Source organism: Neomonachus schauinslandi, chromosome 8 (assembly GCF_002201575.2).
Source record: "Neomonachus schauinslandi chromosome 8, ASM220157v2, whole genome shotgun sequence".
Taxonomy (NCBI): domain Eukaryota; kingdom Metazoa; phylum Chordata; class Mammalia; order Carnivora; family Phocidae; genus Neomonachus; species Neomonachus schauinslandi.
In genome coordinates, this window is record NC_058410.1 from 101,017,638 (window position 1) to 101,089,726 (window position 72,089).

General features: G+C 36.4%; 2 protein-coding genes across 4 annotated transcripts in view; both read left to right on the forward strand.

The window, feature by feature from the left end:
* Positions 1-10,695: 10,695 nt before the first annotated feature.
* Positions 10,696-38,521, forward strand: LOC110582093 (cysteine-rich secretory protein 2-like). 3 transcript variants are annotated; one of them, XM_021692039.2, is made up of 9 exons: positions 10,696-10,718; positions 11,174-11,210; positions 18,838-18,908; positions 22,124-22,240; positions 23,035-23,122; positions 29,837-29,982; positions 30,404-30,501; positions 33,251-33,339; positions 37,870-38,521. In XM_021692039.2, exons 2-9 carry the CDS (start codon positions 11,183-11,185, stop codon positions 37,995-37,997), a joined length of 765 nt encoding a protein of 254 aa, XP_021547714.1. In that variant the 5' UTR covers positions 10,696-10,718; positions 11,174-11,182; the 3' UTR covers positions 37,998-38,521. The 3 variants fall into 3 exon arrangements, with proteins under 3 accessions (XP_021547714.1, XP_021547715.1, XP_021547716.1); XM_021692040.2 differs by lacking the exon at positions 10,696-10,718 and adding an exon at positions 16,046-16,130 and having other exon boundaries at positions 11,171-11,210; XM_021692041.1 differs by lacking the exons at positions 10,696-10,718; positions 11,174-11,210 and adding an exon at positions 15,743-15,772.
* A 19,710-nt stretch (positions 38,522-58,231) lies between these two features.
* The window catches only part of CRISP2 (cysteine rich secretory protein 2), a 15,785-nt gene continuing 1,927 nt past the window's right edge, over positions 58,232-72,089 (forward strand). The window contains exons 1-6 of the mRNA XM_021692019.1: positions 58,232-58,303; positions 63,440-63,556; positions 64,400-64,487; positions 68,419-68,564; positions 68,982-69,079; positions 71,717-71,805. Of these exons, the coding sequence (XP_021547694.1) occupies positions 58,235-58,303; positions 63,440-63,556; positions 64,400-64,487; positions 68,419-68,564; positions 68,982-69,079; positions 71,717-71,805 (607 nt within the window). The 5' untranslated portion in view covers positions 58,232-58,234. The remainder of the gene's footprint in view (positions 58,304-63,439; positions 63,557-64,399; positions 64,488-68,418; positions 68,565-68,981; positions 69,080-71,716; positions 71,806-72,089) is intronic.

Below are 72,089 nucleotides of genomic sequence, written 5' to 3' on the forward strand. Positions count from 1 at the left end.
AAACTTCAGCTCAAAATGCATCACATTCATGAACACCTCACTGACTAATCTTAACCAACTTTTAAAAATTTATGTATTCTTTCTAGTAAGCATTCTTTATTTATTAATTCTTTATTTGTTATATGTCAATATATGTTGACATATACTACATGAAGGAAAAGTGCTAAGAACTGGGGATAAATATATTTGAAAATCCAATGGTGAAGATTATTACTGTTTAGAAGGGAAATGAGCATGTATATAAAAAGCCACATTTAAAAACTATTGCGTTAGCAATATGTACAAAATAAGATGTGAGCTTGGGAAACATATTCAAAGAAGCCTACAGGACCTAAGGAAGACCATCATGAAAAAAAAAATTAAGCTGGGTTACAAACAATAAATAAGAGTTTGAGAAGAAGGAATGTAGGGAAAGAGAGTGGTCCAGAAAGCAGGTGCACAAGTATGAGGACATGGGAGAAGATGTGGTTTTTCAGAGCAGTGAAGCAGAGTGGGAGAAGTTGGGCCATGGAGCACATGAGGTATGAAGGAGCCAAATCATGAAGAATTGTGTACCATGAAAAGGAGATTATTCTAAGTGTACCACACAGTCACTGACCTATTAGAACTCTTTGAAGCCATAGCAGGGGAGCTGGGTGCAGGAGGACATTGCCATGCCAGGCCTAGCCTTCTTTATCACCAGATTGTGGGAATGTCTGTATGGGCTCTGAAGGCAGAGGCTAAGGAAGTTCTGCAGTAGGGCAAGGAGCACTTGAAAGGGTAAGAGAAGTGGCAATTTGCTAACTGGTATTTTTAAGTATTGGTTTACAATGGCTAAATAAGTGTTCTGTTTACCCCTATATAACTTTTTGTTCATGTCAATATTATTATGGCATGTATTTTATTGTTTATTCTGTTTATTAGTATAGTTTAAATCGTATAGAAACATGAACACATTTCAAGCATGATAATAAAATGATCATCTATGCATCATTACTGTGATATCAGATGGGAAGAAAGAATGGAAGAAAGACAAACATGGAAAGCAAGAGCCATTATAAGGCCAGCACCATGATCTAGAAGCTAAATGAGGACTCAATCTAGGACAGTGGTTCTGGGAACGTAATAGATGAGCTGGGAGTAGCAATAACTTGGAGAGATAATCTGTTGTTCCAATTAGATATGAGTCAGGATAATATGGAGCCAACAGACCAGGATACATTGCAAAATTTTTAGTCTGACCTGGATTTTATATTCAAAACATATGCCTTAGTATTCAGCTCTTACTAGAAGAATAATACTTCTTGGTCTAGGAAGTCCCTGATATAGATAGGTTACTCTGAACAATAATTTTTAATAGTGTCTTCTTTCAGCTTCAAAGTATCATAAGTTAGATGGCCATTTTAACCAGCTTTAGAAAACTTTTCAAGTGACTCCCCATATGTATGGCTTTTAAAATTGTTCCCAAAATGTAAGAATCACTTAGGAAGCTTATCAAAAATGCTGAAATCTGAGCTCCACTTTCAGAGATTCTGATTCTATATTCTGAGGATGAAATAAAGCAAAACAAAACATAAAACAATACACAAATCCATAAGCTTTTAAAAAAAAATCAAGTGCCCTTGTTAATTTTTATTATATCCTTAGGAATACTGTATGAATATGTCCAAATGGATTGTCTACTATCTCTTCTCTTTCACCCCACAGAAGACAGAATAAATTGCACCTACAATAGGTGCTCACTAAATCATTTATTGCTTTTATTGCTTAAGTATATGTGTGTGTATTGAGCAAAATAACCTAGAATTGAAGTGTCCCTGGGGAAACGACTCTGACCGACCAACCATGCCATGCCACATAGAAACCCTCAAGGACATTGTAATCATTCTCTTCTTATAGCTTGGGAAGATAAATAAGGACAACCGAAAAAATGACAATATAGAGTGGGGGAAACTCTAGGAGACGAAGAGATTTAATAAACAACGTGTGAATTGCAGACAATTCCACATGCACATTTTTTTTTAGTCGATTTGTAGAAACGGGCTAGAAAAAAAAAATTCCCTTTGGGAAATTATTTGAAATTACCTTCATGTAGTTGTCATAGAAATCCACATGGCTATGACTGTTCATTATCCTGCACCACTACCTGTGGTGACTAAATGGACTGGGACCATTGGAAAGAACACAAGATGTCAAGTCACCTGAGCACATTCTGAACATGACCACTCTTCCTCAGGAAATGTAACGCAGTGATATGCATCATAGTCAAAGGACCCAGGCAGGGAAAAAGCAGAACGTTGACTGTCCTTGACTGAAATGATGGAGGAGGCTTTAATGGTATTGGGGCAGTGTCCAAATTTTCAGAAATGTTCCAGAGGCCCCTGGGAACTGTTACCGCAGTCTAAAGCTCTCTATCCTAACTTAGCACTCCACCTAGAATGACTTGGCTTTAACTGCATCTGAGGATAAGATGGGCATAAATGTGGGGGCTTTCAGGCAGAAGTAGCTGAAAGAGCAAACACTGTCGTGTCAAGATTGCATGCATTTTAATGTAAATAAAAAGAATCACCTGCAGATAAGGTTACTCTCTGTAGGGTTTGCCTTTCTCCTTTTAGGGAAACATTAATTATCTGTAATTTTTACTCTGATGGACTAGTTTTTCATTGTGTAACACTGCCCAGTGGTACCTACCTTTCCTGATTTGAAATTATAGTTTTAGGAAATGCCTACTTTCACACATCTTTTTCCTTAGTGTGATAACCTGTGAAATTAGGAATACTATTCATAGGTAAGTGACTTAACTAGTCAAAAAATATATATATATAAGGAATGTCAAGCACCAATAAGTTAATATATTAGATGCTATAGAGGCCCAGTTAGCTTTTCTGAGCACTTCTGAAATCTCAAAATACAAAAAAGTTTACTATGGAATTAAGAATGTATAATCATGAAAATCTTTATAAATTGTTTGATTGCTATGACCTATGAATTTTTATGAAAAGAAAAATGCACTCAGCAATGGGGAGCCCATATATACTAGTGAAGAGGATAGAGGATGAACAAGCTATTTTCCTTTCCCTCCTCACTTTCTTAGTCTTCCTGTACACCAGCATAACCTTCCCTGGTATTCAGTTTGTTTATTTATCTTCTGCAACATCTTCTAAGACAAAGGAAAGAGTCACTACAGATGATTATTTGCAACATGTCTTTATTTATGAGAGAATGCTGATTTTAAAATGCACCTACGTCTACGGCCCTCAATTTCTTGGCAAAGACACAGAGATGATCATTCATTTTCCTAAGGTCACCCTGATGGTCTCTAATAGAATTGGGCCTTAAACACTTGAACTTCTGACTAAATTATACTCATTCTTTCCTATGACATCTAAAAGAAGAAATTGATCTCATAAATACCCATGATTTAACCATTCAGCCAAATGAAATGCATTTATGGAAATATTTTATGTGTTCAGCAAATAGCAGGCTTAAGAGAAGATAATTAAAATGTTCGTTTTATTTGTTAAGTATCCTATGCCAAATATCATCTTAAAAGTTTTATGTACAATACACTTTTTAATCATCAAAGCAACCTATCATATGAAAACCTACATTTTACAGAAGAGAAAAACTGAGGTTTGGAGAGGATTTCCTAGAGTTGACAGTTTCCAAAGATTCTGCTTTTAGCCAGTAAGCTCTAGGTAGGTGGTTACAGGGAAGTGAAAGTCATAGAGATTAGGGCCAGAGGAGGTCAGCTTTCAGGCAGGAATCCTACCCATCTTGGCGGTGACTAGTTAGTTTCAGCGGTCAGCACAGAAATGACAAGAAGGCAGTATACAGTCGTTATTGTGTCTAACATGAGAGGAGGGCTGGTCAGGGAAGGAGGAAAGCTCTGCTTTATTTATTTTATGTTACAGCCAATCCAGGTAGAGTAGACTGGGTAAAACCCAAGAATAGAAGATTAGAAGTAAGGAATGCAACATTCTCTAAATAGGATGTAGTGTTTAATAGCAATGGTCACTGAGATACTCCATCACATGTTCCAGTAAAATTGTTGGGATGGATTTAAAATCTAGACACAGGAGCAGATAACTTGCCCTTTTAATATAAAGTTTGGATATGCAAATAAGAACAAGATGAAAGGTACTCACTGATAAAGTTGGGAGGCATGGGTCATAAAGGACCAACAATGACAATGGTGGATGTCAGTACAGAAAAAGACAAACTAATCATGGCAGATGAGGGAACAAAGGTGGTTGCAAGCAACCATTTTGGGAGATTAAGGTCAAACTGTCAATCCAATATGTGTATGGTATTTTGTGACCCAAAGTAACCACATTTTACAAAATATTTGTTTAACTTAATAATAGCGGTTCTAATACTTGATAAGCAATATACCTTATATATCATGGTGCACTTATGATCATGTAGTCATAACAATGAATATAAAGTTAGAGGAAATCTATCAAGTGTTAATTATGAGTCAAAAATATATTTTCCCTTTTTATGCCATTTTCTATCCAATTCTTACGTTAATTTCTCACATAACTACCTATACCTTCATAAATCAAACCATCTCTCACAAACTTCAAGTACAAATCCCATAGCTTACAAGTGTTAGGGGCAGGTTTCTCCAGACACAGAGAGAAAAATACACATAAAATGGGAGGGAACCAACACTTTAGAAATTCTTACTACATAGCAGGCAACTTAAACATATTTTCTCATTTTCTCACAATTAAATAAAACAATAATACTATTCCCATTTTGGGATGTGAAAAATAATTTCTCAATGCACACTGGTTTGGAAATATAACCCCTGTCCATCAGATCATAAATCCCAAGCTCTTAACAATATTATATACCATTAAGTACAGAGGACAATGGGCTCTGGGTGCTTCTGGATCTGGTCTTGCCCATGAAACACATTCTTCCACAGAAAATGGCTGCACAGATCTTGTTTCCAAGGTGATTTTATCCACGTGGCTGATTCAGCTTCTTGAGAGCTCTCACTTCACCTCACATTTACTTACAATAAAATACATTTTAAGAACTAACTGGACACATGGCAGCCGAGTGGTTAGCAGTGTTTGATTTTTATTTTATTTTATATTTGAATTTATTTTATTTTATGGTACAATCTATCTTGAGTTCTAAGTTCTTTTATAAAGAACATCTAGAGTAATGTTCAATTATGTAACTTACTGATGAACTGTAATTAAATGATATATCTATTGAGCAGGCACTAGTCAGTTCTAGTACATTTTAACCACATAACTCATAAAAAGCTAGCATACACATAAAAGTGAACAGAAATTACTGAATTACTCACCACATTGTGCAATCTACATATTAACATGAGCACCCAGAAATGCCTGCCAATGCTAGGTATGTGTTATGTGATTTATTAATTCATACTTCCTCATTTATAAAAACTCAGTATTTGGAATCATGACATTTTGGAGATAGAGAAAACTGGATATTATTAGTCTGACTCTCTTCATTTTTGAGATATAGAAATAAGCCTGGAACCAGCTTGCATTCCCACCAGCAATGTAGGGGGGTTCCCCTTTCTCCACATCCCCGCCAACATCTGTCATTTCCTGACTTGTTAATTTTAGCCATTCTGACTGGTGTGAGGTGGTATCTCATTGAGGTTTTGATTTGGATTTCCCTGATGCCGAGCGATGTTGAGCACTTTTTCATGTGTCTGTTGGCCATGTGGATGTCTTCTTTGGAAAAGTGGCTGTTCATGTCTTCTGCCCATTTCTTGATTTGATCATTTGTTCTTTGGGTGTTGAGCTTAAGAAGTTCTTTATAGATTTTGGATACTAGCCCTTTATCTGATATGTCATTTGCAAATATCTTCTCCCATTCTGTCGGTTGTCTTTTGGTTTTGTGGACTGTTTCTTTAGCTGTGCAAAAGCTTTTTATCTTGATGAAATCCCAATAGTTCATTTTTGCCCTTGCTTCCCTTGCCTTTGGCGATGTTTCTAGGAAGAAGTTTCTGTGGCTGAGGTTGAAGAGGTTGCTGCCTGTGTTCTCCTCTAGGATTTTGATGGATTCCTGTCTCACATTGAGGTCTTTCAACCATTTGGAGTCTATTTTTGTGTGTGGTGTAAGGAAATGGTCCAGTTTCATTCTTCTGCATGTGGCTGTCCAATTTTCCCAACACCATTTGTTGAAGAGACTGTCTTTTTTCCATTGGCCATTCTTTCCTGCTTTGTTGAAGATGAGTTGACCATAGAGTTGAGGGTCCATTTCTGGGCTCTCTATTCTGTTCCATTGATCTATGTGTCTGTTTTTGTGCCAGTATCATACTGTCTTGATGATGACAGCTTTGTCATAGAGCTGGAAGTCCGGAATTGTGATGCCGCCAGCTTTGCTTTTCTTTTTCAACATTCCTCTGGCTATGCAGGGTCTTTTCTGGTTCCATACCAATTTTAGGATTATTATTTATTGTTCCATTTCTTTGAAAAAAGTGGATGGTATTTTGTTGGGGATTGCATTGAATGTGTAGATTGCTCTAGGTAGCATTGACATCTTCACAATATTTGTTCTTCCAATCCATGAGCATGGAACGTTTTTACATTTCTTTGTGTCTTCCTCAATTTCTTTCATGAGTATTTTATAGATTCCTGAGTCCAGATTCTTTGCCTCTTTGGTTAGATTTATTCCTAGGTATCTTATGGTTTTGGGTGCAATTGTCAATGGGATTGACTCCTTAATTTCTCTTTCTTCTGTCTTGTTGTTGGTGTATAGACATGACACTAATTTCTGTGCATTCATTTTATGTCCTGCCACTTTACTGAATTCCTGTATGAGTTCTAGCAGTTTTGGGGTGGAGTCTTTTGGGTTTTCCACATTAAGTATCATATCATCTGCAAAGAGTGAGAGTTTGACTTCTTTGCCGATTCATATGCCTTTTATTTCTTTTTGTTGTCTGATTGCTGTGGCTAGGACTTCTAATACTATGTTGAATAGCAGTGGTGATAGTGGACATCCCTGCCATGTTCCTAACCTTAGGAGGAAAGCCATGTTCCTGACCTTAGGAGGAAAGCTCTCCATTTTTCCCCATTGAGAATGATATTTGTTGTGGGTTTTTCATAGATGGATTTTATGATATTGAGGTATATACCCTCTATCCCTATACCACTCTGGAAAACAGTATGGAGGTTCCTCAAAAAGTTGAAAATAAAGCTACCATACAATCCAGCAATTGCACTACTGGGTATTTACCCCAAAGATATAAATGTAGGGATCCGCAGGGGTACATGCACCCTGATGTTTATAGCAGCAATGTCCACAATAGCCAAACTGTGGAGAGAGCCAAGATGTCCATCAACAGATGAATGGATAAAGAAGATGTGGTATATATATACAATGGAATATTATGCAGCCATCAAAAGGAATGAGAGCTTGCCATTTGCAATGACGTGGATGGAACTGGAGGGTGTTATGCTGAGTGAAATAAGTCAATCAGAGAAAGACATGTATCATATGACATCACTGATATGAGGAATTCTTAATCTCAGGAAACAAACTGATGGTTGCTGGAGTGGCGGGGGGTGGGAGGGATGGGGTGGCTGGGTGATAGACATTGGGGAGGGTATGTGCTATGGTGAGTGCTGTGAATTGTGCAAGACTGTTGAATCACAGATCTGTCCTCTGAAACAAATAATACAATATATGTTAAAAAAAAAAAAAGAAGACGAAGAAGATAGCAGGAGGGAAAGAATGAAGGGGGGAAATCGGAGGGGGAGATGAACCATGAGAGATGATGGACTCTGAAAAACAAACTGAGGGTTCTAGAGGGGAGGGGACTGGGAGGATGGGTTAGCCTGGTGATGGGTATTAAAGAAGGCACCCTCTGCATGGAGTCCTGGGTGTTATACACAAACAATGAATCATGGAACACTACATCAAAAACTAATGATGTAATGTATGGTGATTAACATAACAATAAACAATTTAAAAAAAGAAAAGAAAAGAAATAAGCCTGGAACAATTAAGTAAAGCCCTCCATAGATGAACAGAACCAAATGATGATAATTTAGTATGTAATGTAGGTCATTGTTATATACTGAATTTTATACAAACAGAAAGTAAAAAATTAATATCATAAGAACTTGGAACTTAAAAATACTGATGTTATGGGGTCTTTTGTCATTATGTTATGAAAGGCCCTATGTATTTCCATTTACAAAGATAAAAGACAAAAATAGTCTCCAAAACAAGGTCCAACAGATTACTACTTATTTTAGATCTCTATAGTTCACAAAAATAAGCTTAGCTTTACTCTTAGAGAAGTAATCTTGAAAACTCTAAAGTTGTAAAGAGAATACTTTGCTTAAGAATTGTCAAAGTATTGGGCGCCTGGGTGGCTCAGGTGGTTAAGCGTCTGCCTTCGGCTCAGGTCATGATCCCAGGGTCCTGAGATTGAATCCCACATCGGGCTCCCTGCTGGGCAGGGAGCCTGCTTCTCCCTCTGCCTCTCTCTCTCTCTCTCTCTCTGAATCTCATGAATAAATAAATAAAACATTTAAAAAAAAAAGAATTGTCAAAGTATTTCATCGTGGTTTTTATTTGTATTTCCCTGATGGCTAGTGATGTTGAACATTTTTCATGTGTCTGTGAGCCATTTGTATGTCTTCTTTGGAGAAGTGTCTGTATTGATTGTGAAAAATGTGGATAAATTGTAAAAGAGCTCCAAAGAGTAAATATACAATAGCTAAATTTGAAATAGCAATTCTGTATAAAGCCATGTACACAATTTGAACAGTCTTGAGAAAACATCTTGTACACAGAAAGTGTGTCTTTCCCATCATGAGGAGGATTCCATGGGCAGGGGACCACTCTGGGTTTAAGCATGGCAACAGACGTGCCGGCAGGAATAACTGACTCCCCATTGGTTTGTGAGCTTCCTCTTTCCCCTCCCAGGCTGGTGGGTCACGTGTGAACTTGGGCCCTCTTACTGGCCCAAGGTATGGCCAGGAGGAGCGCGAGCAAGGAATTTTTCAATCCATCATCCTGGGAAATTAAAGAACGCCACCCTTAAAAGGGCCCTACTGTTGGTTGACAGGGTCCCAGTGGCCTCAGTTAGTCACAGTGAGTTGCCTGTTGAAACCTCTGATTACTGTGGTTAGGGGACCTAACTGATTAAGTGTAGACAGAACTCAGGCAGCTGTTAGGAAAGAATGCCATCCCCGGTCCCACACCCTCTGCCACGTGACCTTGGACAAGTCCCATAACTCTGTGTACCTTTGTTTCTCATCTGTAAAATGAAGTAACAGGAGCACTTACCTCATATGGTTGTTAAGAGGGTTTAATGAGCCATTCCACACACAAATTTATGACTATCGCCAAAGTTCTAGGTACTTTTTAAACACAGAGAGAACAGTTTCAAAAGTTTGGATTTCAGATGTTTCTATAGAAAAGGGGCAATCTTGTGAAGCATACAAAAACACAACTCTCCCCAAACAAACAGAGCCATGTGGACAGTTTCTACTCTACCTGAATCTTTCATTAAAGAAGACTCCACTTTTGGAGGAAGTAAAGCTATGAAAAAATTTAGATGATAGATTCCCAAGGACCAGATCATGACCCTGGAAGAGAAGGAAACATGGTCAATGATGTGTTTCAACCATGCGTCACCCTGAAACAATCCCTTGTTTTAACATTCCAGTAACTCTTGACGTCGGTGTACCTGAACTTAAGAGCATACAACTTACATATAGTACAGAGGATATAAAAGCCACAAAGTACAGCAAACATCCATGGTGGTGGTTTATCTCAAATTACTTGGTGAGTCTTGATAGTGAACAAACCCTAGGCCCAAAGAGCAAACTTCTCCATTGGTCCCATTAACTGCACATAATACCTGAAGCTACCAGCTCCCCATCAGGAATTTCAGGATTTTCTCAAAAACCATATTCCTGAACATTGCTGAACCACTGGGCAGGTCCAGGCACTGAGGAACACTGGTGTACATACCTCGTCCAAAAGCCCTGCCTTACCATTGACAGTCTAAACCAGAATACGGGATCTGAGCCGTTGCTCAAGACAGGCTGGCTGATATTCCCTCTGGGGCCCCGCCCCTCACATCACCGCATACTTTGTCAGGACTCTTAATATTATCTGTTAAGAAGAAATCCAGAACCTGAAAATCAGGAAATCAAGAATGAGGTTTAAAAAATGTTTTGGAGCAAAACCCTCCTAAGGAGATGCAAAAAGTGGGAACACCCATACAACGACTACGTGTAACACACATACTTACAACCAAATTCATTTTTTAAAAGCAGCAAGTTTATCCAATCAGAATCCGAATGCATTGCATTGTCTAATTTAAAGGCCTTAAAATTTTCATATGAAGGGGATAAAATCTTTCTGCCTTAAAATTTTTCAAATCAGAAAACTACAATCTAGATGTGAAAAGTTAGTTTAATGTTGACATAGCTTCATGTTACAGGGCCAACCCTGAAAGGATGCCAAAGTAGGTGTAATTTGCTTTAGAACACAGTAAGATGAGGAGCACCTGGGTGGCTCAGTAGGTTAAGCGTCTGCTTTTGGCTCAGGTCATGATCCCAGGGTCCTGGGATTGAGCCCCGGGTTGAGCTCCCTGCTCGGTAGGGAACTGCTCCCTTTCCTCCCCGCTTATGCTCTCTCTCTCTCTTTGTAACTCAAATAAATAATGTGTCAACTTATGGACTCATTCTGCATCCTGAGAAATATCCAGAAGAAAGGTATTTGCTTTAAATAAGGAAACATCTTTCCCAGCTCCATAGGAGAAAAAGCTCTGCACAGGGTCTTCAACCTGCTTTCCTCTGGCCCTGGGAAACATTAAATACCCTCTAGCCAAAGTCTACAGAGAATTCACTTCTAGGAACCAAAGGGGCACTTGAGAATAAATGCACAGCAAAGGTGACATCTAAGAACATCACTTGAGCTGAATAAAAGCCATTCAAAAAGAAAAAAAAAAAAACCTTAAAAAAAAAAAAAAGCCATGTGGAGAATCACAAGATATTGCCAAAACTGCAGTTAGACAATCAGCAATGAGACTAGTGGTATGACAAATCCTGTTTCAGACCTGTTGACTTAGATTTACTTGCACAACCATAATTGGCCAAAAACAGGAAATAAATGTAATGCATATATACTGCTCTAAACTTCTTTCTCTCCATCTTCCTTCTTCCTACAGATAAAGCTGATGCTTCACCTGATTCTGAGAATCAACAGTAAGTAATGTAATTTTTTAAAAGTGAACATTTTATTATGCAAATATATTTATGCTTTTTTGGTGTTAAATGATATATTGTAAAAATATCTATGATTTTCAAAACTCTGTTGATAACTTTTATTGAGAGTAATGAGCTTAACTTTTATACTCTTTTTAAGCTAAGAAAGTAACATGTAGCTCTACTATTCCAAATGCACTTTTACCGAATTTAACATTTAAATTAATTTTTACTTTTTATTGTAAAATAAGTAATATATTTTCCATATCTATGACTCTTGGAAACAATTATACTAGAACTTTCTTTAATAGAAAAATGAAAAACTAAGGATATATATGTCACATATTAAAAATTTTACTAATATTCACATATGTAGATATGTGTTGATGAAGACATTATTAAAACAAGGAGCAGAAGCTATTGCTAATAATTTTAAATCTATCAAAACAAAATTATAACACCAACCTAGAGATAAAAAAATTTCATTAGCAATTATCAGCATAACATACATTTTCCCTCATGAAACTCGAAAATAAGACAAAAGACGGAAGACTTAGAAGTTTTCCGATCAAAAGTTAATCTACACAAGCAGCTACATTTATATGAAGATTTGAATATAATATCTGCTGAGGATATTTTATATAAGGAAGCAGTTGCCACAAAGAACTTCTTTTGGCAAATAAGAAGTGATACCTAGTAATATACAAGGAGTTATTTACCCTGCAGCGGCAAGATTTTACTTTCAAAGTATTTTATTAATGTTCTTCTTTATGGCTAAATGCCATCCAGGTTGCTTAGGGAGGATTTATACTGTTGCCAGAGAAGATCTGGTGTTGTGTCTTCTGCCAGTTAAAAACAAAAGCTACATCTGCCTGAATGACTCACCCTTTGGAGGAGCATCAAATGAAATTAAAGCAAAGACAAGTTGCAAAGCCAGGAGCTATTCCATAATGTTGGGTAGTAAGGTCAGTTGGTGCCCCTGAACTGAGCTCAGATTTGTAAGAGGAAGAGGTAAATTAGGAGGAAGAGTGTCAGACCTCTAAAGTAAGGTCTAAATCAGACTGTGCTAAAAATTCCAGTAATGCTGTTTAGTAAATTCAAGTAAGGGGCAAGAAATCATATGTGGAAATAAAAAGAAAACAGAAGGAAGATTAAATATGACATCTAAAGTCTGAAAAGACTGCATCAAATACTGCTCTGTAGTGATTGATACATAGCTGTGTGGGTACCCATAATGCATACATTATACACATATGTGTTGATGCTTTTATTTTTTAAAGATTTTATTTATTTATTATTGATTGATTGAGAGTGGGAGGAGGGGCAGAGGGAGAGGGAGACACTCTCAAGCAGACTCTGGGCTGAGCGTAGAGCTGGACACCGGGGGGCTAGATCCCACTACCCTGAGACCATGACCCCAGCCAAATGCAAGAGTAGGACACTTAATTGACTAAGCCATCTAGATGCCCCTGTGTTGATGCTTTTAATGGTATTTTTTTCTGGCCTGATTGTTTGAAACATTTACATTCCCTCCTTTCAGGTACTAGGGCATTGAGGCCAAAGTGTCTGGCCTTATCCCTGGGTTCTTTTGCATGCAAGCACATGGCATTTCATTATTAAATATCTGATCCTGGGACTGCAGATCTGTAAAGTGGGGCATTGAGTAATGTTATGTACTCTCTAGATTGTTAAGAGTTTTTTTTTTCCATTTTTTAAATTTTTTTATTCTTATGTTAATCCCCATACATTACATCATTAGTTTTAGATGAAGTGTTCCATGATTCATTGTTTGTGCATAACACCCAGTGCTCCATGCAGAATGTGCCCTCCTCAATACCCACCACCAGGCTAACCCATCCTCCCACCCCCCTCCCCTCTAGAACCCTGTTTGTTTTTCAGAGTCCATCGTCTCTCATGGTTCGTCTACCCCTCCGATTTCCCCCGCTTCATTCTTCCCCTCCCGCTACCTTCTTCTTCTTCTTCTTCTTTTTTCTTATAGATTGTTAAGAGTTTTAATGAGCCCGTAAAGAGTGACACAGTGCTTCACACAAAACCCAGAATAACCATATGATGGCATTATTATATGGCTCACTTAAAGGCAAAGGGATATGGCCCCCAAAACTTGCATGTAAAGCATTTTATTTATTTATAAATTTAATCCCTCTACATTCACCTTTATAGGTAATGCTTAAGAAGGATCTGGTTTTAATTTTCCCCACATAGCAAGGTAATTTTCCCAAAACTATATACTAGACAATCTGTTCTTCCTCTAACGCTTTTTTATGCTACCTTGTTTGGTCTGTCTCTTATTAAATTTTCTATTTACCTTCATTGGCCCATTTATCCATTCCTAATATAATACTCAAATTTTGTCAACACAAGTTTGAAGCCTATTTTAATAACTAATATGAAAAGATACCCAAATTAATCCTTCTCATAAAAGGTATATTCAGTTATTCATGGGCCAATCAGAATTTTTATTGGAGTTATAAAGAATTTTCATATTAATTTAATTAGGATTGATACCTTTATTGTATTAACACATACCATTTAAAAGCATGAAAATCTCTCAACTTATGTATATCTTCTTTTATGCCCTTTACTAGGGTTTTAAAATTGTCTCCAAAAAAAGATTTTTTATTCTTGGTTATTTCATAAATAAACTATATTTTTTGTACTATTGTGAGTTTTATGTTTTCTTTTTAATCTTATTTTCTAGTTGAGTGTTGCTAGGATATGGCAATGGTATTTTTTATTAACTGGTATTACATCTTGCAAACTTTTTTTTTTAAGATTTATTTATTTATTTATTTGACAGAGAGAGAGACACACAGCGAGAGAGGGAACATAAGCAGGGGGAGTGGGAGAGGGAGAAGCAGGCTTCCTGCTGAGCAGGGAGCCTGATGTGGGGCTTGATCCCAGGATCCTGGGATCATGACCTGAGCTGAAGGCAGACGCTTAACGACTGAGCCACCCAGGCACCCCAGATCTTGCAAATTTTTGCTTATGGTGTATTCTCTAGGTAAATGGCCATATCATTTTAAAATAACACTAATATTATCTCTTCCTTTATGAGACTTACAAATATGTATTTTTTTCTTTTCTTCATATTGGAGAGATCAGGACCTCTCCAATATGATGTTGAACAGTACCAGTGACATTGGTCATTCTTTTTTTGTTCTCAATATTAAATGAATGCACCTAGAGTTTCTCCAAAAACTATATTTGCTAGAGATATTTGGTTATATTGCCATTATCAAATTAATAATCTCTACTCTCCTTTTTCTTATTTTTAACTATAATAGGGGTTGAATTTCACAACATATTTTGCCACATGATTTTTCTTTATCCATTAATGTGATGAATATGACCAATAAATATTCTAATTTTGAATTATTCTTTTTTAAAATTTTGAATTATTCTTACAGCCCTGATATAAAATTTACTTGATCATAAAAATCCTTGTTTCCATAAAATAGACTTATCAGGCAAGGTATGCCTGTATAATTTTTGTGAATATATGTTTTTCATTAATTAATAAGCAGTGATATGATGTCATTAGAGAAAACAACTTATTTTTTTCCAAGTGAGTGTTTCAAACTTAGGGTGGTCCTAAAATTAAAGTAAAGAAGAATTATACATATAAATTTATGCTTCAGAAAGACACAATTTCCTCTTCTGTTTATAATTAGCAGTAAAACATCAACACTTAGATTTGTAAATCTTTGAAAACCCTTTGACTTTTCTCTAGTCACACTTATGAGAAATTACTGATCTCTTGGAAAAGGGAAAATTATGAATGGCAGAGCAGAAAAACAGTATAAAAGAAGAGACGTGGTGACATGCATGTAGCAAAATAACTCTTTTTAGAGAAATGATTTAAAAGGAATTTAAGTTTGTTCCTAAGGAAATCACAGAGGAGATGTGTAACGATACACATTTAGAAATTGTCTACATGCAAATAAATGACAGGAAAAAGCAGTTACTTTCCTAATTTGTCCTAATGCTTTCTCTGTTACTCTAACAAATGCAAGTGCAAATAAAACATATCCTATCTGCACCTGCTATTTAGGGAGTCCCCTGGGGGTGAGACATGAGGTAGAACTAAATACACTGGTCTTACAGCTGATAATAGGTTTTTATCATATTTACTGTATTTGAAATAGCCTTGCTTTATGCTAGGTCCTTCCCTGTCCTTCTCCAAAGTCCCAGAATGGGTCACGGCAAAGGAAAATAAAACTTCACATTTTACTTTTGCACACATGGGAAAATCCAACAAGCTCACAGTGTGGGCACTAGAATGGTGGGCTCCCCTAATGATATGCTAAGACTGAGGGTGGGCGGGGATTCTATCTCGTTCACTTGACCATGTTCAACAATATCTAGCATGCTATCATGGATAGAGTATGTAAAACCTAATGGATGCCTGTTAAAGGAAAGAAGAGTACCTGATTGCCACTGACTTGCAAAAAAGGGAGGATCTTTTTCTCTTTTGCTCTCACATTTTCTAGGAGGACAACTTGAGGCCATGACAGAGAGATGTGCATGTGTCCTTCACTAATGTAAGTGAGAGTGTAAGTGAGAGTCCCCTGGAGACTTCGTAAGCTTCTGTCGCTCCATCACTGAGCAAGTACAGAGTGAGCCATCTTTAGCCATAGCTACTCGCAATGTAGTTCAGAAAAAAGGTCAAATGTAAAGAAATTAATATCAAAGGCATAAAGGGAATACTATCAAAGGATAATGAGGTTATTAATGAGGAGCTCATCCTGACTAGACTTATGGGAAAAAAAAAAAAGGATTATTTAATGGATGATGTACCAGGTTGTGTTCCTCAGGTAACAAAATCTGAGACACAAGAAGTTGAAGAATACGAGCTCAATTCCCTAGGAAGGAAGGAGAGAGAAGCAAGATTCCTTCAAGGTGAGGTGAACTGTGGTGTAGTCCTATGGGAGGCTTCAGCCAATCAACTGAAGTGTCTGTGAGCTGAGAGATTTCTGCTGGCAATGCTCCCAGCAGAGGGCACAAGCATCCCAAATGGTAATATAAATAGTAATGTTAATGCTAAGACAGTATGTCTTAATGTATGTTTATGGTGATTTTTTTCATATTTTCAAATTGCTCTAACATTACTTATCTCATTCACAAGAACCATATGAAGTAATCCTATGTCACCATACTCTAACTTGATAGATTTTCAATTTCATATATCTCATTAAAGATAAAGCTGAATAAAACAGAATTAATGACAACAACAAAAGCCCAGGCTTCTTAACACCTGTAGTGCACTCTTTCCATTCTCACAATACCAGGTGCCTCTGTTCTTCTCTTACATGATCACCATAATGCCTAAACTGTTGGCTACACCAGGTTGCAAAAAAACAACTAATAGGTTTGACAAAATCAGAGCACTTTCCCAAGAGTTGATAATCTTTTTGCAATAAAGGGCTTTTCTTTTTCTGATTACTGTAATTACAGTACTACAGATTCATTTTAGAAAATTCAGAAAAGGATGTCTCACCACATGAAGATAAACTCATGCTCTTGTATTTCTGTTTAATCTCATTTGTTCTTTGCCTGGCTTTTTGTCTGATTGTTAGTTTTGTGAGAGAAGGGGATGAGGGGACTAGGTCCTGCTTCTGTTACTGTTCTCTAGGAGAATAATAATGTAAGCATTCTCAGATCTCCCTACACATCAAGGTTGTCAGTATCACTATGCAATAAAAGTTCTTCTGTTACTTTATCTTAAAACTGGTCTAAAATACCTATGTCATAGTTTTGTCATATATCCATGAGAAAAGCAAAGCTCATTGAGATATGGATGCTGGATGGTAATCAGAGGTAACCCAATCTCTCAGTGTCTTTTTATTTTTTTTGAAAGAGAGAGAGAGAGTTCACAGAGGAATAATGAGAGGGAGTAGCAGACTCCCTGCTGAGCAGAGAGCCTGATGGCAGGGACTCAATCTCAGGACCCCAGATCATGACCCCAGCGGAAGGCAGACACTTAACCAACTGAGCCACCCAGGCGCTCCAATCTCTCAGTGTCTTGCTCACACATGTGCACCTGAATGCAGATCTGTAGCTTCAGAAGATTTCAAATTAGCACATTTTATGGACCTTCAGATTCACTCAAAAATAACCTAACCCTCAAATACCAAATTTGGGAATGTGTGTGACGCTGCTTGGGCTGCTGTAACAAAATACTGCAGACTGGGTGGTGTGAACAACAGAAATTTATTTTCTCACAGTTTTGAAGGTTCAAAGTCTGAAACCAAGGTGACAGTATGGTCAGTTTCTGGTGAGGTTTCTCTTCCTGGCTTGCGAACAGCTACCTCTCACTGTGTTCTCACATGGTATCTTCCTGTATATATGGAGAAGAGAGAGAGAGGACTCTCTGGTGTCTCTCCTGTTATGTACACTAATCCTGTTGGATCAGGGTTCATTCTTATGACCTCATTTAATCTTAATTGCTTCCTTAGAAACCCAATTACAAATGCAGCCACACTGGGGACTAGGGCTTCAACATATGAATTTTGGGAGGGCACAAACATTCATCCATAAAGGAAGATAAGGATTTCCCATATGCTGTGTTTTTAACTTTGAAGCATAAGCATTGTTTTTGTTAGAACACCATTGGAGACATCATTGCTATGTCTAATACACTCTAACAAGAGGATATATTCTAATTTATTTGAACATTTTATCTCTCTACAATTAAGCATTAATAAATTATAATATTTTTATCCTTATAAATATTAATGTAATGAAAATGTATGCCTAAAATTTTTCCAGTATATATTATTATTTCCTCAGAATTCCAAGAAGTTAAATTAGTGAGGCAAGGATGTGAACCTATTAAGGGTATTGATACAAATTAGGTGGGTAATCTAATTTTAAAAGTGAGAAATCTACCTTCTGTTTTTAGAACCAGAAGGAGAATATTGCCTTTGGGGGGGGGGTGGAGGAATTTAATGCATTGTAATAAAGGGCAAGGTTTGAATGGGAATGAATGAGGACACTGGCTGCCTGGGTGTAGCTGAAAGAGTGGTTGAAAGTATTAAAGACAAGCATTTACTTCTTAGTGGACTTACCTATGGTTCTAGGAATGTCAAGTATATGAGCCAGACTCATGGCAGGTAAGAAATGGCAAATGATCATTAGTAATTTGAAAAGATCTTGATGAGGGTATATTTATAAAGGATTAAGAAGGGTTTAAGGAAACCAGCAAAAACTAATACAGGAGCACCCCAGTATTACTAACAGTTGGGAGCTATGAGTGGGCAATGTGAAGAACCCATTCCTAGAACCAGAGAGTAGCTACATAGACAAGAATGTGGAACTAGAGTGAAAATGGGTAGTATATACTTAGCATTTATAGGTGTACTTCAAAATCTTCAATCAAGTACTTCCTTTTGTTCTTTAGGTCCCCATTGGAGGGTTGCTTCTTGGTGAATCCATTATCATTCTAGTGGCATCATGTAACAAATCTTCTCTTGTTATATTACTAATGAATTTGGAACAACTGAGATCACTACATTGTTTTGTTTTATTTTTCCTCCTGTATTCCTCAGAAGTTCATACACTAAACAATCCAATGTCGGTCTTTGTTCCCTTTGTTTTGTTTTCCCAGCAATGGCCTTATTCCTGGAGTTGCTGTTCCTGGCTCTTGTGTTGCTTCCATTCTTTACTGCAAATGGACAGGTATGATGGAGGTTGAAAATATCTTCAGAACAACTGAAGCAACTTATAAACAGAAATCTATTAGATCAATTTTCAAAAGTGAAAAGGAGTAGAGAGTCTGGTACATCACAAAGTACTCATTGGTTGCTCAAGTAGTTAACACAATTAAGTCTAAGGCTGTGGTGACCAGTATTGTAGCCTCTAGCCACATGAGGGTATTGAACACTGGAGATATAGATGGTCGGAATTGAGATCTGCATAATTACATAGCAGAATTCAAGACTTAGTAAAAAAGGAAGGTAAATATTTCATTAATAATTTTAATATTGATTGCATGATGAAAACATAGTATTTTGAAACAATTAGATAAATAGGTATATTATAAATATAAATTTAATCTGTTTATTTTTTCTTTTTCAAAGTGGCCACCCAGAAATTAAAATTACCTTTGATGCTATCATTATATTTCTATTGACAGCAATAGTCTACAGGTTTAAAAGCTAATGAAACTCACCCTGTCCAAAGATCTTTACTGATTTCCTTATATTTAATTCATTACAATGTGATCCTTACAGAAAATTAGCAATATATTTATATAATCGCAAATTAGCAAAACTTCTTCACATACATCACCACATTTATTTTCATAGTCAATGTGTAAGAATAATAATACCTATTTTTTAAGTTAAAAAAGAAACTTTAGTAAAGAGATTAAGTATTTGGATTTTTTCATGGTCTTACAATTAATATATAAAGAATAAGATGCTCTAATTATTTCTAATATGCTGCTTTACTTTAATAATCCTAAGAACAGGATCAATGATTCTCTTAAATGTTTGGTGGGTAGGTGTCTATATAAGGTGTCTATCTTCTGATCAGAAAAACTCTGAATGTGAAGTTTGGTCATTGCTGTCTATTTCCACATTCTCCTTTAACTCTGAGCATACAGAATAGCTAGGACTCCACAGATCAGAGTTCAGGCAATAGGTCAAAACTCATGTGGCATTCAGAAATATAGTCATTATGTTACCATAATTAATTTTCAATCTGAAGACAATTTATTTATCACCTGGGTCTTATTCAAAAAGTTTGTTGCCTTCCCAATCTCTTTCCTAAAGATTTTTTTTTAAATTTTATTTATTTATTTGAGAGAGAGAGCAAGAGAGAGAGAGAGCACCAGCGGGGGGAGGGAGGCAGAGGGAGAAGCAGACTCCCCGCTGATCAGGGAGCCCAATTGCAAGGGAGATCAATCTTAGGACCCTGGGATCATTACCTGAGACAAAGGCAGACACTTAACCAACTGAGCCATGCAGGAGCCCCCTAAAGATTTTTTTTCATGGCCCTTTCCAATCCCCAGTTATCTCTCTGGTCCATCCCCTGGTCTTCACTATAAAATTATTTAAAAGAGAGCTATATTTTGCTCTTTTGCACTGCTAAATGTTTGCTGATCAGATTTTCTACATACCTTCTGCCTAGTATGGTTTTTTCTGCACCTTCTCAATAGAAAACACTATTCATCCTTTATAACCTCAATCCAGACCATCTTTTGCAAAGCTTTCCTAACCTGAATAAGAATTGATCCCTTGTTTTTTATACATCTAGCAGAATCCACCTATCTTCAGTTATCATGTGGTATTGTTATTATTCATGTCATATAGTTTACCGAAATAAATTTCTTTTTTAAGATTTGATTTAATCATTTTAGAGAGAGAGAGAGTGACAGTGCACAAACAGGGAGGGGTAAAAGAAGAGGGAGAAAGAATCGAAATAAATTCTTGAAGGATAGATAGATACCTTTTTAGATCCATTTTATGCTCAACACTCTTCATATTCCCTGTCACCTAATAAAAGCTTTCTTGAAACTCATTAAAAAACAATAAAGACATGTCTTCAGTAGGATTTGTATCTACAAAAGAAAGGATAAGAAGGAGGAAATAATTATTTCTTTCTCAGGGACCAAATTTTGATGTGTTTTGAAATGAAATTCTATGAAGCAGGTTTTTGAGAGTCAATAGGAAATATCCAAGGATGTTATTTTATTTCACATGTGCATCCTTTCTAGCTTAGGCATTAGTAGCTGGGAATGTACCAAATCTGTGAGTACAATGAAATTCACTAAAAAAAAAAAAAAAGAAAGAAAGAAAAGAAAAGAAATTCATTATTGGTTCCTGTCCTTAGGAGCATAAAGCAAGTAGGAGAATGGATGCATAAATTAATAATGGCAATAAATATGGTTAAACCTAAGTTTGCACTATTTGGAGGGCTTTGAGCAACCTCAGTATTGGGAGAAGAGAGAATAACTTACCCCAATGTATCAGATAAAATCAACAAAGAGTCCTGTCTATTTAGACTTAGATTTTAAACTCTTGGTCATGTTCATACAACATAACACTCATGTGTAATTTTAAGTCATCAAATATCTCAGACCTTGTGAGAACAATTCACACACCCCACTCTACCTCCAGGGTAGACATCTCCCCCCTGCCACACACACAATGATAAAATATACCAAAAATTTCAGCAGCTGATTTAATACTTTATTCTGTTACTAAAAAGGAACAGAGTCAGCAATGGCCTATTAACTGGATGACTTTGTTCCCTCTAAATGGCCTTGGAAATTTTTTAATATTGCAAAAGTACCTTTTGAGTGATGCCATGAAATCAGCTCATATAATAAAATAGATCATAATGTCTATCATAATAGGAAGAATAATTTTATTAGCACTGAAAGCACTTTGAACCTGAACATCCCTTCCCTAGATACATTTTAAATACATTATTTCTCTAAATACAGACCATATCAGGTCAAACTTTCCTTAAAGTCTAGGATGAATCTTGAGGTCTACTCTCATCCCACCTGCTGCAGCCTGATCAAATGTGAATGAATATGTCTTAATGTTTCTATTGTGTACCTTTATGGTTATAAAATATTATCACTCATATGGCTAGAAAAGGCACAGTAAGAATTCCCTTGAAACTAGAAATTGGCATCTGTGGCCTCAGAGGAGATTTTAATTTGTCATGCCATGAATTTCATCCTCCTTCTCAAAGCTTCAAATTACTTTTTTCCTATCTGTCATAGCTTTGGCTCAGGTTCATTGGCAATGCTTAACAACTAATATTGATTTGAACTGAATGCTCTTTAAAATGATCTTTGTTCCCTCGACCATTTATTCACTCTTAAATGCAATTTTAACAAATGTTAAGAAGATAACCCTAATTTTATCTCCCTTTAGGATCCATCCTTTACTGCTTTGCTAACCACTCGAAAGCAAGTCCAAAAAGAGATTGTAAATAAACACAATGAACTAAGGAAATCAGTCTCTCCACCTGCCAGCAACATGCTAAAGATGGTAAGAGGTAGTGATAAAGGCTAATGGTGTGAATCAGCAGTGATAAGAGCAGGGAGCTGGTAACTGGCATCTCTTAAGAACTTTGTTTTGCTTCCATTCTGCTATTTCATTTGAGCTGGATTATGGGCAGGGCAAAAATTAATTTTTCTTTATAATGGTTAAATAATCTAGCAAGGGTGTGGGGCTATTAAGTCGGGAAGGCAAAATTAGAAGCCAAATCTTCAGACATCAAATGTGAAGCCATTGCACTTTTTGTTCGCTATCTGCCCTAGTCTAAAATAAAGGAGTCCACTTTCCTTCAAAATCAGTGCCATTTAGGGTTAATAATAGTTCACTTTCCAAGACACAATTCGTAAATGCTAGATATCTCCCATTTGAGTGCAGTGGGCTACAAGTGGAACTGGGAATAAACTAGGCTAGTTTATTACTATTGAAATATAATTTAAAGACTTCACATATTGATGAGTGCTTAGACTAGCACTATTGCTAAAAAACCTAGGTGTGGCTCCTGTGTTATCATAAATTGTCAGATACTGTACTGGATATTTCTGTCAGTAGACACATCATTTATGAACTTCTCTTCATGTGGAAATTGGCACTGGAGCAGAAAAACACACATACACACACACACACACACACACACCCCTAACAAAAGACCTTATCATACCAATGACAATGAATATATCTATAGAAGTTTTAAAGCAGTGCGAATCAACCTACCAATCAGATTATAAAGCACATGTTTCACTGGAGTTGAATCTTTAAGTGTATTTTTTTTTTCTTGTGACATTTAGGAATGGAACCGAGAAGCAGCAGCAAATGCCCAAAAGTGGGCAAACGAGTGCACTTTAGAACACAGCGTGCCAGAGGACCGAAAAACCAGTACGTAAATGAGTATTTTTTGAATAAATGAACAAATAAAATAATATTGGAAAAATCAAATAGAATGGAACATTCTGGGATGTTTTAGAAGACTTAGTGAATAAATGTTGCTTATACTGCTCTATTTAAAATCAAGCTATCTGTAGAAGGAGAGAGAATTATAAGTATCATTTCGTGCTTGTTGACTGTTTATGTTATGCAAATAATTTCTGAACCAATACTTCATTTGTTCCTCTCAACCAGCTCATGAGTCAACACGTCATGTATCATCATTTCTCCAGCTTCAAAGATTAGGGACATAGGAGAAATGACCTAGGAGCACATCCTGAAGTTGTGTCATGTACTGGAAAGTTAACCAGGCTTATTGATTTATTTTTTAATCTTTTATTTAAATTCAATTTAATTAATATATACTATATTATTAGTTCCAGAGGTGGAATTCAGTGATTCATCAGTTGCATACAATACCCAGTGTTCATTATATCATGTGCCCTCCTTAATGTCCAATCCCCAGTTACCCCATCCCCCCACCACCTTCCCTCCAGCAACCCTGAGTTTGTTTCCTAGAGTTAAGAGTCTCTTACGGTTTGCTTCCCTCTGTGTTTTCATCTTATGTTATTTTCCTTCCTTTCCCCTATGTTTATCTGTTTTGTTTCTTAAATTCCACATATGAGTGAGATATATATATATATAGGATATATAGATATATAGAATATATATATAGGAATATTACTCAGCCATCAAAAAGAATGAAATCTTGCCATTTGCAATGATATGGATGGAACTAGAGGGTATTATACTTAGTGAAATAAGCCAGTCAGAGAAAGACAGGCTTATTGATTCCTAATCCACTGCCCTTTTTCTATATTGTGTTGCTGTTTGGTGTTTAAATATCGCTTTTTTTATGTTTATAAATATACTGAATTATGTGAATAGTTCCTGAATTTTGCTGTAAAAATACTTAAACTTTTAATATCATCATGAATATTTTGTGTATGTTCACTCAGTTTTTACTTTTGATAATAAATAGTCAAGTAGTTTGCATAGACTGTGTACCTATAAAGAATAGAATAATATATCACATGCAAAAAACTATAAAAGTTTCAAGAATTATAAAAATTATGAGAGAAAACTTTTATGCATAAACTTTACATAAAATATTTATTTACATTATCAAGCATGAAAGGCAAACTCAATTTGAAGGTAGTGAATAATTACCTATAATTTCAGTAGAATTATTATTTATAAAGTGTTGATATTAACATTATAATGAAATTATGAAGAGAGATAACTGCATTCAGTAGAAGATTAAAACAAATGGTCTTAAGATCAAATTATGTTAGATTCTGAGTTTCTTTCCTTCCATATTAAAGAAGATATCCAAGAATATTTTATACTCTCTTGAAGCAGCATGTAGACATAATATTTCAAGCCACCAAAATGCAAATATTATGTGAGAGCTGAAAAGATAGGCAAATGTTTCTGGGCTGCAAGACATTTATTAATGTTTTTATTTTTTTATTATTTTTTATTTTTTATTCTTATTTTTTAATTAATTTTATTGTAACAACAATGCTTTTTAAAAAATTCTATTGTAGTAAGAATACTTAACATGAGACCTACACTCTTGACCAATTTTTAAATATATTATACAATATTGTTGACTACATGTACATGTTGTATAGCAGATATCTAGAACTTATTCACCTTGCTTACCTGAAATTCATTGATTAGTAAGTCCCCATTTCTCCTTTCCCTCATCCCCAGCTGCCACCATTGCACTCTTTGATCCTGTGAATTTGATTCTTTTAGATATTTCACATAAATGGACTCGTTTAGTAGTCTTTCTGTGATGGTATATTTTGCTTAGCATCACGTTCTCAAGTTTCACTCATGTTATCACATGTTGCAAAACTTCCTTCTTTTTTTAAAGATGAATGATATTCATCATATATATATATATATATATATGTCATCTTGTCATCCGTTCACCTGTCCATGGACATTTAGGTTGTTTCCAAATGTTGCCTATTATGACTAGTGCTGCAGCGAACATGAGTGTACTAATATCTCTTCAAGATGCTGATTTCAGTTCTTTTGGATAAATACTCAGAAGTGTTATTGCTGGATCATTTTGTAGCTCTACTTTCAATTTTTTTGAGGAACCTCCATACTGTTTTCCACAGCAGCTACACTATTTTTTCATTCTCACCAGCAGTGTACATGATTCCGATTTCTCTACATCCTCACCATTACTTGTTGTCTTTTTTTTTCTTTTTGGTAATAGACATCAAAACAGATGTAAGGTGATATCTCATTGTGATTTTAATGTACATTTCCCTGATGATTAGTAATGTCGAGCTCCTTTTCACATACCTGTTGGTCATCTGTATGTCTTCTTTGGAAAAATGCCTGTTCAAATCTTCTGCCCATTTTTTGAGCAGAAGAGATGAACAGGTATTTTTACAAAGAAGACCTACAGGTGGACAGCACTGACATGAAAAAATGTTCAAAATCACTCATCATCAGGGAAATGCAAATCAAAACTACAATGAGGTATCACCTCACACTTATCAGCATGGCTAAAATTAAAAAAAAAAAACAAATAATAAACAACAACTGTTGGAGAGGATGTGGAGAAAAAGGAACCCTCATGCACTGTTCGTGGGAGTGCAAACTGATGCTACCACTGTGGAAGACAGTACGGAGGTCCTTGAAAAAGTTAAAAATAGAACTATCTTGCAATCCAGTAATTATGCTACTGGCTGTTAACCCCAAAACTACAAAAACACTAATTCAAAGGGATACAGACACCCCTATATTTACAACAGCATTATTTATAATAGCCAAATTATGGAAGCAGCCCAAGTGTCCACTGATAAATGAATGGATAGAGATATGTATACACATACGCATATATACATATATATATATATGATGCAATATTATTCAGCCATAAAAAAGGAAATTTTGTCATTTGGAACAACATGGATGGAGCTAGAGAGTATAAGGCTAGGTAAAATAAGTCAGAGAAAAACAAATATTATATGATTTCACTCATATGTGGGATTTGAGAAACAAAACAACTGAGAGAAAAGAAAGAGAGAGAGACAAACCAAGAAAATTACTCAACATAGAGAACAAACTGAAGTTTACCAGAGGGGAGGTGGGCGAGGGATGGGTGAAATAGGTGATGGGGATTAAGGAGTGCACTTGTGATGAGCACAGAGTGATATATAAAATTGTTGAATAACTATATTGTACACCTGAAACTAATATAACACTGTATGTTAACTGTATTGGAATTAATAAAATAAAATAAAATAAATTAAAATGCTAAATAAAAAGTGGTAAATAAAAAATATTCAGAAAGGGCGCCTGGGTGGCTCAGTTGGTTAAGCGACCGCCTTCGGCTCAGGTCATGATCCTGGAGTCCCGGGATCGGGTCCCGCATCGGGCTCCCTGCTCGGCAGGGAGTCTGCTTCTCCCTCCAACCCTCCCCCTCTCATGTGCTCTCTCTCATTCTCTCTCTCTCAAATAAATAAATAAAATCTTTAAAAAAAATATTCAGAAAAAACAAAACAAAACCAAATCTGCCCATTTTTAAATAGGGATAATTTTTGCTATTGGGTTGTATGAGTTCTTTATATACTTTGAAAATTAACTCCTTATCAATTATAAGCTATGCAAATGTTTTCACCCATTCCATAAGTTGCCTTTTCACTTTGTTGATTGTTTCTTTTGTTGTGGAGAAACTTTTTAGCTTTATTCAGTCCCACTTATTTATTTTTGCTTTTGTTGCTTATACTTTTAGTGTCCTATCCAGGAAAGAATTGCTAAGACCAATGTCAAAGAGGTTTTTCTGTATGTTTTCTTCTAGGAAGTTGTCGGTTTCAGGTCTTATGTTTAAATCTTTAATCCGTTTTGAGTTAATTTTTATGAGTGTTTTAAGATAGAGGTCTAAATTAACTCTTCTCCATGTGGCTGTGCAATTTTCTCATCACCACTCTTTGAAGAGAATATTTTTTTGCCCATTGAGAAGAATTAATATTGTTAAAATGTCCATGTGACCCAAAGCCATTTATATACCCGTTGGTCAGTTGTACATCTTCCTTGGAGAAATGTCTATTAAAGTTCATTGTGATCAAAAAAGATCTATAGTCAATTCCTCAGGCAGCCCCCTGAAAAAGATAGATCTTTGGGCATTTCATCTAACTCTTTCAGCTGAAACTTGGGTTTTTTATCTGTTCACTCTGTGCTGAACTAGGAAGGGAAGCTGTGGCAACTATGAACCCAAATCTCTATCTATTCTCATTTGCCCCAGGCAGCTAGATTATGCTGGATATTATTAGCATTCTCAGAGAGGAAAGTCAGAAGCCAGTCTTTGGGGCAGCCTCTGGAAAATTTGTGGCATTTGATACCCAGACCAAATCTGTCCCACTCCGGGGAGAAACAGGCAGCAGTGGTGTTAGTCAGCTTGCTCTGTGCTGAGCTGGGGAGAAGAGCCATGGCATCTACCAATCCAAACCACCATCTCTGCTGTCCTCCAGGGGGCAGCACTGCGAAAAACTTCAGAGCTCCAAGACTGGCAAGACAGAAGTCAGTTCTTTAGGGACCCCTGGAGAAATTGGAGCATTGGACACCCTGATCAATTCTTTGCTTCCCCAGGAGGAAGCTGAGAACTAAGATTTTTCATTTGCTTGCTCTGTGCTGAGCCAAGGGGAGGAGATATGGTATCTACCAGCTCAAGCCACCATCTCCATTCTCCTACAGATGGCTAGCCTGTGCCTGACTGTCAGAGCTCCAAGACTACCAAGACAGAAGCCAGCCATCTGGGGAGTTTCCATAGGGAAGGTTGGGATGCTGCCACACAAGAACCAACTCCTTCCTTCCCCTGGGAGAAGTTGGGGGTTAGGGGACCTTTTCCTGATCATATGGCAGGCACTGTGCTGAGGGTAAGCATTCTAGCAAGAGGGTGTCCCAGTTTCACTACAGACTTCAGTGAGTCAGGGTTCATATTCTCCCAGGGTCTAGGAGTCTTTCAATTAGTTTTGGATTTCCCACCAAGGCAATTTTTTTGGAAATTGTTGCTGGATCAGTGTGTTTGTTAAGGGAAAGAGAGTCCAAGGCTCCCTACTCCACCGTCTTGCTGATGTCACCTTCGGCAAGGCTCTTCTTGCCTAATTCTGAAGGAGGAAGATTTGGCCTTATGATATCCTGATTTAGTGATTAAGAGAGAATCCAAAAGCTTTGAAATCTGCCATCCTTCCTGATGTCAGTTGCCTGTTAATTGGGGCTCTTATAGGCTGCCTGTAGAACTCTTTTTCCAAGTTCACACAAAATCATAATCATAAACATTTAGACAGGGTCCAATATGTGAAAAATCTCTGGTGAGGGTGGACAAGAGGAGAAAAAGAATAAAAGTTGGTCACTGCCTTTTGCAAATTTACAGTACAAAGCTGAGAGCATAGGAGTCATTACAATGTGAAGAATTTAGCTTCGGGCTCCTGGGTGGCTCAGTTGGTTGAGCGACTGCCTTCGGCTCAGGTCATGATCCCAGGGTCCTGGGATCGAGTCCCGCATCGGGCTCCCTGCTCTGCGGGGAGCCTGCTTCTCCCTCTCCCACTCCCCCTGCTTGTGTTTCCTCTCTCTCTGTCAAATAAATAAATAAAATCTTAAAAAAAAAAAAGAATTTAGCTTCAAAAAGAATGCATCTCTGAAACTCCAGAGAATTTTTGAATAATAATGTCTTCTTAACCTATTCAAAGTTTTGCATGTTGATGCCGACCTCCGTGTCCTAGACTGATCTTTTCTTTTTTTTTTTAACATTTATTTATTTTTGCGATGCCTGGGTAGCTCATTTGGTTAAGGGTCTGCCTTCAGCTCAGGTCATGATCCCAGGGTCCTGGGATTGAATCTGGCATCTGGCTCCTGGCTCAGTGGGGAGCCTGCTTCTCCCTCTGCCTGCAGTTCCCACTGCTTGTGCTCTCTTTCCCACAAATAAATAAATAAAATCTTTAAAAGAAAGGTTTATTTATTTTAGAGAGAGAAATAGAGTGTGAGTAGGAGGAGGGGCAGAGGGAGAGAGAGAGAATCCTCAAGCAGACTCCCTTCTGAGTGAGGAGCCTGATCCAGGGCTTGATCTCAGGACCCTGAGACCATGACCTAGCTGAAATCAAAAGTCAGCCTCTTAACCCACTAAGCAACCTTGGTGTCCCTAGACAGATTTGTCTTCTATTCAGCTTTAGAGCTGAGAAGGACAGAAGCCCTTTTATTATGTATTAACAGTTATAAGTATAGGCACTGTGTCTGAAGGTCAGCATCCTTGTGTTCATATAGTTGATTTCTTTTTTTTTTTATGTTATGTTAGTCACCATACAGACATCATTAGTTTTTGATGTAGTGTTCCATGATTCATTATTTGCATATAACACCCAGTGCTCATTGCAACATGTGCCCTCCTTAATACCCATCACCAGACTACCCCATCCCCTGACACCCCCCCCCTCTGAAACCCTCAGATTGTTTCCCGGAGTCCATAGTCTCTCATGGTTCATCTCCCCCTCTGATTTTCCCTCTTTCAGTTTTCCCTTCCTTCCCCTAATGTCCTCCGTGCTATTCCTTATGTTCTACATAAGAGTGAAGCCATATAGTTGATATCTTTTGCCATTGCATGTTTTATTGCTTCCTCAAGGATGATCCATTTCTCTTTAGGTACAAAATGTGGTGAGAATCTCTTTATGTCAAGTTACCCTGCTTCCTGGTCAGATGCAATCCAAAACTGGTATGAGGAGCGCCATAATTTTGTCTATGGTGTAGGACCTAAGAGTTCTGGTGCAGTTGTTGGACATTACACCCAGGTAAGACAAACAAATGAAAATACTTCTACCACAAATGCTCTAATATGAAAGCATCTCTAAATTATGACCAAGTCCAATGTTCAATTTGAGTAAGAGCCTGAATAGATATAATAGTCCTGGCATTGGGTGGTACTTCATCTAGAGCTGTCATTTTTTCCCATCACTTGAAAAACTCTTGGTAAGGAAGCATACTCTCTACTTTTTCAAACTTAGAAATGGATAAAATAGTGAAGGTACCTTAAGATTTAATATTTTAAAATTTGTGGTTTTCTTCAATAATTGAACTAAATGTTTTCAAAAGGTACTTGGCTCTAAACTATAATAGTAACATTTTTTCAGTTTTACATTTGCTATTACTATTTTTTTCAATATTTTCCCTCTTCTTTAATGTACTCTCATATATTCCTTTTTGGAAATGTAGGTCGTTTGGTACTCTTCTTACCATGTTGGATGTGGAATTGCCTATTGCCCCAATCAAGAAAGTCTAAAATACTACTATGTTTGCCAATATTGTCCTGCGTAAGTATATACTTTAGAGTTTCATGCAATAATCCTATGTACAATTTAATATTTTTAAAATTCTTGTATAGAAAACAAACTAGAATATAAAACATATTTCAGTAAAGGGAAGGAATAAATCCTTTTTTCATTTTTTAAAATTGATGCATAGTTCATACACAATGTCACCTTAGTTTTATGTGCATCACATAGTGACAGGTCTATACCTTGTGCTATGCTCACCACATGTGTAGCTATCAGCAGTCACCATACAATGCTATTATAACTATTTTTTTATTTTTTTAGAGATTTTTATTTATTTATTTGTCAGAAAGCACAAGCAGGAGGGACGGCAGGCAGAGGGAGAAGCAGGCTCCCCACTGAGCAGGGAGCCTGATGTGGGACTCAATCCCAGGACCCCGGGATCATGACCTGAGCCAAATGCAGACACTAAACTGCATGAGGCACCCAGGCATCCCATGCTATTATAACTATTACAATACTATTGACTCTAGTCCCTATGCTGTACTTTTTATCCCCATGACTTATTTATTCCATAACTGGAAGCCTGTACCTCCTACTCCCCTTCAAATATTTTGCTCACCCCCATTGCCACCCCTCTGGCAAACATCATTTTGTTCTTGTACTTATGGTCTGTTTCTGCTTTTTATTTTTTTTTATTTTGTTTTTTAGAATCCCTATATAAGTGAAATCATATGGTATCTGTCTTTTTCTGTCTAACTTATTTTACTTAGCATAATACCATCTAGGTCATCTAGAAGGAATAAATCTTTGGAAATGCCTTTTAAGTTGAGATACATTCAACTTATCAGGGAAGAGACCAGGTTCTCAAATCCAAGTATAAAATCTGAAACTCTCTTCCCTCAGTTACAGAGTGACATCTTTTCTTTCAGTCACCTTTCCCATCAGCTCACAGCTATTCCATGAGCCTAGGCGGTGTGCATTTCTCTAGATTTGATATCATAAGTTCTCATCAACTTCACACTTTAGGAGGGTGGCAGCTTGACGGTTAAGCAAAGGATGGTAGTGGACTGGCAAGTAGGGGATGGCAGATTGCAATTTCACCTCGGCCTGCTAAAAAGTTCCTTGCCCTACTTATCTAAAAAACTACCTACATTGTTACCATCACAGATGATTCATTCCTTTGCATCTCAAAGATTTTTCAAGAGATTTTTAATGTACTTCAGAATCCAGAAAAGAACATCTTCAGTCTTTGCTTTTCAGAAGTTTTCACAAAATTTCCATAATGGATCAACCTTTAAGGTCTTGACCAGTAGCAGGAAATATGTTTTTTCATCAAGGATTATGTTTAAACTTACCTACAATAAATTCTGTGGATATACTGAAGATCTAATCTGAACTTATCTGTTAACCTTACTTTCTTTTAATGTTTGAAGTTTCTTGCCACTGGAGACAGGAGGACCCCTAGAACCAAGGCTCCTATAGGATTTATTTTGAGATTGTAGATAACCTGAGCATATGGATCTCCAGGGTGAGAAGTATGACCTCCAATGTCATTTTCCTGCAAGCACTTCTTAGGGTTTAGTAGAAAGAATTGAAAGGTCTTAGGAGAATGCATCCAAACTCACTGGCTGGCTGTAAGAGAGGAGGCTCTGGAGCCAGGCATCTGAAGTGAGAGTTTGGAGTGAAAAATGAGGGAAAGCAGGGGCGAGAAAACTTCCAGAACATGTTTGTGTCTATTTCACATTTTTCCAGGGGCTCACACATGGTCAATTATATTCTGTGCGGGGAGTGAGGTTCAGATGCATGACATTGTGTTTTTGGCCCACTTGGTACAATTGAGACTTTGACTCTCTTGAAAAATATTCATCAGTGAGTTGTAGACTAGTTACTGTAAGACCAATATACCTTAGCGATTAGTGTTAATAAAACTGTTTTTTTAACATTCCTATTTTTGTAAATATTAAAATCTCACACACAAAGCATCTAGACATTCAAAAACCTTTTAAGCATCCCTACTCCCAAAAACATACACCAAAAACTACTTTAAAAAATCATTACTTCCATCTTTTTTTTAAGGTCTTATTTATTTATTTGAGAGAGGGAGAGCGCACAGAGAGAACAAGAAGGGGGGTGGGGCGAGGGAGGGGGACAAGCAGACACCTCACTGAGCAGGGAGCCCAACATGGGGCTTGATCCCAGGACCCTGGAATCATGACCTGAGCTGAAGTGAGACACTTAACCACCTGAACCACCCAGTTGCCCCAAATCATTACCTCCATCTTGAAGCCAAAATTATCCAGGGGCTTTATCTTCCCTAGTTCATATTATAGAGATTATCACTTTTTTAGATATAAAATTATATGTAACTTTAAGCATTTCCACACTGCAACCCTTTCTCTCCCAGTAACTTGTACAGTCTCTCTAAGGAATATGTTTTATCACTAGCCAGCACCTTAGAGTACACTACTTTAGCAATTTGACCAAGTCTTTTGGGAGGGAAAGAATGTTGTCATGTTGAAATGTACTCCGAATATTTTAGACCCTATTAATCCCATTTTAATTGTTCAGGCTGTGAAATAACGGTCAAGGAAGTGAGGGCTTATGTATGTTATTTTCTTTACATTGATATCTGAGTACATTTTGGGAATTTTAGTTTGTCAGTTATTTGACATGATGAAAAACATTGACCAAATATTCAGGTATATATGGTGATAGATGCTACCCTGGGAGCATAAACTAAACTGAAAAATGAAAAATGTTTGACATTTTGTATTTCAAATTTCAGTGGCAATCTTCTTAGCAAGATTCATACCCCTTACCTAAAAGGAGAACCTTGTGCCAGCTGCCTTCATCACTGTGACAATGGACTATGCAGTAAGTTTGAAGTCATTAATTTGCTAGTATATATAATAGAATGATCTGGCTTTTTTTTTCCTTTGAGTATCTTTTATTTTTTAAAATTATTTATTTAAATTCAATTTAATTAACATATATTTCATTATTAGCTTCAGGGGTAGAATTTAGCAATTCATCAGTTGCATATAACACCCAGTGCTCATTGCATCAAGTGCCCTCCTTAATGCCCATCACCCGGTTACCCCATCCCCCTACCCACCTCCCCTCCAGCAACCCTCAGTTTGTTTTCTAGAGTTCAGCATCTCTTATGGTTTGCCTCCCTCTCTGTTTTCAACTTATTTTATTTTTCCTTCCTTTCCCCTATGTTCTTCTGTTTTGTTCTTTAATTCCACATGAGTGAAATCATATTATGTTTGTCTTTCTCTGACTGGCTTATCTCACTTAGCCTAATACCCTCTGGTTCCAACGATGTTGTTGTAAATGGCAAGATTTCATTCTTTTTGATGGCCAAGTAATGTGTGTGTGTGTGTGTGTGTGTGTGTGTGTGTGTGTGTAAATATATATATATATCTTCTTTATTAGTTCATCTGTCGATGGACATCTGGACTCTTTACATATTTTGGCTATTGTGGATATTGCTGCTATAAACATTGGGGTGCATATGCCCCATTAAATCACTATGTTTGTATCCTTTGGATAAATACCTAGCAGTGTAATTGTTAGGTCATAGGGTAGCTCTCTTTTTAACTTTTTGAGGAATCTCCATATTGTTTTCCAGAGTGGCTGCACCAGTTTGCATTCCCACCAAAAGTGTAAGAAGGTTCCCTTTTCTCTGCATCCTCACCAACATCTGCTGTTTCCTGTGTTGTTCATTCTAGCCATTCTGACCTGTGTGAGGTGGCATCTCATTGTAGTTTTGATTTGTATTTCCCTGATGCCAAGTGATATGAAACATTTTTTCATATGTCTGTTGACCATTTCTATGTCTTCTTTTTTTTTTTTAAAGATTTTATTTGTTTGACAGAGAGAGACACAGTGAGAGAGGGAACAAAAACAGGGGGAGTGGGAGAGGGAGAAGCAGGCTTCCCGCTAAGCAGGGAGCCCGATGCGGGGCTTGATCCCAGGACCCTGGGATCATGACCTGAGCTGAAGGCAGACGCTTATCTTTGGAGAAATGTCTGTTCATGTGTTCTGCCCATTTCTTGACTGGATTTTTTGGTTTTGAGGTGTTGAGTTTTATAAGTTCCTTATAAATTTTGATACTAGCCCTTTACCTGATAAGATATTTGCAAATATCTTCTCCCATTCCGTAGGTTACCTTTTGGTTTTGTTGACTGTTTCCTTTGCTGTGCAAAAGCTTTTGATCTTGATGAAGTCCGAATATTTCATTTTTGCTTTTGTTTCTTTTGGCCTTGGAGATGTGTTTAGCAGGAAGTTGCTGTGGCCAAGGTCGAAGAGATTGTTGCCTATGTTCTCCTCTAGGATTTTGATGGATTACTGTCTCACATTGAGGTCTTTCATCCATTTTGAGTTTATTTTTGTGTATATGGTAGAAGAGTAGATGCTTTGTGTGTGAGATTTTAATATTTACAAAAATGGTAGAAGAGTTTCATTCTTCTGCATGTGGATATCAAATTTTCCCAACATCATTTTTTGAAGAGACTGTCTTTTTTCCATTGGATATTCTTTTCTGCTTTGTCAAATATTAGTTGACCATAGAGTTGAGGATCCATTTCTGGGGTCTCTATTCTGTCCCACTGATCTATATGTCTGTTTTTGTGCCAGTACCATACTCTCTTGAAGATTACAGCTTTGTAATAGAGCTTGAAGTTTGGCACTGTGATGCCACCAGTTTTGCTTTTATTTTTCAACATTCCTTTGGCTATTCGGGGGTCTTTTCTGGCTCCATACAAATTTTAGGATTATTTGTTCCAGCTCTGTGAACAATGTTGATTGGCATTTTGATAGGGATTGCATTGAAACTGTAGATTGCTTTGGGTAGTATAGATATTTTAACAATATTTGTTCTTCCAATCTATGTGCATGGAATGTTTTTCCATGTCTTTGTGTCTTCCTCAATTTCTTTCATAAGTGTTCTATGGTTTTCAGAGTACAGAGATTTTCTCTTTTTGGTTAGGTTTATTCCTAGATGTCTTATGGTTTTTTGGTCCAATTGTAAATGGGATGAATTCCTTGATTTCTCTTTCTTCTGCCTCATTGTTAGTGTTTAGAAATAGGGCTGATTTCTGTGCACTGATTTCATATCTTGCCACTTTGCTGAATTCCTGTATCAGTTCTAACAATTTTTTGGTGGAGTCTTTTGGGTTTTCTACATAGAGCATCATCTGAAGAACATGGATGTAAAATTCTCACCAAGGCACTAGCTAATAGCATCCAATAGTACATTAAAAGGATTATTCACCATGACCAGGTGGGATTTATTCTGTGGCTGCAAGGGTGGTTCAACATCTGCACATCAATCAATGTGATACACCACATTAATGAAAGATAGGTTAAAAACTATATGATCCTCTCAGTAGATGCAGTAAAAGCATTTGACAAAATACAGCATCATTTCTTGATAAAAACTCTCTGCAGTGTAAGATAGAGGGAACATCTTCAATATCATAGAAGCCATAGACTACTTTTTTTTTTTTTAAGAATTAGGAAATCTGATTGCAACCTACTTAAGCAATGCCTTCATGCAAAAGACAAAAATAAAAGTATTCAATAGAGTGTGTTTAATAAAAAATTTTACACAGTATCTATGTATTATGTGCAATGAAAACCTCATTACCATGTGTAACCTAAAGAAACATCTACCATCAATGTATATGGACTTGTTACATATTGGCATATATAAAAATGTGTCTGTGGAAATAATTCATTGTAATTAAATATTTTTCCTATCGAAGTTAATGCAATTACATCAAAAGTGGCATTTTATAAAGAGAAAATATGTACAAAATATAAAGATGTGAGAACACAAACACAGTTCAGTTCAGACACCAAACAATCTTTTTATATCAATGAGTTCATCATACTAAATTCTTCATTTTCCCCATAGTATAGGATAATCAAGTTTAATTTAATAACCACTCACACTTGTGTTTGCTAGTAATTTTTACATACTTTTAAAATGTCAATCAAATCGGCATATAACATTATTAGCTCACAGAAGTCTCAAAATATTTTAGCAAAAGGATTAAATTTAGTGTCATATAATATCTCATGTTTAGTATTGTTATGGATATAAATACAAAGAGTTGGTACTTTTGTTTAGTTGGGATATGTTATTAAAATTATTATGAACAAAACAGCTAACCACTAACAGAAATTTTTACCTTTCCAAATGCATTCAACAGATTGAACTGTACCATTCTTTCTGAGTGAATTGTATAGCTCTAATTCAGAATATTGAATGATATCAAAGCTATACATCCATTAAAGAAGAAAATATTTTCTCCTCTGCTGAATACTATTTGTTAAGGGATTTGGAATTTATCCTGTTAGCAATAAGCAACCAATTGAAAGATTTTTACAGAGAAGAGTGATGAGATCAGAATTGTTTTATAAAGATCTGGCAGTAGTATGGAGAAACAAGTGGATGAAAGCCAGCTTGGAGACTGTTGAAAACATGGGTTTGAAAAACAAATGAATGTTTTTACTGCATTCTGACAAAATGAATGAAGAGAAATGGACAGTAATGAGCAATAGGTAGGAAGTAGTAAAACCAGTGTTTGTTACTTGCACTTGGTAAATGCTGATAAAAAGTAGAGAGCAATGAGTTCATGTTGATTCCCAGTTCCTGATTTGAATTATTTAGTAGTTAGGAGTTTAATTTCTCTTATCCCAGGGGAATTGAGTTGGGAGTTGGGGAGTGACTCCAAAGAAATGCCACACTTGGAGGTAAAATGATGAACTTAGTTTGAGAGTTATTGAGTTTGTAGCCACTGAGGAACTTCAAAGTAGAAATGTCCAATAATCATAGTGAAATTCCTTCTAGTTTTTACATCCACATCTTCTCATAATGATTTCTTACTCTTGAAAGAAAGACTAGTGGCACTAGAATCTGGATAGAGAAATAGTGTCTAATATAAATTTTTTCAATAATGGAAATGTTCAATATTTGCACTGTCATGTAAAGTAGCTCCTAGATAGACTGGTTATTGAGCATTTGGAATGTAACAAGTATCACCAATGACCTGAAAATTTATTTTTTAATGTTATGTAATTTTAATTAATTTAAATTTAATTTAAACAACCACATGGCTAGAGGCTAAAATTTGGACACTGTAATTGTATAGAGACTCATTTAAGCTTATTTTATTTTCTGAGGGAAGAAAATAAGTCAATTCATTTTAGAAACATTCCAAAAAGCTCAAATTTTAAAAGAAGTGATGGATTAATGTGTCCCTTTGTATCATAATGTGATACCAACTTCTTTGCTCAATTGTCTTCTCCCCACTTACATTGAATTTATTGTTTGCACTGCTGGTATGGAGGAAAACAATAATGAACTGACTAATTTCTTTGTTTTTATTCCAGCCAATACTTGTGAATATGAAGATGTTTATTCTAACTGTAATGCTTTGAAGAAAAGCTATACCTGTAGCCATGATTTCGTCGAGACAAATTGCAAAGCTTCCTGCGAATGTGAAGACAAAATTTATTAAATGCCCAATACAGACTGAGCAGGGCTAAGTGAAGGAGGACCACATCATCTACTTATTTTGACATTAGCACAGATGTTGTAAGCATGTTAGCTATAAATTTTATTGCAAATAATGAGTCTTTTTCTCTTGGATCTACTTTTTATTTTACAGAAATCTCTTTCATACAAAGGATTAAAAAATAACATAATCTATGATTATCTGTTGCTCATGTAAAAATCATGAGCAATAAGGAAATTCTGACAAAGCATTATGGACCAGAAGAGACTAAGAAAACATGAGAATAAATGGAATGTGGTCTCCTGTGTCAGATCTTTGAACACAAAAAGGTCATTAGTGGAAAAAGTGGTGAAATCTGAATAGAATCTGAATTGTTTTTGATAGTAACATCCATTCTTAGTCTTGATAAATGTACCAGAATAATGCAAGATGATAACATTAGGGGAAACTAAAGCTGGGTGAAGGGTATATGGGAATTCTCTGTACTATCTTAGCAAAATTTCTGTAAATCTAAAAATACTTTCAAATAAAAGATGCATTTTAAAAAACAACAACACCATCTTTTTTTTCTTGGCTCTATAATGTTTGGAAAATTTTTCTCCTGATTCTCTGGTTATTCTTTCTCAGCCACTTCCCCAACCAGTGTCAATTCCTCTATTCCATTGCTAAATGTTTGATTTTATCTTTTTCATGGACCTTTCAGATATATCAATTACTGGACTGTCATATTAGTCTCACATCCTTATCCAGCGTCAAGATTCACAAATTATTTCAAGGACAAGTATAGTCATGGGGTAAAGGGAAAGCAAGGAGACATTCAAGACCACCAATGCAGCTCCTGGATGCTATTTTTGCAGTACATTTCTTAACATCTAAAGAGAAAGACTTCTTAGTCTACTTTCAAAACCTTTCTGTAGACTTCTTAAGTACTGAGATAATATTCATACTCTTAAACTGATCTGCAAGAAGTTGAATGATTTTTTATACTCTCCTTTCTAATCTCACTTCATTCCACTTTCTTTTATTTCTTATGCTCCAATAATGATTAGTGATTTTATTAAATTCTCTCAAGTTCCTCAAGATTTTCCTTATCTAAGGGCATTTGTGTTTGCTATTAGTTCTGTCTGGAAGAGTCATCCTTCTATTATTTGCTAGAATAACTCCTTCATATTAAATGCCATTTTATCCAAGAGATTCCTTTGAGCATTTAATATGAAGAACTCCCCCCATTCTCTCACAACTCCTTTTATTTTCTTTCATAATAATCTTCACAATGTAATGCAATTCATTCCTGCATTCAACAAATATTTATTGAAAAATGTCTCAGGTATTTAATTAGGGACTTTGAGATAGGGTGATTAACAAGAGAGACCAAGTTCTGAACTTCATGGAGTTCACACTTTCATAGGGGAAATAGGAAGGAAGTTATTTTGCAAATAAATACTTAAGATAATATTGGAAGCGGTAAGTGCTATGAACTAAAATGGGCAACAGAATAGAGAACAGTGAAGATAGACTGGGAAAATGTTAATAGGATTGTCAAGTACATCCTCTCTAAGGATGGATTAGAATCACAATAGAAGTTAAGAGAACAATGGATAAGATGATTTGATGGAGAAAACAGAATAGTGAGTACAAAGCTGTTGAGGTAGGAATAAATTTGACATATTTGAGGAAAAGCAAGAAACATAGAATGACTGGAGCAGAATGAGCAAGGTAAAGATCATTTTGAAAGCAGGCCAGAGAGTTAGGCAGAAACTTGGTCACATGGTGTGCTCTAGGGCACATAAAGAATTGGCATATTGTTATAAGTAGGATAACAAGCCATGAGAGTATATTAAAGAAGATTGTGATATGATGAGGTATAAATTGTAAGAGAACAAGAGTGCAAGTAAGAAACCAGTTAAGAGACTATTGACTAGAAGAGAGATTGAGTTAAATTTCACTAGATTATGGATGGATGTACCTTAAATATACAAAGCATATTGTGCAATTTCAGGATAATATTTGTTTATGTCATGACAGAAAACAGAACAACTATTTCCCAGCTAAGGGTAGCATTAACTTATGCCATAGCCAGATAAAGATATCACAAGAAAAGGAAACTAGACTATTATTTCTCATGAACATAGATGCAACATATAAAAAGATTATACACCATGACAAAGTGAGGTTACTGCAGGAATTAAATACTTCAATATTCAAAAATCAATTAATGTCATATACCATATCAAAATAAAGATATCATTTGATCATCACAAAAGATACAAAAAAAATGCACTTGACAAAATTCAACACCTGCAATGAAAACAATTTTCAGAAAACTAGGAATAGAAAGTAACTTCTTCATCTTAATAAGAAATATTTTACAAAATTCTCCAGCTAACCTTTTACTTAGTAGTGAATGAATGTTTTCTCTTTATGTTATCAGGGAAAACAGTATTATAGTATTTTTCCAATCTGGAATCCCCTCTCAGGAATAAAGCAAAACTAACAGTTTGCACCACTTTGTTCACATTTTAAGTGTACTGCCAATGCAGTAAAAAAAAAAAAAAAAAAAAAGGAAGAAGAAAATAAAAATGTTTAGGGTGGAAAAGGGCACTGGGTAAGTATTCAGAGACCTAGATTCCAATCTTGCTCCCCACTGGACTGCCTGCGTGTAACCTTGGGGGACCATGGCAGAGTAGGAGGAGCCTAAGCTTGGCTTATCCTACAGAAACAACTAAATAACACTCCCATCAGTGTAAATAACCCAGAAAATGATCCAAAGATTGGCAGAACAAACTCCACAACTAAAGAAGAAGCCATATGAAAGAAGGCATGACGTGTGAAGACATGGTTTGGGAATGAAATGGGCCATGGCTGGCCACAATGGAGAGGAAGCTGGTGGCATGAAGAAAGGCAAAAAACAGATTTCACACTGGGGAGGCCATGAAAAGGGAGGACAAATCTCCATAATATTTGCCTTTGAAATCAAGAGGGGCTCAATTTCATGAACTCTTACAACCAGGAGGACTTAAAGTGTGGAATTTTAAAAATCACTGGGCTCTGGCTCTGGTAGAGTCTGGAGGTAAGAAGCTGAGTCTTTGGCCTTAAACAGACAGCACAACAAACAGGCCACGCAGGTACTGCATGGAACTAGCAGTTTTGCTGGACCTCAGTTCCCACTACAGTGCGGGCAAGTCTCTTTTCACAAGCAAACCACTGCACACCTTGTTAAAACACACCTCACCCCTTCTGGGGACAAAACACTGCCATAATAGCCAAAGAGGATCTCTGCAGACAACTGGACTGGAGGAAAAAGAAGCCAAGACTCAACAGCAGAACACATGCAAAACATGTAGGAGACACTCCCTGAGGCACCAGGCCTTGGGGGATAGGGGAAACTGCAATGCAGGGATCTCTTCTTCATAAGGCTATTATTGTTAAGAGCAAGAGAAGTAGCTAACTTTCCTAAAACAGAGAAACAGATACAGAGAGTTAGACAAATAAGGAGACACAGAAATAAATCCCAAATGAATGGGACATGACCAAACCACAGCAAGAAACCTAAGCAAAACAGATATAAATAATATGCCTGATAGAGAATTTAAAGTAATAATCATAAAAATACTCACTAGGCTTGAGAAAAGAGTAGAAGGCATCAGTGAGATCCTTAACACAGAGATAAAAAAGAACCAATCAGAGATCAAGAACACAATAAATGAAATTAAAAGTATACATGACGGAAAAAATAACAGGCTAAATGAAGCAGATGAACAAATTAATGAACTGAAAGACAGAGTAGTGGAAAGCAACCAAGACAGGCAAAGGAGAGTAAAGAAAATTATACAAATTGAGATTAGTCTTAGAGAACTCTGCAACTCCATCAAGCATAACATTTGCATTATAGGGATTTCAGAAGATGAAGAGAGAGAAAAGGGGGCAGAAAATTTATTTGAAGAAATAATAACTGAAAGCTTCCCTAATCTGGGGAAGGAACAGATATCCAGAACCAGGAGGCACAGAGATTCCCCCCAAAATTCAACCCAAGGAGGTCCACAACAAGACACATATTAATTAAAATGGAAAAAGTAGTGATAAAGAAAAAAATTTAAAAGCAGCAAGAGAAAAGAAGATAGTTACATACAAAGGAAACCCCATAAGACTCTCAGGGGATTTTTCAGCAGAAACTTTGCCGACCATTAGGGACTGGCATGATATATTCAAAGTGCTGAAAGGAAAAAATCTGCAGCCAATAATATTCCATCCAGAAAGACTATCATTCAGAATAGTAGAAGAGATAAAGAGTTTCTCAGATGAACAAAAGTAAAAGGAGTTCATGACCACTAAACCAGTCCTACAAGAAATATTAAGGGAGACTCTTTGAGTGGAAAAGAAAGACCATAAGTGAGAGTATGCAAAGTAAGAAATACAAAAGCAGTAAAAATAAGGTTTTCAGTAAACATCAGTCATTCATAAAATAAAAGGATGTAATATATGACACCATATACCTAAAACATGGGGAGGAGAGGAGTAAAAACGGGTTTAAACTTAAGCAACCATCACTTAATATAGATTTAATATAGACTGATATATTTAGAAGATGTTATATACAAACCTAATGTTAACCACAAATCAAAAACCATAATAGCTATGCAAAAAATAAAGAGAAAGGAATCCAAGTATATCACTAAAGAAAACCAACAAAACATGAGAGAAAGAGAAGAAAGGATCAGAGAAAATATATAGATAAAAACACCAAACAACTATCAAAGTGGCAATCGATGCATATATATCAATAATTATGTTGAATGTAAATGGACTAAACTCTCCAATCAAAAGACTAGGATGACAAAGTGGACAAAAAAAAAAAAACAAAACAAAAAACCCACCACCCATCTATATGCTGCCTACAAGAGACTGATTTCAGACTTAAAGATACATGCAGATTGAAAGTGAGGGGATAGAGAAACATTTATCATGCAAATGGATGTCAAAAGAAAGCCAGGATAGCAATATTTATATTAGACAAAATAGACTTAAAAATTATTTATTTATTTATTTATTTATTTATTTATTTATTTATTTGACACAGAAGAGAGCAGGAGTGGCAGAGGGAGAGGGAGAAGCAGGCTCCCCACTGAGCAAGGAGCCTGATGTGGGGCTATATCTCAGCACCCTGGAATCATGATTTATTTTAAGCTTATTTTGATGGTATTTTCATAGGGATTCCATTGGAAGTGTAGATTGCTCTGGGTGGCATAGACATTTTAACAATATTTGTTCTTCCAATCAATGAGCATGGGATGTTTTTCCATGTCTTTGTGTCTTTCTCAATTTCTTTCATCAGTGTTCTGTAGTTTTTAGAGTACAGAACCTTTACCTCTTCAGTTAGGTTTATTCCTAGGTATCTTATAGTTTTTGGTCCAATTGTAAGCAGGATCGATTCCTCAATTTCTCTTTCTTCTGTTTCATTGTTAGTGTATAAAAATGCAACTGATTTCTGTGCATTGATTTTATATCCTCCCACTTTGCTGAATTCCTGTATGAGTTCTAGCAATTTTGGGGTGGAGTCTTTTAGGTATTCCACATAAAGTATCACATCATCAGCGAAGAGTGAGAGTTTGACTTCTTCTTTGCTGATTTGGATGCCTTTTATTTCTTTTTGTTGTCTGATTGCTGAGGGTAGGACTTCTAGTACTATGTTGAACAACAGTGGTGAGAGTGGGCATGGCATCCCTGTTGTATTCCTGATCTTAGGGGAAAATAGGTATTATTTCTTTAAATGTTTGGTAGAATTCCCTTGGGAAGCCATCTGGCCCTGGGTTCTTGTTTTTTGGGAGGTTTTTGATTATTGCTTCACTTTCCTTACTGGTTATGAGTCTGTTCAGATAGTCTATTTCTTCCTCTTTCAATTTTGGTAGTTTATAAGTTTCCAGGCATGCATCCATTTCTTCCAGATTGCCTAATTTGTTGGCATATAGTTGCTCATACATGTTCTTAAAATTGTATTTTCTTGGTGTTGGTTTGTAAAGAAACCAAAACTTACATATATATATATATACAAAACTAAGATCAAATAGAGTGAAAGGAAGCCAAAAATGAAGAATATATCTATAAAATGTAAATGTAAAAATGATAGTTAAAAAAAAAGACTTAAAAACAAAGAGTTGATAAAGTAAGAAACTAGTTGAAAAGGGGAAAAAGAAAAATGGAAAATTTTAAACTGAAAGATAAATGAATCATGAGAAAAAATCTTGTGTTCTATATACTATTTTCCCATAGCACTGGAGTTCTTCAGTCCTTTGAGGTCCATAAATTTGCTCTTCCCCTGTTCTTCCAGTTGCTCTTCTGGAGGAGGGGCCTGCTGTGCTGATTCTCAGGTGTCTTTGCCTGGGCAGAGTTGCACCACTGTTGCTAGGCAGCCAGGCTCAGTGTAAACTCAATCTGGTTGCTCTGTGTGGATTTTGTTCCCTTGAAGGCTTTGTGCAGCACCTCTTTAGAGGATCAAAATTAAAATGGCCACGTCCCCAATCTCCAGCCCCAGAGCCAAAAGACTGCAGTCCCCTGTCTTCAGCAAACCCTCAGGGATAAGCAGTCTTCACTTTTGTGTGTGCCAAACTCTGCAGACTCCTGTGGTGTATACTCACTCCACCCCTCCTGGGGGAAGGCAGAGAGTCACCACATTCCTGTTTTTTGCACACACTGAGAGCTGTCTCCCAGTGGTGCATCCAACTGCTCCATGCCTCCCAGGGGAAGGTGGAGGGTCCCCACATTCCTTTCCTCCACTGGGTCCCCACATAGAGAGTGGTCACTTGATCACCTGGCTCATGGTTTATGGTGAACTGAGCTGAGACCTCCCCTTCCCAGGTTCACTAACCATAACCAGTTTCCCTGCTTCAATGTTTGGGAACTTCACCGGCCCGGGCACACCCGTTCTTTCTGTGATGCCAGGGATCCTGAGACCACACTGTCCCACCTAGAATTCTGCCCCATTTCACCACCTGAGCATCTTTCAGGCAAGAATGTCTCTCAGCGGAGCAGATTTCTGAGGGGTCTGATTTTGAGCTCCAGGGCTATATCACTTTCCAGTGCCAGCTTATGGAGGCTCCCTCTCCCCACAGCTTATCTTCTGATATATCCCCTCGGATTCACTTCTCTGCACCTTCTACCTTGCAAAAAGTGGTCGCTTTTCTACTTGTAGTGTTCCAGATATTCTTTTCTTACATCTCAGGTTGAATTCATGGGTGTTCAGAATGATTTGATAGTTACCTAGCTAAATTCAAGGGACCAGATGAAACAAGGTTCCACCCTACTCTTCTGCCATCTTGCCTCTCTTCCAAAATAGACTTTTAAACAAAGAGTATAACAAAAGACAAAGGACCCTATGTAATAATAAAGGGGACAATCCAACAAAAGGATATAACAATTGTAAGTATTTATGCACAAACATGGAAGACCCACATGCATAAAATAGTTAATAACAAACATAAAGGAACTAGTTGGTAGTAGTACAATAATAGTAGAGGACGATAACACCCCACTTACATTGATAGACAGATCACCCAAGCAGAAAATCAACCAGGAAAGAGTGGCTTTGAATGACAAACTGGGCTGGATGGATTTAACAGATATATTCAGAACATTCCATCCTAAAACACCAGAATACATATTCTTCTCAAGTGTAGATGGAAGATTTTTCAGAATAGATCACATATTAGGCCAAAACATGTCTCAACAAATTCAAAAAGACCAAACTCATAACATCATTATGTTATATGACCATATGTTATATGTTATATGACCACAACATCATTAAACTAGAAATCAACCACAAGAAAAAAATCTGGAAAATCCACAAGTACATGGAGGTTAAATAACATGCTACTAAACAATGAATGGGTAAGCCAAGAAATCAAAGAAGAAATCAAAAAGTACATTGAAACAAACAAACAAATGAAAACACATGGTCCAAAATCTTTGGGATGCAGTACAAGTGCTCCTAAAAAGAAATATATAGGAATACAGGCCTATCTCAAGAAGAAGCAAGAAAAATTTCAAATAAACAACATAAGCTTAAACCTAAAGGAGCTAGATAAAGAAGAACAAAAAAACCCAAAACCAGCAAAAGGCAGAAAATAATAAATATTAGAGCAGAAATAAATGATAGAGAAACTAGAAAAACAATTAAATAGATCAATGAAACCAGGAGGTGGTTCTTTGAAAAAATCAACAAAATTGATAAACCTCTAGCCAGACTTACCAAAAACACAGGGAGGACCCAAATAAATAAAACCACTAATAAAAGAGGCTCCTGGGTGGCTCAGTTGGTTGAGTGACTGCCTTCAGCTCAGGTCATGATCCTGGAGTCCTAGGATCAAGTCCCACATCGGGCTCCCTGCTCAGCAGGGAGTCTGCTTCTCCCTCTGACCCTTTCCTCTTTCATGCTCTCTCTTTCTCTCATTCTCTCTCTCTCAAATAAATAAATAAATAAAATCTTCAAAAAAAAAACACTAATGAAAGAGGAGAAATAACAACCACAGAAATACAAATAATTGTAACAAAATATTATGAAAACCTATATGCCAGCAAATTGTATAACCTGTGAGGAATTGCTAAGTTCCTAGAAACATATAACTTACCAAAACTAAAGTCAGCAATGCAATTGAATCAGTAAGCAAAGAACTCCCCCCAAAAAACAAAAATCCAGGACCAAACAGCTTCACAGGAGAATTTTACCAAACATTTAGAGAAAAGTTAATACCTACTTTTCCCAAACTATTCCAAAAAATAGAAGAGGAAAGAAAACTTCCAAATTTATTCTATGAGACTAGTATCACTGTGATACCAAAACTAGATAAAGACACCACAAAAAAAGAAAACCACAGGCCAATATCTCTTATGAATATATATACAAATATCCTCAACAAAATATTAGCAAACCAAAGGCAAGAATTCATTTAAAAAACCATACACCACAATCAAGTAGGATTTAATCCCAAGATGCAAGAGTGGTTCAATATTGATAAAATGATCAACACGAATCATCATAGGAATAAGAGAAAGGATAAAAATCATACAATCATTTCAATAGATACAGAAAAAGCATTTGACAAAGTACAACATCCATTCATCATAAAAAAACCTCTGCAAAGTAGGTCTAGAGGGAACATACCTCAATATCATAAAAGCCTTATGTGAAAAACTCACAGCCAACATCATACTCAAAGGTGAAAAAGTGAGAGCTTTCCCCTTTAGGTCAGGAACAAGACAAGGATGTTCACTCTCACCACACTTACTCAACAGAGTCCTAGAAGTCCTAGCCACGACAGTTAGAACACATAAAGAAATAAAAGGCATCCAAATTGGTAAGGAAGAAGTAAAACTCTCACTATTTGCACATGACATGACACTCTATATAGAAAACTCTAAAGACTCCACCAAAACACTACTAGAACTGATACATAAATTCAGTAGTCATAGGATACAAAATCAATGCACAGAAATCTGTTGCATTCCTATATGTTAATAACGAAGCAGCAGGAAGTGAAAATAAAAGAATTCCATTTATAATTGCACCCAAAACAGGAAAATATCTAGGAATAAACCTAACCAAAGAGGTGAAAGGCCGGTACTCTGAAAACCATAAAACAGTAATAAAAGAAGTTCATAATGATGCCAAGAAATGGAAAGACATTCTCATGGGTTGGAAGAACAAACGTCTATACTACCCAAAGCAATCTACAGATTTCATACAATCCCTATCAAAATACCAAGAGCATTTTTCACAGAACTAGAACAAAGCATCTTAAAATTTGTTTGGAACCACAAAAGACCTCAAATAACCAAAGCAGTCTTGAAAAAAAAAAAGAAAAAGAAAAGAGAAGTGAAACTGGAGGTATCACACTTCATTACATTACAAGTTACATTGCAAAGCTATAGTAATGAAAACAGCATGGTACTGGCATAAAAACAGACACATAGATCAGTAGAGTAGAACAGAAAACCCAGAAATAAATCCACAATTATATGGTCAATTAATTTTCAGCAAAGGAAGAATGAATATGCAAAGGGAAAAGGACAGTCTCTTCAACAAATGGTGTTAGGAAAACACATTGCAGCCACATGTAAAAGAATGAAACTGGACCACTTTCTTGTACCATACACAAAAGTAAACTCAAAATGGATTAAAGACCTAAATGTGAGACCATAAGAATCCTAGGAGAGAGCACAGGTGGTAATGTCTCTGACATCGGCTGTAGGAATATTTTTCTAGATCTGTCTCTGTTTTTTTTTTTTTAAGATTTAATTTATTTATTTACTTGACAGAGAGAGAGACAGCAAAGAGGGAATACAAGCAGGGGGAGTAGGAGAGAGAGAAGCAGGCTTCCCGCGGAGCAGAAAGCCCGATGGAGGGCTCGATCCCAGGACCCTGGAATCATGACCTGAGCCGAAGGCAGACGCTTAATGACTGAGCCACCCAGGCGACCCTAGATCTGTCTTTGAGAAAGGGAAATAAAAGCAAAAATAAACTACTGGGACTACAACAGAATAGAAAGCTTCTGCACAGCAAAAGAAAGAACACTAAAAGGCAACTTCCTGAATGGGCAAAGATATTTGCAAATGATATATCTGAGAAAGAGTTAGTATCCAAAATATTTAAAGGACTGATACAACTCAACACCCAAAAGCAAATAATCTAATTAAAAATGGGCAGAAGACATGAACAGACATTCTCCAAAGAAGACATATGGATGGCCAAGGGACAAATGAAAAGATGCTCAACATCACTCATTATCAGGCAAATGCAAGTCAAAACTACAAAGAGATATCACCTCACACCTGTCAGAATGGTTTTAATCAAACACAAGAAACAACAACTTGTTGGCAAGAATGTGGAGAAAAAGGACCCTCATGCACTGTTGGTGGAAATGCAAACTGGTACAGCCACTGTGGAAAACAGTGTGGAGTTTCCTCAAAAAGTTAAAAATGGAGCTACCCTAGGATTGTACTACTGTATATTTACCCAAAAACTACAAAAACACTAATTCAAAGGAATACACACATCTCTACATCTATAGCAAAATTATTTACAATAGCCAAACTATGGAAGCAGCCCAAGTGTCCACTGACAGATGAATGGATAAAGAAGATGTGCCATATATATAAAATGGGATATCATTCAGCTATAAAAAGAATGAAATATTGCCATTTGCAACAACATGAATGGAACTAGAGTATAGGGCTAGGTGAAATAAGTCAGTCAAAGACAAATACCACATGAATTCACTCATATTTGGAATTTAAGAAACAAAACAAATGAGCAAAGGGAAAAAGAGAGTCAAACCAAGAAACATACTCTTAAATGTGGAGAACAAACTGATGAGTACCTGAGGAAAGGTGGGTGTGGAGAATGGGTGAAACAGTGATGGAGATTAAAGAGTACACCAATCAAGATGAAAAAAAAAGTTAAGTGATTTTTTAAAAAAAGAAGAGAAAAGAAAGGTAGAAACTCTCTTTACAAATTAAAATATTTGTAGAAAATCCAAAGGAATCTATGAAAAAACCTATAAGAACTAGTAAGTTTAGTAAGGTCACTTGTTTATGGGTGGAGGGGGAGGGGAGCATCTTATATATAAAGGAGCAGGGTAAGAATTAGAGTGGATTTCTCTGCAGAATCCATGCAAGACACTAGCCCCTAGCTCTCAGGCATTTTCAACACTGCACCTTTGAGCTCAGCACACTGCTAACTTTTGATTTTACATGAATATTTAGAAGTACCTGCACTGTTCCTTTCAATAGTGGAGATGTGCTTTCAAGTGACTCAAAACCTACAAGCTCTCTTCTATTCTGGATTTGCCCTCCATACCAACTTCATCATCAACACTGTCTTCTAAATCTCTTCAAATCCCAACTTTTGTTCTATTTCTACTGTTCTAAAATTAATATGGGAAATTGTCACCACATTCTTATTTTTTCTGTCACCAATTTCTCCACTCTGCAAATCACCCTGCACAGTATTATTGGGTGGAGTTTTTTTTTTTAAGTTTTTATTTAAGTTTCAGTTAGTTAACATACAGTGTAATATTAGCTTCAGGTGTACAATATAGTGATTCAACACCTACATACAACACCCAGTGCTCATCACAACAAGAGCAATCCTTCATCCCAGTCTCCTGTTTCATACCTCCCCCTAACTCACTTCCCCTCTGGTAACATCAGTTTGTTCTCTATAGTTAAGAGTCCATTTCCTGGTTTGCCTCCCGCTCTCTCTCTCTTTTTTTTTTTTTCTTTTGCACTTGTTCTTATGGCTAAGTAATATTCCATTTGGTAGCTTTTATTAAATAATATTTGATCATAAAATTTCCCAATTATCTAAACATCAATGAAATTATTTTCCCATGTTATATAAAGAAGCAAGTCTCCTTAGACTTCTATATAAAATTATCCCAACATTTTAAACAGCCTATCATACTGACTTACATACACCTTGTGATACATTGATTTGTCTGTTTCTGCGCTTCCAAACAAGTGTTCCAAACTTTTTTTTTCTGATCAAGTCATATACATTTTTCAAAGGAATTCAAATGTCACTCTACCTTCTAATTTTTACCCAGATAATGTAAACTCAGAATTCCCAGTTATTGATATTTCCTGTTCCAACTACTTAGCACTAAACTACACTACCTGGTAATGTTCGTATGTGTGCATTTTTCCTCCAGTACTATAAGTCTTAGAGGAAAAAGATGTTTGTTTTTCTCTACATTCCCTAAGAATCTAGGCCAAGTCAATATTTATTCTCTCAACAAATATTTATAAACTATTACCTAAGTAATTCGGATCATGCTAGGCTTTTGACATATAGCAATAATCAAAAGAGATATAGTCCACTTCTCAAATATATATTTACTCACAATATCTACCACTACAACACTCAAGTTGTTCTCATTCTGACATCATCTATGGAAACAAGTAATAATTATAGGTCTGGTGTCTCCCAGATTGAAAAATGGGATATTCATAGTAAATTATAGACTGCTACAGGATGATGATTGTGTTGCACTAATAAAAAAATAATGTATGAAGCAATTCTATTTATAAATAAGTGAGTAGCAATTTTGTGGATATAAGTATTTGAAATACTAAATTAATAATCTAAGGAAGATACAGTGAAAACATGAATATAGCATTGAGAAAGACAGATCCGGGGATGGATTTTATAAACTTTCAGAAAGGCAAACGGTCAGAAGTTAACTTGATTGAATGGAACCATAAGAGTAAAGCAGGCTAGGAGGACTTCTAAATCCAATTTTTTTTTAGTCAGTGGTATTTGAACTGAAATAGCAGTAAAAAAGAACTAAAATAATATCTGTGCATTGGTCTCTTGGAATCTTAACATTGCCAGGGGAAAATGACACTCAGTACTAGGAGACAGTGTTTGTTAGAGTTAACAGTTGTGCATAGGTGAGTCTCACATGTTGGAATGAAAAATCCAAGCCTCTTTGCATGGGGTAGAGAGAGTTAATGTGTGATGGGTGTTTGTTGATCCTTGGTTCGTCATCTTTTGACCAAACCTGTCTTCTATGTGATGAATTAATTCATTCCTTTAAATCTTGAGAACAACTAAGCATAGGAGGAAATGCATCTATTACTCATCTGCCCTCTGTGAAGACAGGCACTACATCTTCAACCAACGCCAGATCTACCCACTGACCTTGAAGTCACCAGCCTTGGATCAGGAATTCTGGGCATTTTCCTAAGACCTGCTCTTGTTACTCTTATTGAATTTCTTAACCACAAAACCACAAAAATTGGAAGGGAAGAGGGGCAAGAACGTCAATCTTTAAAAATTAAAAAAAAAAGTGGTGTAAAGATTTGGGATTGGGGAGTCGGGAGAATATACTGTGATATTCTAAGGAAGTCAAGTGAACTTCTTTAAAAAGCCCACTTCTTTATGAGCAAAACTACAAAATGCCAACTTTATGTAACCTTGAATGCACTTTTGGCACTAAACTAGCATTGCCTTGCGAACTTAATTATCTGTGGATTTTACCAATCCGCTCTTTAAATTCTGACCTGTGTTAATTCAGGAATTCTTATCTGAAAAGGAACGCCTCCTTTTTCAACCACCCCCTGTGCATTTCGAATCCTAGTATTATCTCCATCTTCTTCCTACTGTTCAAGTGTGTGAGCAGACATTTCCTTTCCTCAAGGGAAGATGTGTAGGATTTTGTCAGCGCGGCGTCACAGGGAGATGAGGCAGTCGTGGGAATTCAGTAAGCTGACGACTGCGCTGAAGGCACAAAGCCGTGTGTCGTCGCTCGTCGCTCACACCTGCTTGGATGGGTATTTTGCTCTCCCTGTCCAAGCAGCCGGCAGCAGCCAGTCTCTGGCTCCGTCCCCACTGTAGGAAGATCTGGGCTCTGGAGCCAGGGTAAGAATTGGAGCAGTCTGGGAAAGGAAATGACCAGGGCCTGGGAGGTGGGGTGAAGATGATAGAGAAAGATCTGTGAGGTGAGGGGTCTTTAGTCCTCCGTGCCTCTTCTGACACTCTGGTGGGCACGTCGGCTGGCTGATTCAGTGCGGATGGACAGCTTTCAGTTTTGTTGATTATTTCCGATCCACCAAAGTCTTTCAACGTGCCTCTCGTCGATGTTTATCCTATTGAAACTCTGTCTTAAAAGATTAATCGTTATATTTACATGAAATGCTCTGATTCATAGCAGAAGCCTGAAGTCATTTGTAAATGGGGACTTCATGAAGTCAAATTAAGAACTTTAGTTACTTACTTGTGTTTTGAATGCACAGTTATTAGAAACTGTGTATTGCACCCAATTAGACTTATAGCTGTTGACTCTTCTGGACTATATGTCATCTACTGGCTTCCAGGAAAAGACATGAAGACATACAGGTGTGACCCCAAATCCATGTAGTAAATGCTTACTATGTGGGTGACTACTTATAGAAATTATCTTCTAAAGAGTGTATATATACGGGGGGCCCCTGGGTGGGCTCAGTCCCCTAAGTGGGGATTCTTGATTTTGCTCAGGTCATGAACTCAAGGTTGTGGGATGAAGCCGGTGTGGGCTTCATGCTCAGTGCTGGGAGTCTGCTTGTCCTTCTCCCTCTGTTCTTTCCCCTACCCTCATCGTGCTCTCTCCCCATTTTCTCTCCTTCTCAAATAAATAAATAAATAAAATCTTTAAAAATTAAAAAAAAGAGTGGTATAAGGATTTGGGATTGGGGAGTCTGGAAAATATGCTGTGATATTCTAAGGAAATCAAGGGAACTTCTTTAAAAAGCCCACTTCTTTATTATTTGAAGGAAATATCAAGATATCAAAACATAATCTGATCTCAGAAGGATATTATGATCTTAATGTGTGAGATCAATAAATATAGGAAAATACTGGGGTAATACTAAAACACAGTTAAGTTTGTGACAGAGATTATTGATGCTGTCTATTTATTCTTCCCATCTTTATTTTAAATATTATCTTTTTCCTTGTTCTAGGATTATGAAACTGAACACCATGATCTTCCTACAGACACCTTAGAACTATGTCATCTCAGTCTTAAAAAACCTGCAAGAAAGGGCACAGTACTTTTCCATTAGTAAGTAGCCAGGAAAAAAATGGCAGCAGACTTTCCAACTATGTATGAATGTGGGTTTTGTCATTGCTTTCACTGATGAAACAAAGATGATTATAGGTTGGGTGAATGAGGGTAGGGGAGAGGAGAGTGGTAGGGAGGAATATGTGGCATCTTGGTCTATTGAATTATGGAATTGTGGGTCATCTAATGCAATCCCATTGAATGATTGAGCTATACAGAATTATCAGGCTTATGTGTATGTTTGTCACTGAGCTGGTAAGGATACGACAGCCCAGATGTTAAAGCATTTTCTTAAAAGTTAGCCAGAAGATTTCCAGTAGAAGTGGGCCTTGAACATTTGAATTTCTGATTAGATTATGCTGATTTTTTTTCCTATGATACCCGGAAGTAAAAACAAGTCTTAACCCTTCTAAAATTAGCAATTTAAAATCAAACAACATGCATTCATGGAAAGATCTTATGAACTCAGTAAACTACCACACATTGTAAAGGATCATAATAAAAAAGTGAATAATTTCCATTTATTATTATTTGTCAGGCATTGTATTAGGGGCTTTATGTATATGTATATGTTTATGTATATCAAAGCAAAGTTCTTGATATGATAATCCACATTTTACAGAAGAGAAAATTGAAGCTCAGGATTTCCCAGAACTGATGGTTTCCAAAGATTATGCTCTTAAGCAATAAGTCATAGAAAGTTGATAAGTGGAAAGTAAAAGAAAGCTGAGCCATAAGAATTCAGCTGTAAGGTAGGATCCTGGTTACCTTCACAGTGATTAACCAGTCTTCAGTGGTTATTAAAAAAATACTAAGCCAAAAAAGCAGTACCCAGATTTTAATGTGCTTGGGAAGGGGGGAGGGCTGGTTAGGGAGGGAAAACATGCTGTATTAACTCATGTTAAAGAGATACCACCTCACACAGGTCAGAATGGCTAGAATGAACAACTCAGGAAACAGCAGATGTTGGCAAGGATAGGGAGAAAGGGGAACACTTTCACACTGTTGGTGGAAATACAAACTGGTGCAGCCACTCTGGAAAACAGTATGGAGGTTCCTCAAAAAGTTAAAAAGAGAGCTACCCTGTGACCCAGCAATTGCACTACTAGGTATTTATCCAAAGGCTACAAACATAGTGATTCAAAGGAGCACATGTGCCCCAATATATATAGCATCAATGTCCTCAATAGCTAAAATATGGATGTCAATCGACAGATTAATGGATAGAGATGTGATGTGTGTGTATATATATATAGAGAGAGAGAGAGAGAATATTACTCAGCCATCAAAAAGAATGAAATCTTGCCATTTGCAACGACATGGATGGAAGTAGAGGATATTATGCGAAGCAAAATAAGTCAGTCAGAGAAAGACAAATATCATATAATTTCATTCCTATGTGGAATTTAAGGAAAAAAAATCCAATGAACATAGGGGAAGGGAAGGAAAAATAAAATAAGATAAAAACAGAGAGGGAGGCAAACCATAAGAGACTCTTAAGTATAGGAAACAAACTGAGGGTTGCTGGAGGGGAGATGGGTGGGAGGATGGGGGAACTGGGTGATAGACATTAAGGAGGGCACGTGAAGGAATGAGCACTGGGTGTTATATGCAACTGATGAATCACTAAATTCTACCTCTGAAACTATAATAGAGTATATTTAATTAAATTGAATTTAAATAAAAAGTTAAAAAAAGAAAAACGTAGTATATATACCAGTCTTTGGAAATGCTTTTCTAAAGGATAAAAAAGAACCTGCTAGTGTTGTGAAAAAAGTAAATGGTAGAATTGAGACTAAGTTAAATGTAAAAATAAATGTGAAGAATGACTGAAGGTAACTGATGAAATCTATTGCCACTTTGACATCACAATTTCAAATTCTTTTCATAGTATGTTCTAAAATTATTGATTGTTCTTTTGCTTGTGTTTTAATACAGTGATTGAATAAACAGATGATCTACTTTCATAAAAAGGCAGTTTGTAACAATTAATGTAATATGCAAAAACTATTGAATTGTGCACTTTAAATGAGTGAATTGTATGGTATGTAAATTAGATCTCAATGAAGTTTGTCTTTTTAAAAACTTTAAAAAAAATGTTATATGGAAGCCAAATAATGTCAAAAGACATGTCAGACAACTAGCAATGAAATTTGAAGATACTGGTGTGGAAAATTCTGTTTCAAAAATTTATTGACTTAGATCTACTTATACAAGCAGAATTTGCTAAAACAGAATAGATATATATTGTGCTCTAACCTCTTCTCTACCTTCCTTCTTTCTACAGATAAAGCAAATACTTCCTCCTGCTCTGAGAACCAACAGTAAGTGATAACTCATTTATTTTAATGTGAACACTTTGTCAATCATTTTTGTGTTGCCAATGGTAAAATTGTATATTCAATACATTTATCCATGATTTTCAAAACTTTATGGATACATTTTTATTAAGAGAATCAAGTTAATTTTACTCTTAACTCACTTTATCAAGTTGAAACTTAAATTAATTCTTTAGATTTCATCTTAAAATAGATAATATAATTAATTCTCAGGTTTATGACTTTGAAACAATTATTCTAGAACTATCTTTACTAGAAGAAATGTAAAAGAATGACAAATTGTATATATTATTGATGATTTTTACTATGAACATCTATGATTATGTGTTAATACAGGGATTGTTAAAATGAGGATAAGAATGCCTCCAGTGTACTCCAAAATGATTGCTTTTCTCAGATGAAACTATGTTCTTTTCAGTGTGCTTTGACTTTGATGTTATACTTGGTGGGAGGCTAATTTCTGAAGTTACTTAAGAACTTACCATTGGCGGGGCGCCTGGGTGGCTCAGTCGTTAAGCAACTGCCTTCAGCTCAGGTCATGATCCCAGGGTCCTGGGATCGAGCCCCACATCGAGCCCCACATCGGGCTCCCTGCTCTGCGGGAAGCCTGCTTCTCCTTCCCACTCCCCCTGCTTGTGTTCCCTCTCGCGCTGTCTCTCTGTCAAATAAATAAAATCTTAAAAAAAAAAAAAGAACTTACCATTGGCATAGGTAAATTAACTGTTCTAACGCTCAATTTCTTCAGCTGTAAAATATAGTTATACCCACCAAAGTATGATGATGAAATTAGACAGCAAATTTTGCATTACATGGTCAATAAATGTTCAATCTTCTCCCTTTTATGAGCACATTATTGAGGATAAAGGGAATCCATGGAACAATTATCAATTGTCTACTATTTACAAATCAATAAGGCCTAAGAAGTACCACAGATAAATTGTTTCGAATATTCTTTCTTTTCAAGAATTTCAGAGTACCAATATCACACAAAGAAAACAAATCAATGCAACATCCCTTTAGTTTACAAAGTGAGTAATTTATATGACTAATGGCCAGAAGATAAGTGTTTTTTTTTAAACTTAGTGGGCTTGTTGCTTCATCTAAATGACCAAGAATTTTTTTGACACGTTGAGAAAGGACAACACTGTGTCTTTTAGAAGTTAGTGAGAATATTAAACAACTTTTGTACCAAATCATGGATTCAGCAAATTTGAACAGGCTTGATTTTCAATATATTACTTGTATTTTATTTTTTTATACTGGGAAATTTGAGATATAGACAAATATAAGTAATAAAATCAAAATAACTTTTAATCCCTCTACCAGGGAAATAACCACTAATAAAGTGTTTATATATATATGTATTTAGATTTATTTGTTTATTTTAGAGAGAGAGAGAGAATGCATATGAACATGCACCCCTGGGGCAGAATGGCAGAGGGGGAGGTAGAGAGACAAGCAGGTTCCACACTGAGCACAGAGCCCCACGTGGGGCTCAATCTCATGACCCTGAGACCATGACCCAAGCTGAAATCAAGAGTTGGACGCTTAACCAACTGAGCCATCCAGGCTCCCCTGTACATTTATTTCTGTGTAAACATAACCTTGGAATCTTGATTAGAACCATGTGTAAATAAAAGAACAAACAGTTCTACTATTTATAGAGCAGAGCAAAACAAGAGATAGTGCATACTGAAAATAACCTTTTCCCCAAAATTGGGATGAATAATCAATGCAGTACCATAATTAACTCTGAAGAAATCTATTTTTTCCACATTTTTTTTACGATTTTATTTTATTTATTTGACAGAGAAAGAGAGAGACAGCTAGAGAGGGAACATAAGCAGGGGGAGTGGGAGAGGGAGAAGCAGGCTCCTGGCCGAGCAGAGAGCCCGATGCGGGGCTCGATCCCAGGAACCTGGGATCATGACCTGAGCCGAAGGCAGACGCTTAACGACTGAGCCACCCAGGTGCCCCTTTTTTCCACATTTTTAATGAACTTAGAAGCAATAGAGCTGAGCAGAAATATGATGACATGTCCCTAGCCTTTAGATGTATACTTTAAGAGCATCAGTCAAGTGTTTCATTTTATTTTTTATTGTCCCTATCAGTGACAAAATTGGTTCCACTATGATTCTACTGACACCAAATAACAATCTCCTCTTGCCACATTTTTTATGAATGTGGGAATTACAGTTCCTTTAAACTAACCAAGATCACTACATTGGCTTTTCCTCATAGTCTGAGGTCCGTGTACTACATGTTTTAATGCAGACCTTTGTTCTCTTTGACTTATTTCCCAGAAATGGCATTATTCCCACTAGTGGTGTTTCTGGCTGCTGTGCTGCTTCCATCTATACCCACAGAAGGAAAGGTAAAGTTAAATTGGAAAACCTTTCTAAAGCTATCCAGGCAACTTTGTGGGATGGTTAGGTCCTTTGAGAGTAGAAGGGGAAGAGTGTCTGGTACATCACAAAGTACATCACAAAGGAAAATATCTAGGAATAAACTTAAGCAAAGAGATCACTTAACACAATTATCTAGATGGCAGTCTAAGGCTGAGCTCTCCAGTAACCACTAGTCACATGTGGCTATTGAACACTTATACAATGCGGCTTATCCAGGACAAAATATACCGTAAGTGTAAAACACACACTAGATTTCAAAGATTTAGTACAAAAAAAAAAAAAAGAAGAAGAAGAAGAAGAAAATATATCATTAATAACTTAGATATTCAATACATGATGAAAATATTTTGGATAAATAAATAATGTATTAGGTTCTCAAGGCTGTTGTTAAGAAATGAATGCAAGTTGGGTGACTTAGAACAACAGAAATTTATTCTCTCACAGTTCTGGTGGCCAGAAGCCTAAAATCTAGGTGTCAACAAGGCCACACTCCCTCTGGAGGATCTAGGAGGGAATGTGTTCCATGTCTTTTAGCTTACGGTGGCTTTGACCAATCACTGCGATAAGTAGTCTTGTGGCTACACCTATTCTCTGCCTCCCTTTGCACATCACCTTCTCCTCTCTGTGTCTTTTATAAGGATACTTGTCATTGGATTTAGGTCCTACTTGGATAATCTAGGATGATTAATATTGAAATCCTTAACTATATCCAGAGAAGGTCACATTGGCAGAAATTGGGGATTAGGATGTAGACATATTATTTTTGTAGATTATTAGTCAACCCATTAAAAGTAAAATTTATTACTTAAAATAATGTCAATACATTTTAAAAATCAAACATCATGATCAAGTAGGATTTATTCCCAGAATGCAACAGTGGATCAATATTTGTGAAACAATCAATGCAATATGTCACATGAATAAGAGAAAGGATAAAAACCATACAATCATTTCAATAGATACAGAAATAGCATTTGACAAAGTACAATATCCATTCATCATAAAAAGCCTCTGCAAAGTAGGTAATAATAAGTATGCAAACATAATAAAGGCCTTATGTGAAAAACTCACAGCCAACATCATACTCAATGGTGAAAAAGTGAGAGCTTTCCCCCTTAGGTCAGGAACAAGACAAGGATGTTCACTCTCACCACACTTACTCAACAGAGTCCTAGAAGTCCTAGTCACAGCAGTCAGAACACATAAAGAAATAAAAGGCATCCAAATTGGTAAGGAAGAAGTAAAACTCTCACTACTTGCACATGACATGATACTCTATATAGAAAACCCTAAAGACTCTACCAAAACACTACGAGAACTGATACATAAATTCAGTAGTCATAGGATACAAAATCAATGCACAGAAACCTGTTGCATTCCTATATGCTAATAATGAAGCAGCAGGAAGTGAAAATAAGAAAAGAATTCCATTTATAATTGCACCCAAAACAGAAAAATATCTAGGAATAAACTTAACCAAAGAGGTGAAAGGCCAGTACTCTAAAAACCATAAAACAGTAATAAAAGAAGTTCATAATGATGCCAAGAAATGGAAAGACATTCTCATGGGTTGGAAGAACAAACGTCTGTACTACCCAAAGCAATCTACAGATTTTATGCAATCCCTATCAAAATACCAACAGCATTTTTCACAGAACTAGAATAAAGAATCCTAAAATTTGTTTGGAACCACAAAAGACCTCAAATAACCAAAGCAGTCTTGAAAAAAAATGAAAAAGAAAAGAGAAGCAAAACTGGAGGTATCACAATTCATTACATAACAAGTTACATTGCAAAGCTATAGTAATGAAAACAGCATGGTACTGGCATAAAAACAGACACATAGATCAGTAGAATAGAACAGAAAACCCAGAAATAAATCCACAATTATATGGTCAATTAATCTTCAGCAGAGGAGGAATGAATATGCAATGGGAAAAGGACAGTCTCTTCAACAAATGGTGTTAGGAAAACACATTGCAGCCACATGTAAAAGAATGAAACTGGACCACTTTCTTGTACCATACACAAAAGTAAACTCAAAATGGATTAAAGACCTAAATGTGAGACCTGAAACCATAAGAATCCTAGGAGAGAGCACAGGAGGTAATGTCTCTGACATCAGCTGTAGGAACATTTTTCTAGATCTGTCTGTTGAGGAAAGGGAAATAAGAGCAAAAATAAACTATTGTGACTACAACAGAATAAAAAGCTTCCACACAGCCAAAGAAACAATCAACACTAAAAGGCAACGTCCTGAATGGGCAAAGATATTTGCATATGACATATCTGATAAAGGGTAAATATCCAAAATATGTAAAGGACTGAAACAACTCAACAGAAACACAAAAATAATCCAATTAGAAATGGACAGAAGACATGAACAGACGTTCTCCAAAGAAGACCTACAGGTGGCCAATGGACCCATGAAAAGATGCTCAGTGGCACTCATCATCAGGGAAATACAAATCAAAACTGCAATGAGATGCCACCTTACACCTGTCAAAATGGCTAAAATCAACAACACAAAAAACAACTTATTGGCAAGGATGTAGAGAAAAAGAAACCATTGTGCACTGTTGGTGGAAATGCAAACTGGAGCAGCCACTGTGGAAAACAATATGAAGGTTTCCCAAAAAAATTAAAAATAGAATTACCATATGATCCAGTAATTTCACTACCAGGTATTTACACAAAGTATATGAAAACACTAATTAGAAAAGATATATGCACCCCTATGTTTATTGCAGCATTATTTACAATAACCAAACTATGGAAGCAGCCCACATATCCCCTGATAGATGAATGGATAAAGAAGATGTGATATAGATAGATGATAGATGATAGATAGATAGATAGATAGATAGATAGATAGATAGATAGATGATAGATAGATGATAGATGATAGATAAATGATAGATAGATAGAATAATGTATGTATATAATGTGTGTATATATATATAATGAAATATTATTCAACCATAAAAAAGAGTGAAATCTTGTCATTTGCAACAACATGGATAGAGCTAGAGAATATAATGCTAAGCAAAATAAGTCAGAGAAAGACAAATAGCATATGATCTCACTTATAAGGGCAATTTAAGAAACAAAACAAATGAGAAAAGGAAAAAAAGAGAGAGAGAGAGAAACCAAAAAACAGACTATTAATTATACAGAACAAATAGATGGTTACCAGAGGGGGGTAGATGAGGGGATGGGGGAAATAGGTGATGGGGATTAACGAGTGTACTTATCATGATGAAATAACATTTAAAAAATTATAAAATAAATTAATATCACTGGATTCTTTTACTTTTTTAATGTGACCACCAAAAAGTTAAAATTACATGTCATGCTTGAATTATTTTTCTAATGGACACACTGGTCTGTGATTTAAAAAGCTAATGATACAAACTGAGGGTTCTAGAGGGGAGGGGGGTGGGGGATGGGTTAGCCTGCTGATGGGTATGAAAGAGGGCACATATTGAATGGAGCACTGGGTGTTATACGCAAACAATCATGGAACACTACATCCAATACTAATGATGTAATGTATGGTGATTAACATAACATAATAAAATAAGATTTTAAAAAATGATAAAAAAAAAGCTAATGATAGTCCTCTCCCCATGAGATCTTTTCCCATTTATTTTATTTAATGTGCTTCAGTGTGATCTCAAAGAAAATTAACAATAACATAACCTTAAATTAGCACAGCTTCATATATCGCCATGTTTAATTTTCATCATTTCTATATGATAAAGTTTTACTTACTTTTTACATTAAAAAAATCTACCTCTAAAAGTCTTAGTGTTTATTTTGCTTTCTTTTTTTTTTTTTTAAAGATTTTATTTATTTATTTGAGAGAGAGAGAATGAGAGACAGAGAGCATGAGAGGGAGGAGGGTCAGAGGGAGAAGCAGACTCCCTGCTGAGCAGGAAGCCCGATGCGGGACTCGATCCGGGGACTCCAGGATCATGACCTGAGCCGAAGGCAGTCGCCCAACCAACTGAGCCACCCAGGCGCCCTATTTTGCTTTCTTATTCATGCGCAAAAACTTGGTATGTGAGAGCCCAACTCTTGAATTCAAATCTTCTAATTTGAATAAACTACTTTGCTTTAAATAATCCCAAGGCCAAGATCAATCATCCTCTTCAATAATTGGGGGTTAGTTCCCATATACGGTGTCTATCTCTTGATCAGAAAATCTCTGAATGTGAGGAGCTCTGGTCATTGCTGTTTCTCCATCTCTAACTCTGGGCATACAGGAAGACATCCCAGGACCAGAGACTACTAGGACTAGAACTTATCAGACTAGAGAATTCTGACACTGGCTGAAAACTCATTTGGCATTCAGAAATACAGATTGTAATATAATAGATCATAATATCTACCATAATAGGAATAATTTTACTAGAGTATTGAATGAACTTTGAACTCCTGAACATTCTTTCTCTAAATATATTATGAATACATTATTTCTCTAAATACAGACTGTATCAGGTTAAATTTCCCTTAAAGTCAAGGGTGAATCTTGAGCCCCACCCTCATCCTACTTGCTGCAGCCTGATCAAATATGAATGAATATGTTTTAATGTTCCTGTTGTGTGCCTTTGGGGTTATAAAATATTATCACTCATATGTCTAGAAGAATCACAGAGAAGGTGCAGGAAACCATATGCGGCAGAAAGTAGAGAATCTGATTAACAAACATGTAGCAGTGCAAAAGAGCAAAATATATTTCTTAAATAATTTTATAAATGAAGACCAGGAGATGGACCAGAGAGGTAACAGGGGATTGGGAAGGGCCATGAAAGGAGAAAAAGCACATTAAGAATTACCTTGAAACTAGAAATTGGCATCTGTGGCCTCAGAGATTTTAATTTGTCATGCCATGAATTTCATCCTTCTCAAAGCTTCAAATTTCTTCTTTCCTATCTGTCATAGCTTTGGCTCAGGTTCATTGGCAATGCTTAACAACTAATATTGATTTGAACTGCATGCTCTTAAAATGATTTTTGTTCCCTTGAATTCGCTTATTCACTTTTAAATGCAATTTTAACAAATGTTAAGAAGATAACCCTAATTTTATCTCCCTTTAGGATCCATCCTTTACTGCTTTGCTAGCTACTCAAACGCAAGTCCAAAAAGAGATTGTAAATAAACACAATGAACTAAGGAAATCAGTCTCTCCACCTGCCAGCAACATGCTAAAGATGGTAAGAGGCAGCGATAAAAGCTAATGGTGTGAATCAGCAGTGATAAGAGCAGGGAGCTGGTAACTGGCATCTCTTAAGAACTTTGTGCTTACAAAGTTTTGCTTCTATTCTGCTATTTTATTTGAGCTGTGTTATGGGCATGAAGAAATTAATTTTCATTTTTAATGGTTAAATAATCTAGCAAGGGTGTGGGGCTATTAAGTCGGGAAGGCAAAATTAGAAGCCAGATCTTCAGATACCAAGTGTGAAGCCATTGCACTTTTTGTTCACTATCTGCCCTAGCCTAAAATAAAGGAGGTCCTTTTCTTTCATGTATTTTATTCTTTTTAAGTAATCTCTATGACAACGTGAGGCTCAGACTCAGGAGCCGAAGAGTCCTGTGGGTAAATACGAGCCCACTTTCCATAGCATAGTTCATAAACACTAGACTATCTTCCATTTGAATGCAATGGGCTGCAAGTGGAATTGGGAATAATCTAGGCCTGCTTATTACTAAGGAAATATAATACAAAGACTTCACACCTTGAGTATTTAGAGTAGCCCCATTACTAAAAATCCTACGTGTGGTTCCTGTACTATCATAAATTGTCAGATATTATATTAGATATTTCTATCATTAGACACATCATTTATGAACTTCTCTTCATGTGGATATTGGCACTGGAGCAGATAAACACACACACACACATATATACCCCTAACAAAAAGGTCTTTTCATACCACTAACGATCAGATACTACATAGAAGTTTAAAGTAGTGCAAATCAACCTACCAATCAGATTATAAACCATATGCTTTGTTGGAGTTGAATCTTTAAGTGTATTTTTTTCTTGTGACATTTAGGAATGGAACCGAGAAGCAGCATCAAATGCCCAAAAGTGGGCAAACAAGTGCACTTTAGAACACAGCGTGCCAGAGGACCGAAAAACGAGTACGTAAATGAGTATTTTTTGAATAAATGAACAAATAAAATAATATTGGAAAAATCAAATAGAATGGAACATTCTGGGGTGTTATAAGAAGATTTCGAGAATAAATGTTGCTTATACTGCTCTATTTATTTATTATTTTTTTATTTTTATTTTTTAGAGAGAGAGAGTGTGTGAGCGGGGGGGGGGGGGAAGGGAGCAGGCGGAGGGGCAGAGGGAGAGAGAGAGAGAGAATCCCAAGCAGGCTCCATGTCCAGTGTGGAGCCTTACACCTTACTCAGGGCTTGATTACACAACCCTGAGATCATGACCTGAGCTGAAATCAAGAGTTGGTTGCTTAACCGACTGAGCCATCCAGGCTCCCCTATAGTGTTCTTTTTAAAATTAAAGTATCTGTAGAAGGAGAGAGAATTATAGGTACCATTTTGTGCTTGTTGATTGTTTACATTATTCAAATGACATCTGAAGCAATACTTAATTTTTTCTTTCAACCAGCTCATGAGTCAACAGGTCATGTATCATTATTTCTCCAGATTTAAAGATGAGAAGATGAGGACTGGGGAGGAATGACTTCCCCAAGACACAATCTGAAGTGTGTCATATACTGGAAAGTTAACCAGGCTTAATTATTTCTAATCCTCTGCTCTTTTTTGTGATACTGGGTAGCTGTTTGAAGTTTTCATATCTCTTCTTTTATATTCATAAGATACTAAATTATGGTGACTTTTTCCTGAATTTTGTGACTTTTGCTCTAAAAATACTTAAATTTATAAAATCATGATAAATACTTTGGGTATGTTGGTTCATTTTTTAATTTTTGAATCCTTATCAAGTATTATACTATGAAAGAAAAAATGTTTTATGCATAAACCTTTACATCAAATATTTATTTATGTTATCAACCATAATATACATATAGGCAAGCTCAATTTGAAAGCAATGAATTTTTACCTTTAATTTCATCACATTATTACTTATATTGTTGATGCTGTTCTATTAATGAAATTATGAAGAGAATGACTGCATTCAGTAAAGATTAAAACAAATGGTCTTAAAGATGCAAGTCTACTATTAGATTCTCAGTTTCTTTTTTCCATATTAAAAGAGATACCCAAGAATATTTTATACTCTCTTTAAGCAGCAGGTAGACATTATATTTCAAGCTACCCAAATGTAACTCATAATTGAGAGCTTGAAAAGATAGAGAAAAGTTCCTGGGCAACAAGTTATTTCTTTTATTGTTATTAAAAACACTCCATGAGACTTACACCCTTAACAAATAATTAACTGTACTGTATGATATTACTGACTAGGTACAACGTTGTATAGCGAATTTATTCATCTAGAACATATTCATCTTGCTTACCTGAAACTTTATGCCCATTGATTGGTAATTCCCCATTTCTCCTTCCCCCCATCCTTATCTATCACTGTTCTATTCTTTGATTCTATGAATTTGGCTATTTTAGGTACTTTATATAATGGAATCATGCAGTAGTTATCTTTCTGTGACTGGATTATTTCACTTAATATCATGTTTTCAAGATTCATCCATAGTGTCTCAACCAACTGTTGCAGAATTTCCTTCTTTTTTAAGGATGAATGACATTCATTGTATATATATGTGTGTCATTTTGTTCATCCATTCTTCTGTCCATGGATTTTAGGTTTTCATATATTGACTACTGTGAATAGTGCTGCAATGAATATAAAGAATGCTAATGTCTCTTCAAAATCCTGATTTCAATTCTTTTGGATAAATACTCAGAAGTGATATTACTGGATCATTTGGTAGTTCTACCTTTAATTTTTTGAGGAACCTCTATGCTTTTTTCCACAGCAGTTACTCCATTTTTTAGGACCAACAAAAGTATCCAGGATTCTAATTTCTCCACATCCTTATCATCGCTTGTTGTCCTTTTTATTTTCCCCATAATAGACATCCTGACAGGTATAAGGTGATATCTCACTGTAGTTTTGATTTGCATTTCCCTGTGATTAGCAACATTGAGCACCTTTTCACATACCTGTTGGCCATTTGTGCATCTTTGGAGAATGTCCAATCAAATCATGATCAGAAAAGATCTCTAGTCAGTTCCTCAGGCAGCCTCCTGAAAGAGATAGATCTTCGGGCATTCCATCCAACTCTTTCCCTACTCAGGAAGAGGCTAGAAGCTCAGGTTTTTATCTGCTCACTCTGTGCTGAACTAGGAAGGGAAGCTATGGCAACTATGAACCCAAATCTCTAGCCTCATGAGCTCCACATCTTGGTTATGCTAGATCTGTTAACATTTTCAGAGAGGCAAGTCAGAAGTCAATCCTCTGGGCAGCATCTGGAAAATTTCTGGCACTGGATGCCCAGGCCAACTTTTTCCCACTACAGGGAGAAACAGGCAGCTATGGTATTTGCTTGCTTGCTCTGTGCTGAGCTGGGGAGAAGAGCCATGGCATCTACCAATCCAAACCACCATCTCTGTTCTCCCCCAGGAAGTAACACTGTAACTATGTCAAACCCATCAGAGCTTCAAGACAAGCAAGACAGAAGTCAGTTCTTTAGGGACCCCTGGAGAAATTGGAGCATTGGACACCCTGATCAATTCTTTGCTTCCCCAGGAGGAAGCTGAGAACTAAGATTTTTCATTTGCTTGCTCTGTGCTAAGCCAAGGGGAGGAGATATGGTATCTACCAGCTCAAGCCACCATCTCCATTCTCCTACAGATGGCTAGCCTGTGCCTGACTGTCAGAGCTCCAAGACTACCAAGACAGAAGCCAGCCATCTGGGGAGTTTCCATAGGGAAGGTTGGGATGCTGCCACACAAGAACCAACTCCTTCCTTCCCCTGGGAGAAGTTGGGGGTTAGGGGACCTTTTCCTGATCATATGGCAGGCACTGTGCTGAGGGTAAGCATTCTAGCAAGAGGGTGTCCCAGTTTCACTACAGACTTCAGTGAGTCAGGGTTCATATTCTCCCAGGGTCTAGGAGTCTTTCAATTAGTTTTGGATTTCCCACCAAGGCAATTTTTTTGGAAATTGTTGCTGGATCAGTGTGTTTGTTAAGGGAAAGAGAGTCCAAGGCTCCCTACTCCACCGTCTTGCTGATGTCACCTTCGGCAAGGTTCTTCTTGCCTAATTCTAAAGGAGGAAGATTTGGCCTTAAGATATTCTGATTTAGTGATTAAGAGAGAATCCAAAAGCTTTGAAATCTGCCATCCCTCCTGATGTCAGTTGCCTGTTAATTGGGGCTCTTATAGGCTGCCTGTAGAACTCTTTTTCCAAGTTCACACAAAATCATAATCATAAACATTTAGACAGGGTCCAATATGTAAAAACTCTCTGGTGAGGGTGGACAAGAGAAAGAGAAAAAGCATAAAAGTTGGTCACTGCCTTTTGCAAATTTACAGTACAAAGCTGAGAGCATAGGAGTCATTACAATGTGAAGAATTTAGCTTGAAAAAGAATGCATCTCTGAAACTCCAGAGGATTTTTGAATAATAAGGTCTTCTTAACCTATTCAAAGTTTTGCATGCTGATGTCAGCCTCAGCATCCTAGGCAGATCTTTATTTTTTTTTAGATTTATTTATTTTAGACAGAGAGTGTGTGTGAGCAAGGGGAAGGGCCGAGGTAGAGAGAGAATCTTCAAGAAGACTCTCTGCTGAGTGGGAACCCTGATGCAGAGTTTGATCTCAGGACCCCAAGATCATGACCTGAGCTGAAATCAAGGGTCAGCCACTTAACCCACTAAGCTACTCAGGTCCCCCTAGACAGATCTGTCTTCTATTCAGCTTTAGAGCTGAGAAGGACAGAAGCCCTTTTATTACGTATTAACAGAATAGGCACTGTGTTTGAAGGGCAACATCCTTGTGTTTATATAGTTGATTTCTTTTGCCATTGCATATATTATTGCTTCCTCAAGGATGATCCATTTCTCTTTAGGTACAAAATGTGGTGAGAATCTCTATATGTCAAGCTACCCTGCCCCATGGTCAGATGCAATCCAAAACTGGTATGAGGAGCACCATAATTTTGTCTATGGTGTAGGACCTAAGAGTTCTGGTGCAGTTGTTGGACATTACACCCAGGTAAGACAAACAAATGAAAATACTTCTACCACAAATGCTCTAATATGAAAGCATCTCTAAATTATGACCAAGTCCAATGTTCAATTTGGGTAAGAGCCTGAATAGATATAATAGTCCTGGCATTGGGTGGTACTTCATCTTGAGCTGTCATTTTTTTCCATCACTTGAAAAACTCTTGGTAAGGAAGCATACTCTCTACTTTTTCAAACTTAGAAATGGATAAAATAGTGAAGGTACTTTAAGATTTAATATTTTAAAATTTGTGATTTTCTTCAATAATTGAACTAAATGTTTTCAAAAGGTACTTGGCTACAAACTATAATAATAACATTTTTTCAGTTTTACATTTGCTACATTTTTTTCAATATTTTCCCTCTTCTTTAATGTACTCTCATATACTTCTTTTTGGAATTGTAGCTTGTTTGGTACTCTTCTTACCATGTTGGATGTGGAATTGCCTATTGCCCCAATCAAGAAAATCTAAAATACTACTATGTTTGCCAATATTGTCCTGCGTAAGTATATACTTTAGAGTTTCATGCAATAATCCTATGTACAAATTACTATTTTAAAATTCTTGTATAGTAAACAAACTAGAATATAAGTCATATTTCAGTAAAGCAAAGGAATAAATCCTTTTTTTCATTTTTTTAAAATTGATATGTAGTTCATACACAATGTCACCTTAGTTTTATGTGCATGACATAGTGACAGGTCTATACCTTGTGCTATGCTCACCACATGTGTAGCTATCAGCAGTCACCATACAATGCTATTATAACTATTTTTTTATTTTTTTAAAGATTTTTATTTATTTATTTGTCAGAAAGCACAAGCAGGAGGAACAGCAGGCAGAGGGTGCTCCCTCTGAGCAGGGAGCCTGATGTGGGACTCAATCCCAGGACCCCGGGATCATGACCTGAGCCAAATGCAGACACTAAACTGCATGAGGCACCCAGGCATCCCATGCTATTATAACTATTACAATACTATTGACTCTAGTCCCTATGCTGTACTTTTTATCCCCATGACTTATTTATTCCATAACTGGAAACCTGTACCTCCCACTCCCCTTCAACTATTTTGCCCACCCCCCATTGCCACCCCTCTGGCAAACATCATTTTGTTCTTGTACTTATGGTCTGTTTCTGCTTTTTATTTTTTATTTTTGTTTATTTTTTTAGAATCCCTGTATAAGTGAAATCATATTGTATCTTTATCTAACTTTCTCTATCTAACTTATTTCACTTAGCATAATGCCCTCTAGGTCCATCCAGAAGGTATAAATCTTTAGAAATGCCTTTTAAGTTGAGATACATTCAACTTATCAGGGAAGAGACCAGGTTCTCAAATCCAAGTATAAAATCTGAAACTCTCTTCCCTCAGTTACAGAGTGACATCTTTTCTCTCAGTCACTTTTCCCTTGGGCTCACAGCTATTCCATGAGCCTGGGCAGTGTGCATTTCTCTAAATTTGATATCATCAGTTCTCATCAACTTCACACTTTAGGAGGGTGGCAGCTTGATGGTTAAGCAAGGGAAGGTAATGGAGTGGAAAGTAGGGGATGGCAGATTGTGATTTCAGCTCTTCCTGCTAACAGGTTCCTTGCCCTGCTTATCTATAACACCACCTACATTATTACCATCACAGATGATTCATTCTTTTTCATCTCAATGTTTTTTCAAGAGATCTTTAATGTACTTCAGAGTCCAGAAAAGAACCACATCTTCAGTCTTTGCTTTTCAGAAGTTTTCACAAAATCTCCATAATGAACCATCCTTTAAGGTCTTTACCAGTAGCTGGAAAATGTTCTTTCATCAAGGATTGTGTTTGAATTTACCTACAATAAATTCTGTGGATATATTGAAGATCTAATCTGAACTTATCTGTTAACCTTACTTTCTTTTAATGTTTGAAGTTTCTTGCCACTGGAGACCGGGGGACCCCTAGAACCAAGGCCTATAGGATTTATTTTGAGATTGTAGATAACCCGAGCATATGGATCTCCAGGGTGAGAAGTATGACCTCCAATGTCATTTTCCTGCAAGCACTTCTTAGGGTTTAGTAGAAAGAATTGAAAGGTCTTAGGAGAATGCATCCAAACTCACTGGCTGGCTATAAGAGAGGAGGATCAGGAGCAAGGCATCTGAAGTGAGAGTTGGAGTGAATAATGAGGGCAAGCAGGGATAAGAGAACTTCCAGAACATGTTTGTGTCTATTTCACATTTTTCCAGGGGCTCACACATGGTCAGTTATATTCTGTGAAGAGGTGAGATTCAGATACATGGCCTTGTGTTCTTGGCCCACTTGATACTACTGAGATTTGGATTCCCTTGTAATTCAAATAAATTAAATGGACAATAAGTAATGATCATCAGCAAGCTGTAAGTGATAATCCAGATTATCACTCTGGATATTCATGCTTGTCAAAATTTTTGAACGAACATTCCCCTTTTGGTAAGTTTAAAAATCTCTCAAATACCTCTAGAAACTCACAGATTTCTTTTTTCTGCCTGTCCCAGAAACACGCACACTAACTACTTAAGTATCACTACCTCCATCTAGAAGGTAAAATACTGTATATAGATATATACACACACACATATATGTATGTGTATATTAAAGCTATATATATATATATATATATATACTGGAGTTTACTGTTTCTAGATTATATTAGAGAAACTTGGTATTTTATTATCTTTCAAATATAAAATGATATTGTAACATCAAATATCCTTTTCCAAACTGCAACCTCCTGCCTCCCAGGAGCTCTTTTGTCTCTCTAGGGAATATACTCTACCTCTAGCTAACACATTGGGCTGTACTGCCTTACCAATTTGATCAAGTCTACTAGGAGATGAAGAGAGTGTGGCCACATTGAAATATACTCTGAAAACTTCAGACTCCATTTAATCTGATTTAGTTGCTCAGTCTGAAGAATTATAGTCAAGGAGATGGGTCAATATGTGAAGTATTTTCTTAATTTGAATGTTACCTGAATTACTCACTAGGAATTGTAATTTTTCAGTTTTTTAACATAACTGAAAACATTTGTAGTTATGTATATTTGTTAATTTATACTGCCCTTGGGGAATATAAACTAAACTGTAAAGTGAAAAATATTTGACATTATGTATTTTAAATTTCAGTGGCAATAATGTGAGTAAAAAGAATACCCCTTACCAACAAGGAACACCTTGTGCTAGTTGCCCTGGTAACTGTGACAATGGATTATGCAGTAAGTTTGGAGTGATCACCTTGCTATTATAATAAAAAGTTGATATTTTATTTTCTTTTTATGGGTTAAGAAATCTCCTAAAGTAACCAATTCAAATAATATCTTTATAAGATGTTACTCAATATAGTGTGTGTTTATGTAAACATTTTACACACTTTAGTATCCTACATATTATTTGTAATGAAAAGAATATTACCATATGTAAGATAATGAAAGATCTTCCATCAATGTATTTTTAAATTATTATTTTTATTATTTTAGTATTATTTTAGTTATTATTATAC

Excerpts from the sequence above, each read along its gene's own strand:
- LOC110582093 (XM_021692039.2), top strand. The coding sequence starts at position 11,183 with ATGCTTCACCTGATTCTGAGAATCAACA. Across the intron at positions 22,241-23,034 it reads CCAGCAACATGCTAAAGATG|GAATGGAACCGAGAAGCAGC; the intron begins GTAAGAGGTAGT and ends TGTGACATTTAG. Across the intron at positions 33,340-37,869 it reads CTGTGACAATGGACTATGCA|CCAATACTTGTGAATATGAA; the intron begins GTAAGTTTGAAG and ends TTTTTATTCCAG.